The sequence below is a fragment of the Microcaecilia unicolor genome, chromosome 2 (genome assembly GCF_901765095.1).
Source record: "Microcaecilia unicolor chromosome 2, aMicUni1.1, whole genome shotgun sequence".
Classification (NCBI taxonomy): Eukaryota; Metazoa; Chordata; class Amphibia; order Gymnophiona; family Siphonopidae; genus Microcaecilia; species Microcaecilia unicolor.
In genome coordinates this window covers 578,917,065-578,989,153 of record NC_044032.1, presented here as the reverse complement: position 1 = coordinate 578,989,153, position 72,089 = coordinate 578,917,065, and the positions used below count along the sequence as shown (strand labels likewise).

Here is a 72,089-nt window from a genome sequence, read left to right as displayed (position 1 = left end):
TGCCCTTTCTGCCTCGCCTCACCCCATGCTTGGAACAAACTCCCTGAGCCCATACGCCAGGCCCCTCCCTACCCATCTTCAAATCATTGCTCAAAGCCCACCTCTTCAATGTCGCTTTCGGCACCTAATCACAACACCTCTACTCAGGAAATCTAGACTACCCCAACTTGACATTTCGTCTTTTAGATTGTAAGCTCTTCTGAGCAGGGACCGTCCTTAGTTATTAATTTGTACAGCGCTGCGTAACCCTAGTAGCACTCTAGAAATGTTAAGTAGTAGTAGTAGTATATAGCAATCTGGTTGTAGGATGGGCTGGAGAGAGCTTTGACAGAAACTCCAGTAATTTGGAGCGTGAGGACAGTGCCGGACAGACTTTTACTGTCAGTGTCCCGCAAATGACAAGATGGATTCGGATAGGCTGGAGTGGGCTTTGACAGCAACTCCACTATTTGGAACCAGGAGCATAGCCAGATGTCACAGTGGGAGGAGGTCAGAGCCCGAGGTTGGGGGCATATTTTGAGTGCCACCCTGCTGACCCCCCCACCATCTCGCCTCACCCCCTCACCGCCTCGCCCCCTCACAAACAAATACCTTTACTGGTGGGGGTCCCCAACCCCCACCAGCCAAAGCCTTCTTCAGCACGGTCTCCGGCACAGCTGCGTTCACTGCCTGCCCCCTGCTCTTCTTTCTTCTTGCTCCTCTTGTGCATGCTGACGCAACTGTGCTAAAGAAAGCTTCGGCTGGAGGGAGATGGGGACCCCCGCCAGCCAAACCAGGGGCCTGATGAAATTTGCCGGGGCCCAGGCCCCCGTGTCACCCCATAGCTACACCCCTGTTTAGAACATATGGACAGAGGCAGATGGACTTCTATGTTCTATGTCCTCAGAAACAGCAGCAAAAGACCATGATCAAGTGGCCTAGTAGTTAGCATGGTGGACTTTGGTCCTGGGGAACTGGGTTCGATTTCCACTGCAGGCACAGGCAGCTCCTTGTGACTCTGGGCAAGTCACTTAACCCTCCATTGCCCCAGGTACAAATAAGTACCTGTATATAAAATGTAAGCCGCATTGAACCTGCTATGAGTGGGAAAGCAAGGGGTACAACTGTAACAGAAAAAAAATCACATTTGTTAGTGATTTAATCTTGAATTGATAATGAATATGAATGTTGGGCAGACTGGATGGACCATTCAGATCTTTATCTGCCATCACTATGTTACTATGACCCCATGATGACAATGTTCTGAAAGGAATCTTGGCACATGGTTTCCAGTTTCAGGACCATCACTTAATGTCCCGACTAGGTGCAGCGGGAGGATGGGTTTCTTAAAATAGGGAGAAATCCAGAGGTAGTTGCAAAAGAAAGCTCATGATGCTAGAAAAAGAGGATTAACTACTGGGGAGGGGGGACCTCCTGAAATACCAATGAATTAACAAATAGGAGCAGAAAAATTACTGAGCTTCACAGATAATTCAAGAAATAGGGATCAACATTTAGTTTGTAACGGTGTTTTAAAAAGAATCTGAAAAAATCAATTTAATGTGCATTAACCTATGAATTAATACGTGTACTGTACTGCATAGCAAAAAGTTCTAACTTGGGTTGTAAAGAATTTGTTAACATGAATGAGTGAAATGAACAGATAGAAAATTGTGGGAAAATATCAAATTTTCTGAAAAACAAATCAATATTTTTCCCTGTCACATCCCTATGAAGAAAGATGTGAAGCATTCATATTAATATAAAATAATTTTAGGTCAGTATTCAGCCACTGTGGTTGGTAACTTTTTTAAACGCCAATTGTGGCAGTCAAAAAATATCGAATACTCATTGTCACTATCCAGATATCGGGATAAGGTGGTCAGCACTGAAATTATCGGGATAGCTGCAATATACAGGAGTCCTTTTACTAATGCACAGTAATGAATTTACCTTGTGATAACAAATTAGCATGCATTTAGTGCCATGCATCCCATGGCAATAGAATGAGATGCATGGCATTTAGCATGCGCGAATCATTAGCATGTATTAAATCTGTTAGAGCACCTTAGTATGAGGAGAGACTTGCTGACCTGTCATGTATACCCTGGAGGAAAGGAGAAACAGGGGTGATATGATACAGACGTTCAAATATTTGAAATATTAATCCGCAAACCTTTTCCGTAGATGGGAAGGCGGTAGAACTGGAGGACATTAAATGACATTGAAGGGGGGCAGACTCAAGAAAAATGTCAGGAAGTATTTTTTCACGGAGAGAGTGGTGGATACTTGGAATGCTGTCACGTGGGATGTGGTGGAGATGAAAACGGTAACAGAATTCAAAAATGCGTGGGATAAACATAAAGGAATCCTGTTCTGAAGGAATGGATCCTCAGAAGCTTAGTGGAGATTGGGTGGCAGAGTCAGTGGGGGGAGGTAGGGCTAGTGGTTGGGAGGCGGTGCTAGTGCTGGGCAGACTTCTACGGTCTGGGTCCTGAAAATGGCAGATGCAAATCAAGGTCAGGTATACACATAAAGTAGCACATATGAGTTTATCTTGTTGGGCAAACAGGGCAACCATACAGGTCTTTCTCTGCCATCATCTATTATGTTACTATGTAAAAGGACCCCACAGTTTACTATCCAGATAACTTATCTGATAACTTTGGACAGCCTGTCTTAAGTTACCCAGAGAGCAGACTGAATAAGTTTCAGGACTGCTTGGCTCTGCCCACACTCTGTCCTATCGTCATTGCGCAGAGGTGGTCTGTAAGAATATTCAAAGGTTTTATCTAGGTAATGCTACTGAATATCCTGGTTAGCTGCACTTACCCAAATAGCAGATACTGTTATCCAGATAAGCATGTTTAATATTGACCAGTCAGTTCTCAGTAAAAGAAGACAGTATTTGCTATTGAGTTCCATGAAAGTAATAAATATTCTTTTGCACCAGCTCATCAGTGTATCCCATGCACAGGTGATTAGTAATTGTGCAGTTCTGTACCATCAAAAGCTATCTAGTCAGCTTGAAGAAAATAGAAACAACAGAAATCCATGGAAAAGATAAGTAATATCTAAAAGAGGTTTTTTGGTGTGTGGGTCCTTCAGGGATTCCTTTCCTTTTTTCTCTTTTTCCTGTCTCTTTTAAGAAGGAAGTTCATAGCCATAGAACATGTACAGCTTACTCTGCCTTCCCTTTCTTTTGATCTGAAAGAACACTGGAGACACCAGATTTCTAAATGAGCAGATTTCTTTCAGTAGCCCCCAGTGATAAGCAGGATCAGGAGTCATTCCAGGCGCTAACACCAGAGCCCTGAAATCCCCACATACTGCATGCACTTCCTTTGATTTTTAAGTTTACTGCAGAGCGCTGTTCTTCAAAAATTCATAAGGTGGAGAAACTCTAGAGCAAGGTTGTAGCCAGAAAAGGAAGTAATCAAGTGAGCCTGAATGAATATGAACACATCACTAATAAAATAGACATTAAAGATATTTAGGTGAGGAGTTTCAAAGTAAAAAAAAAGCTATGAAAGTCATAATACAAATGTTATGCTGCAAAATGCCAACTATTTTCTAATAAAGTGAAAACAATGGCCAAAATGTATTTCCATAAGTGTTCAGGGAGCAGAAGAGAGGGTCAGAAAGTACACAAGCAAAGCACCAAAAGGCCTTCAGGACTGGAACAATCAAGAGATCTCAATAAAAAGACACGACATAGGCTGTATTTAAGCGGGCAAACACCTGTGTCAGGGGTCAATTGGAGTAAAACTGCTCAAATAAATCACAAATTAAAAAATCTTCAGATAAGAAAGCAAAGGTCCAGTCAAGCAGAGCTGAAAAACGCATCTTGGAGCACCACGTCTGTGTTCATTAGCGAATACCACTAAAAAGAAAGTCCTGAAGGCCTTTTTGTGCTTTATGTGTTGTCCATAAGCATTCAGTCAGACATCACATTCTCATCTTAATTCCTTCAATTCCTTAATTACGTAATTCCTTCAGTACCCTTTAATATTGTGTTCTGCTGCTTGTTAAAAGTAGATTCAAGTGTATGTGAGGGCTACCCAAACCTATCCTGTTGACCCCAGAACTAATCAATTTTTGGGGGATAACCACAGTGAATATGCACAAGGTAAATTTGGCTATTCTGAACAAGGGGCTCCAAATTATACTATGGTCACTTTTGTTTCTTTTTTTGTTGGAGTGCAGTTACACATGTACAAATGCCCCCTACTTCTATAAAAGTCACCAAAAATTGTGTCTGCAAATTTACCCAATTTGCATGTGCAATTTAATTAAATAACGAGCTAATTAATGCCAATAATTGGTTTTTTAACAAGCAATTATTGGAACTAATTTGATTTAATTAGAACCTGTATGCATAAATTTAGGTGCCTAAATTTTACGCACAAGTAAAAAAAAGGGGTGCGGAAATGGGAAGGTCATGGGTGGAATGGAGGCATTCCTAGCATTTATGCCCATTGTTATATAATGTGGAGGATATGCGGCCAATTTAGGCACATACATGTGCATCATGTTTCAGTTGGTGCAAATGGCTGTGCCTAAAGTTAGGCGCGATTACCAGACATAAGTGTTGTTCTATAAACCATGCCTAACTTTAAGTACAGCTTATAGAATAGCACTTTTTTTGGTGTACATATTTGCAAACGCTGTTTCTGTCAGTAGCTGATCTGGGATTAAACAGCACACATACAGCTGAAAATATTACTGTGTATGCACTGTCTATGCCCCTAATCTAGCTAAGAGTATATACATATTTGTACTTTATTTCTTATTGTTTGGAAGACAGCTTTCAGCCTATTTATCTGGATTAATTCATTTGAAAACTGCCCTCCCATTGTCTAACCTTCAGAAAACTAAAAGACAGGAAAATTGAATGTGTGTGGATGTGGTGCGGTCTGTGAACTAGAAAGAAGCATGGGCCAAAACAACAGGGGAAGGAGGAACAGAAAGCTGGCAGTAAAGTTGTAACAAGAAAGAAATAGACAAGAAAAAGATGTCCCTGGTGTAGAGCCAGGCGGTGAGAGGATCCAAACAGTAGAGGAGGGGGGAATTTAGTGACCTGGGATTACTGGAAAAGAGCTAAGACTTGGACATCAAGGAACCAAAGTGAAAGGCGGATGAAAGAGACACCAAAATGCCAGAATTTGGTAGCCCGAAGCAGGGATACAGAAACAGACTGGAAGTGTGCCTATCAGCCAGGACAGATTGCCCTAAGGACCAGAAATGGTGGGGTGATCGAAAAGCACCTTGAAAAGACTACAATGTGGCAAAAGCTGACAAGACACACAACTTAGTGACAGGCCCACCAGGGTCCGAGAGAAAGACAGAAGAGAAGAATCACCTGCATTTAAAAAAGGCAATTTTATTTAAACATGCTCAGCAAGGCTGTGTTTTGCCCACAATCCGCATCAGGGGCAAAGATCAGTAATACATTGAAGAAATTTGTAGATGTTCAATTTCCTCACTCTGCATCTCTCCATGAAAAAATGATATAGTTCTCCTTCTTTGTTGCACCCAAAAAAACTCCATGTGTTTTCTAGTCAGAGCTGAAAATCTACCCATTTCCTCAGTGTATTACTGATCTTTGCCCCTGATGCAGCCTGTGAGTGAAACATGGCTGTAGTGGGCACTTTGAAAGAAAAAATGCTTTTTAACTCAGGAGGTTCTGCTCTTCTTTTGCTTGCCGCTTGTATGGGACCTAGCCTCTTTACTTCCTTTTACAGAAAGCCAGAAACACCCTTACATAAGAAGTGCTTACTTAATGCAAAATCTTCACAAAGGGAGATAAATATATTTAACTCTAGAACAGGGATTCTCAATCCAGTCTGGTTTTTAAGATACCCACAATGATTATGAGATAAATTTGCATGCACGGCAAAACTATCTCATGCATATTCATTGAAGGTACCCTGAAAAGCTGGCTGACTGTGTGTGTCCCAAGGAGTGGATTAAGAACCCCTGCTCTAGAAGAATTAATAAACTAGAGAAATAAAGAGCTAAAGAACTGCATTTAAATCTTGAGAATAAAAAAAGAAATTTGATCCAGTTAAAAATGTTTGTCTATAGGTTTTGTACAGTAGAATAGGAAAAGCTTTCACATGCTTATGTAGCTGACACTGAGCTAAAAGCCTACACTATGACTCCTCCCTATGAATAAAATATAGGGACTGTGCACAGCTTTATTTCAGCATGTAAATTTGTTAGACAGTGTTGACAGTTGCTATGACAGGACAATGTGAAAACCTCTCTTTCCATTCCTACCAACAAAATCACCAGGGTTAAATGAAAGAGCTGTACTAGCCCTTTGTCGTTGAGGAACTGTAAATTGCAGGCTGTCTCCAGGATAGTGTTTAGACACATTCTGAGATTAATGGTTTTGTACAGACATTTTTGACTCCAAGCAATATTTGGGATGGATTCCATCAAGATATTTCTATTAACTCTTTTAATTGTTTTTATGTATGAATGGTCTCATATGTATTGGCTTTCCTTTCAATTTTTGCAGTTTGAATTGCTCTGTACTCCACTGTGAGCTTAAACAAACCTAAGCGGTATAGTAGATTTAATAAACTGTAAACAATATAACTATTCTAAACTCCACAGAAAGAACTAAAAAAGTCTTGAATTTTACCCGCACTGGGCTCAGTATTCAGCTGGTGATGATCAGTGTTTTGCTGACCACCACTGGTGGTAAACCCAGCAAATCAATGCCAGGCCATATCTGGGCACCAGGATTAAATTTCCAAGTATACCGAGCTGGCTAACACATAGACGGTTAAGTGCACTATTCAGCATATAACTAGCTTTGGGTTGCTGCATAAAGATAGGACTGATTTTTATGAAGTCCTATTTATGCAGTTAACCTGACCAATTAAGTTCTGAATATCAGCACTTAACCGGCCAAATGCTGACTCCACTCCTGGAACACCCCCCCCCCCCCCCCAAAAAAAAAAAAAAAAAACTGGTTTAGAGTTTAGCGCTAACCGGTTATTTTCAACAGTGTTAACTAGTTAAGTTTTGCTGAAAATGGCCAGTTAGATTTAACTTCAGGAGCCGTTTCTGGCCAGTTATGGCAAATGCATTTATTGATAAACATTCTCACAATATACAATACAAAATTGGCACAGTCAAATATATCATAGAATGTAATAAATTCAAAATCAACAAAGTTACAGTTTTTAGTTTCCCACCCACTCCCTGCCCGCAAAAAGAAAACCATAGTCATTCTCTGTGACATGGAATCCTACTGAATAAATTTCACTTCCACTATGAGACAGCTCACTTGAAAATGGAACTCATCTAAACATCCAAGTCATTCAACATAGCAGAACAAATACGCCTGGTAGGATATCCAAATAGCAGCTCCACATCTTAAAAGATATGTTTTTTACCAATTGGCCTCTCAGCTCTACTGATTAGCACTCCATTCTCAACAGTTCATGCATATAATTTTGCCATGGAGGGGCATTTTCGAATGGGGACGCCCATCTCTAAGGGCGCCCATCTCTGAAGATGTCCCCACGAAGGGGCGGGGCATCCCTTATTATCGAAACAAGATGGGCGTCCAACTTTCTTTTTGATAATACGGTCGGGGACACCCAAATCTCAACATTTAGGTCGACCTTAAAGATGGTCGACCTAAATGTTGAGATAGTCGACCTTAGAGATGGACGACCTCGGTTTTCGCCGATAATGGAAACCGAGGACGCCCATCTCAAAAATGACCAAATGCAAACCCTTTGCTTATGGGAGGAGCCAGCATTCGTAGTGCACTGGTCCCCCTCACATGCCAGGACACCAACTGGGCACCCTAGGGGGCACAGCAGTGGACTTCACAAATTGCTCCCAAGTGCATAGCTCCCTTAACTTGGGTGCTGAGCCCCCAACCCCCCCCCCCAAAACCCATTCCCCACAACTGTACACCACTACCATAGCCCTAAGGGGTGAAGGGGGGCACCTACATGTGAGTACAGTGGGTTTCAGGTGGGTTTTGGAGTGCTCACATTTACCACCACAAGTGTAACAGGTAGGGGGGGGGATGGGACTGGGTCCGCCTGCCTGAAATGCACTGCACCCACTAAAAACTGCTCCAGGGACCTGCATACTGCTGTGATGGAGCTGGGTATGACATTTGAGGCTGGCATAGAGGCTTGAAAAAAAATGTTTTTTAATTTTTTTTTTGAGGATGGGAGGCGGTTGGTGACTACTGGGGGAGTAAGGGGAGGTCATCCCCGATTCCTTCCGGTGGTCATCTGGTCAGTTCAGGCACCTTTTCAAGGCATGGTCGTGAAAAATATTGGACCAAGTAAAGTCGGCCAAGTGCTCATCAGGGACGCCCTTCTTTTTTCCATTATCGACCGAGGACGCCCATCTCTTAACCACGCCCCCGTCCCACCTTAGGTATACTGCCGACACGCCCCCGTGAACTTTGGTCGTCCCCGCGATGGAAAGCAGTTGAGGACGCCCAAAATCGGCTTTCAATTATGACAATTTGGGCGACCCTGAGAGAAGGAAGCCCATCTCCCGATTTGTGTCGGAAGATGGGCGTCCTTCTCTTTCTTTCTTTCTTTCTTTCTTTCTTTCTTTCTTTCTTTCTTTCTTTCTTTCTTTCTTTTAATTTAATATAATTTAATTTTCTAGTCAAGTAAACACTTTTACAGAAAGGTATTAATATTCTTCATACTTTGAATATAATTATGTTATAAAAAGGAAAAAAATAACAATATATACATTCAAGTCCTCATTTTAGATCCAAGACTAACATAAGTGGAATAATTTTTATATTACTCACAACTTTACTTTATAAACAATAATTGACCTGTATTTAATCTACATGTCTCATTTATCCTAAGAGCTCAATAAAACAATAATAATATTGTCTTACTTCATAGATCTTTTAGTTACAAGAAATTCTGTTAAGTGAGCTGGTTCAAGGAATATATATTTAACTGATTTGTACCGTATTACACATTTATATGGATATCTGAGAAAGAAGGTTGTCCCAATCTGAAGAACGCCCAGTTTAACAATAAAAATTCCTGACGCCGTTTCTGCGTCTCTTTTGCCTCATCCGGGAAAATGCTAATTTTATGTCCCAGAAATTCTTTGTCCTTATGTTTGAAAAACATTTTCATAATCCAAATTTTATCTATAGGTAAAGCCACAGTTGCAATTAACATTGATGGGGAAGCCATACTAAGTTCTGAGGACTCCAAAATTGCTGACAGGTCTAAAGGTTGCTCTACTTATTCCACATTCATCTGAGCTACTTGTGGCTTAGTTGGTAAATAGTAGACCTGTGAGAAAGGAGGGATAACTTCATCAGAAGCCCCAAATGTTTCTTTTATATATCTTTTAATCATTTCCCTAGGTGTTATTGAAAGAACCCTAGGGAAATTTAAAAATAGAGCGGGTGTATTCTATAATAATGCACATAGATTGTAGAAATGCTCACACCCTGCCCATGAACATGCTCCCCTTTTCAACTATGTGATTTAGAATTTAAGCACACCACATTACAGAATACACTTAGTGAATTGTGCACGTAAGTCTCAATGCCAATTAGTGCTGATAATTCATGTTCTCAATGGGGTCAAAAGGCAGGTAATAACTTCCCTATTCACCCCCTTCCACACCCCCCCCCCCCCCCCAAATTTCTCATATTGTGCATGTTATCAGTCAAAAGTCCATGGAGTGATCATAGCTTGGGCTCAAACTTTATAATTAGTCATACGCAAAATTCCAAGAAATGAAAAAGAGATGAGGTGCACAGAAATAATTTAGCTATGTTTCATCAAAACACCTGTGCATGGTGTGGACAGAATTTAGAATTCTGAGCAAAAAAGACACTTGGATCTATAATTGGTATAGCTTGACTATGTAGATTACATTTAGAAATTGATTTTATGCCACATTTATGAAATGCAGGCTATAATTAACTATGGTGAATTTTTAATGATGTATTATGGATTCCAGATGGCATATTAGTATTTATATGCACAGCCATAATCATATTTGTGTTGCGATTTATAATTGTATTTGCGTGTTTATATATATAATAGTTACATTGGATTGCTGTATACAAACTGATAATTAAGATCAGTTCACCTGGCTTCATACTGACACAGTGGGGATAATTTATAAAAGCCTTTTCAAGTGTATATACCAGACATTTAAATGGTTCAGAGACGGAAATGTGGTAAAACTAGAGGACATTAGTTAAGGTTGCAGGGAGAAAGGCTTAGGAAATCATCAAGAAAAACATTTTTTTACAGAAAAGCTGGTGGATGCTTAAATCGCTTTAAATATTGGCCCACTAATTGTTAGCACCCTTTATAGAATTGTCTTTTAAGTCTAATAGACGTCACCATTGCACAATGGCTATCCCTTCCTCCCTGTCCCAGGGGCTATGAAGGCTGGTCCTTAGCCAAGATCAATTTTGCTTGGTCTAGATCTCCTACTCCGGATGACACTTGTGCATTCCGTTCATTTGGATGCGTTCTTCCTTTAGAGCAATGGTTTCTAAGCCCAGTCCTTGAAAGCCCTAAAGAAGACTAAATTTTAAGGTAACTAAATAAACTGGGACCTCACATATTTATGTGTGTTTATATGTTAATGTGTGTTGTTAAAGCTATTTAGTGCTTGTTAAATAAAACAAGCCCCGTGGAGGATTCTTAGCTGCTGTCTGGACTCTGCTGCAGCAGAGAGGGATGATTATCAAGAGAAAAAGAAATGAGGAGTGGGCCATGTACATAGGAGATGGACCATGAGAAGATTGTCAATGAATCACAATGTAGAAGTTATTGGATAACCCTCGAAGTTATCCAGTAACTTCTACATTGTGATTCAGTGGCAGTCTTCCAGTGGTCCATCTTCTATGTCTGTGGCCAACTCGTTATTTCTTTTCTACAGAGAGAGGTGCCAGAAGTCTGGGGGCCCTCTGGTCAAGAGCTTCCTTGTATCAGGGACCCAGGTCAGGGGTGCTCTGGCTGGGATACCTTGGATTGGGGATCCTGTGCTGCTAATTATAACTTCCCACTGACTTCTGTCGGTCAGTCGAAACTTCCAATTGACTTCACTGCCAGAGGTTTTATTTTGCCTCCATAAACGATAGTAAAATTTCAGTGCTATCAGGGAAGTAAAAAAAAACTGCATTTCTCTGTAGCACAGTGTGTTGCATCAGAAACAATTTTGTCTGCAGCTCATTGCATACATTTTCATGTTAAGGGGCCCTATTTCCTCAAGGGCGGGACAGAGTGACGGAAGGGCCGACGAGGCGATTTTCTTCTCTTACAGCAGCGCAGATGCGGGGCGCCACACCACACAGCTGCCGGGTGGATGGAGCTGGTAGGGACTCGCTAGCAGAGCACCCCCACACCCGTTGACACCCGGGGCGGACCGCCCCCACCGCCCCGCCCTTGCTACGTCACTGCTGTTTAACACTGAATTTGCATGTATTATGATCCTTGCTACATCAGAAGCAATCAGAGTGCACATAAAAATCAGCGTTAAATCTGAAGTAAGCTGCTGCACTGAGATAAGAGCAGTTTATCACATAGGAGCTGTGGAAGGTAATTTTCAACAGCGTTTCTACAGTTAAAAATAGTGCATTACCATGGAAAAGAGCTTTTATCAAACTACCTGACTGACATGTACATACCGGCCGATATTCAGCTCGTGGGAAGCAGGCTGGTTATGTCCCACGACTGGCACTGAGCCCAGATATTCAATGCCAGGCCATTTCCAGTGACCGGAGGGTGGGGGGGGGGCAGGGGTTCGGCCGGCTTAAACTTAGCAGACCAAGTCAATATTCAGCGTTGTCCAGTTAAGTTTACAGTGGCCCAATTTGGCAGCTAGCCAGTGTTGCGCGATATAGCCGGTAAGCCACTATATGCTAAGTGGTAATACTCAGTGGAGATAACCAGCTATCACATGCTGAATATTAGTGCTTAGCAGGTTAAGTGCTAGCCGTTCATGGGCAATTAAATAACGCTGAATATCGGCCAGATACAGATTGTACAAACATAATTCAGAGTGGAGGAGAAGCTTAATGGTTACAGCAACAGACTGAGAACCAGGGGAGCCCAGTTCATATCCCACTGTAGCTCCTTGTGATCTTGAGCAAATCACCTAACCCTCTATTGCTTCAGGTAAAAACTTAAAAGGCAATTTGGTAAGATAGTAGTGCCTAAACCTAAGCACCAATAGTGCACCTGGTTTAAAGAATAGAAGCTCTTAATGCGAATAATTGGCAGTTGTATGTGTAAGTTCTAGGTTTCATTCTATAAACTGTCTGGCCGATATTCAGCCAGTGCCGGTCAACATTTTTATGTCTGCCGGCCTCCAAGGGGGGCCCGGCACCGGAGTCTGTCTCTCTCCTGCTCCTGTGTGTCAGGACCCGGGTGATTGGGTTAACGCGATAACCCAGGTCCAGGCACACAGGAGCAGGAGAGTGACAGACCGAGGAGGAGGAGCAGACACAGGAAGGTAAGGGAGGCGGGGAATGGGAGGTGGTGGCGACTTGAGCATGGGGGGGGGGGCAAAGGGCAGCAGCGGCAGCTGCTGACTCCTGAGTGGGGGGGGGGCGACAGCGGCTGCAGTGGCCCTGCCCTAGGCCCATCTCTGTCTATAATAAATAGGCGCGCCAATGCATTTATGCATTAATATTCTAGAACAGTTTAGGTGCACCCTGAATCCCTTATATAATTAGCACTAAGGGCTAGCTAGTGACAGAGAAACTTCCTGTATCTGAATGTATAGCTTTGAAGGCTTGAAGGTGGTCTATAAAATAAAAAAAATTAATTTAAATGAGATGTTCCTGGAGTAGGTTTAGAGAGAAGTTTGTATTTGCATGCATAGTTTTGAAGATAGGTACTATGTGCTGAAATTAGCACAGAAAGGGGTGAGTTCTATAAATGGCACCTAAAAAATTGGCACTGGAAAAAAAAAAACGTTTTAAGTGCTATTCTGTAAACCACGCCTGTTTATAGAATAGAGCATAAGCACAGCGGTTGCGCATAAATTTAGGCGCGTTCATTTGCACCAATGAAAACATGGTGCAAATGCCTGTGCCTAAATTTACATGCAGAAAGCCCCTTTTTCTATAATTGCATACATAACTGGAATCCACACCCATGCACCGCGCATGACCCTCCCATTTATGAGTTCCCTTTTCCAGGACATGTATAAAATTTAGGAGTGGATCACATGCCTACATTTATGCACATGCATATTAACTGATTTCAATTATCGCCAATAATTGCTTGTTAAAAAGCCAATTATTGGCACTAATTGGTTCATTATTCAATTAAATTGCACTCTCAGTTTGGGTATGCACCCAAATTTGTGCACATAATTTGTAGCACATTTTATAGAATTAGTGGGGAAATGTGTAGTAAGGAGCAGATGTACATGTAAGTACATAAATTTCCTGGGATAGTTTTCAAAACAGAAACACACAGGGGAAAATGTATCCATACCTTTTATACCTGCACACAGCTAGGAAATTATGAGAACATTTCTAAGTAGGCATGCCAATGCCATGTACTGTGCACCAATGTCACGGTTTCTGCCGTGTCCCCCACCCCGATGCCCAACACACACTCAGCTCTGCGGCGCTCCTCCGTGCTGTGGCCCACTCGCCTGCATCACTTCCTCTGCTGATCAACACCTGCATTCTGGCAGATGCAAGTCCCCAAGCACCTTATTTCTGGGTCGAGGAGTATTTCTGGAAGCTACCGGCACTCTTCCTTTGCCTTTGCAATGGGTCACTTGTTCTTGTTTGTCTTTAGTCCAGCCCGTCTTGCCTGTCTTCAGTCTAGCTTGCTCAGCCTGACTCCAGTCCAGCTTGCCTTTGCCTTGCCTGTCTTGACTCCAGCCCTGCCTTGTCTCCAGCCTCCCTTGCCTGCCTTGCCTACAACCTGCTTGCCTAGCCTTGTCACCAACTCCACTCATGCATTCAGTAACAGCTGTGCCTTGTCTTCAGTTCCTGCAGAGCCTAGTGCCTGGTTCTATCTGTCCTGTGCCTAGTCCGGGTGACTTGCCTGCTTGGGTTGGCCGGGAAGCATTAATCTGGCTGCAGTCCAAGGGCTTACCTTTCCTGAATTGTGACAACCAATTCTATAATGACATCTTGGCTACTGTAATTCTCTTTTTCAAATCCTTCATTTGAGAGACTTGAAACAAATTCAATTAATACAAAAAATGGCAGTCATGGTTATTATGGAAGAGGAACCATGTTACTCCCTTGCTTCAAAAAGAACATATCACTATCATACTGCCCAAAATCCCTCTGTAACACTAAATGTCTAATTTCTAGTATCTTTCCATTATTCAAGACGAATTGTAAGCCACATTGAGCCTGCAAAGAGGTGGGAAAATGTGGGATACAAATGCAATAAATAAATAAATAAACATTGACTGCTGATAGCCTGCAGGATGCCCTACAAGATTCTTGTACTAATACATCAGACTCAATCCTCTGGATTCCCTGTATTCTTCTCTCAACATCCGACCCGATATAGCTCAGGCAGAGTTTTGCAATTGGCAGATCACAATCTCTTAACTATTCCTTCATTTTGATTCCTTCTCCAAAGCCCAGCTCTTTCTTCCTCTCTCCTTATCCAGCACTTCTCTCCTTTCCCTAATGTGGATCTTAGAAATACACAGGCTCTAGATGCAATAATGCAGTATTGGGGAGGCGTTTTACCTTGAGTATTTTGTTCAGCTCTGGTCGCCATATCTCACAAAGCATATAGCGGAATTAGAAAAAGTTCAAAGAAGAGCATCCAAAATGATAAAGGGGATGGAACTCCTCTTGCATGAGTAAAGGCTAAAGAGGTTGATGAGGAGAGATATGTTTGAGGTCTACAAAATCCTGAGTGGTGTAGAACGAGTAGAAGTGAATTGATTTTTTACGCATTCCAAAGGTACAAAGACTAGGGGACACACAAGGAAGTTATATGGAAATACTTTTAAAACAACTGGAGGAAGTATTTTTTACTCAATTAATAGTATAGCTCTGGAACTCTGACGAGGCTATAGTAAAAGCGGTTAGTCTATGTGGGTTTAAAAAAGATTTGTAAAGGTTTCTGGAGGAAAAGTCCATAGTCAGCTATTGAGACAGACATGGGGAAGCCACTGCTTGCCCTGGGATTGGCAGCATGGAATCTTGCTACTATTTGGGTTTCTGCCAGGTACTTTTGACCTGGTTTGGCCACTATTGGAAACAGGACCATTGGTCTGACCCAGTATAGAAACAAAAATGGATGACAGTGATAGCAAGTAGTTTCATACCTTCCAGAGTAATGTCTTCAGATGGGTTAGTTCTATGTATTCCAGACCTTCACCTCATATAAAATAGGGGACCACAAAAAACATGCAGACAAAAACTGAAATGGAGACCCCCCCCCCCCCCCTTCCTCTCTGCCAAAGAAAGCCAGACTTTATGCAATTCTGGTAAAAGAAACAGAAATGCATTTTCTCCTTACTCTGCTAAAATATAAAAATTGATAAGATGTACATTTCTCAAAATGGACACATTCCAACCATTAAAAAGAATTAACAGACTGGGGGAGTAACCTAATGGTTAGTACAGCAGGCTTTGATCCTGGTGACCTGGCTTCAATTCCCACTGCAGCTCCTTGTGACCTTGGGTAAGTCACTTAACCCTTCATTGCCCCAGGTACAAAAATTTAGATTGTGAGCCATCTAGGGACAGAGAAAGTACTTGAATATAACATGTATAGTGCTGCCTACATCTAGTAGCACTATAGAAATAATTAATAGTAAATAAAAATATTTTTTCTACCTTTGTTGTCAGGGCACTTTTCTAATAGGGTTGGTCCCAATCCGTTCAACTTTTTGTATTGAACAGATTGGGACCAACTAAATTCTTTTCCAAGTTTGTCTTTCATTTCTTCTTTTGCCCTTCTCTATATCTAGTACTGATCTTTCCTTTTTATGTTTCTTTTCTCGCTTTTTTCTTCTGCATCTCTATATCCATCTATATTGATTTTTACCCCTCATTCTCCCTATAGTTTCCATTTCACCTCTCATCTACCTATCAACTTTACCCATCCCATTACCTCATCTATCTTTTTCCCGTTTCCTATTCCCCTCAGTCCCCCATTTCCATCTTTTTTACTCATCTACTCTCTACTGCCTCTCATCCCACCACCAGCCACAGCACCAACTCCATCCCTCTCCTGTTGCCTCCAAGTCCTCTCCCCTTTCCCTTTTGCTCCCCCTATGGTATATCAGCTCTCTCCTTCCCTTCCCTTCCCTTCCCCTTCCATTGTTGCCCCCCCCCCCCCCAATGGTCTGTTATATCTTCCCTTCCCCTTCCCCTCCATCATGGTCTGCAAGCTCTTTCTTTCCCTTCCCCTTCCCAACTCATGGTTTGTCAGCTCTCTCCTTCCATTCCCCTTCCTCTTCCCCTTCCCCCTCATATTCTGCAATCTATCTCCTTCCCTTCCCTTTCTCCTTCCATCATGATCTGCCATCTCTCTCTTTCCCTTTCCCTTCCCCTTCTCCCCACCCACTGTCTGGCATCAATCTCCTTCTCTTCACCTTCCCTCCTCATCTCTCCTAAACTTTCTCCCCCCCCCCCCCCCCAATGATCTGGCATCTATTTCCTTCCCTTCCCTCCCCCTTCTCCCTTCATGGTCTGGCATCTCTATACTTCCCTCCTTCCCTCTTCCTCCTTCCAGGTTTGGTATCTATATCCTCCCTCCCCTCAGGTGATGTGGTGGTTCCTTTTCTATCCCCCCCCCCCCCCACACACACACACACACAGGTGTGGCATTTCTTGCTTCCTCTACTCTTACATGGATCTTTACAGAATAGCACCTAGTAAGATGCAAACGCAAATCAAAAATGTTGCCAATAAACGCTAATAATTGATTGTTAGCACCCAGTTATTAGCACTAATTGGCTCAGCCAATTTAGTTGTATGCGCATCTCAGGATAGCTTGCAAATTTGCTTGTGGAAATTTATACACCATTTATAAAATTTAGCCTTAAGGCACTTATGCGCTACCTTATAGAACAGTGAATAGTGCAATTACGCTCATACGTTTCAACTGCTGAAGCTCTTACAAAACTGCCCTGCATATCTGTAAATGATGATAGCACACAGGTGAGATACATTTTTAACTTTACTTGAAGCTTTTTGTCTTTTTTCTTTATTAAGAACTTTATTTCATTTGTACATACATATGACAAGAAAAAGAAAAGAAATACAACAACAAATAAGAAAAAATCATTCCAGAAATGGAAAAAAAAAATCCATCTTACATCCTCAATATGGAGATTGCTGTTGCATAGCAAGAAACTAATAGCAAATATAAACATTGAGTGATAGGTCTAAAATCTAATACAATTTAACTCTAATATATTCAACAAAAGTAATAAACCCATGGATCTATACCTTGCAACCCAGGTTTATCCTGAAGAAAAGATTCCAATGGGCCCTTTTACTAAAGGGTTATCATGTGGCAACAGACATGCCGCGCCAATCTGGAACTACTGCCGGGCTACCGTAGGATCCCAGCGGTAGTTCCCACCCCGAGCGTGCGCAATTTCCAGTGCTACAAAAATATTTTCTACTTTTCTAGCACCAGTGCTTACCTGGCAGTCATTAGGCAGCGCCTGTGCACTGCTCGGTTACAGCCGGGTTAGCGCAGGAGCCCTTACTGCCACCTCAGTGGGTGGCAATAAGAATGACCACATAGTAAGTGGTTCACTTACCACATGGCCATTTCTTTTCCAGAAAAAAAGACAGCCTTTTACATGCTGTGGTAAAAGGGGACTTCAGCATGCATCACAAACACACGCTGAGGCTAGCACAGGCCCCCTTTTACCACAGCTTATTAAAAGGACACCTAAATGTATCTGTTATTCCTATGCGTGATCAAACATTGACTTGGAAATCTAAGGGAAAACGTAGCTCCGACATTTAGAAACAGCCGCAGTAACTGTCTTCTACGAAAATGTATTTGTTTGGCCACATCAGGAAATACAGATTTTTATTGACCACAGAAAGGAGCTTGTCTTTTAGCAAAATACAATTTCAAAATATCTTTCTTGACAGCTTCTATCCCTTTTGAAAACAGAGACAATATGTCATTTACTTAGCTCATACTTCAGTCCTACAGGAGCCGGTGTTTTCCACTGTGAGATTATACTTAATAAATCTTCATACATAACCTAAAAAAGTGAACAATTCCCACTCTTCCACATATTACGTTATATTTAAACAAGGTTGCACTAGAACGTGTCATTGTAAGATAAAGTGGATGCACAGTTGATATATGATTACTACATCTAACCTCATAACCTGCCTTGTTTTATCACTTAATTAGACTATGGTGAGAATGAGATGAATGATTTCATAGGATACTGAAGAGACAGACCAGAGTTAATATTTTCATAACCACACACATTTTCTGTGATCAGCTCTGTAATATATACTGATTTTTAGCCACTTACAGGACCTCCATTGGAGATTCATAACTAAAACAAGCAGGCCGGAAGTGAGCCCCTACTGTTTGAGTGTGGTAGACACAGAAAGCAATGATACATGGACTTCACACTGAGGGAAAAAATGGTGATTAGAGGAGAGTCTGAGGGCCAATTCTGTCCAGTATTTTTGCAAGGGACGTTGTGAAGGGGTTAATGAGAAAGGTTCTTTATAGATGATGAGACTAAAATTAGAAACAGAGTTTAAAAAGGGGTTAGACGGTTTCCTAAAGGACAAGTCCATAAACCACTACTAAATGGACTTGGGAAAAATCCACAATTCCAGGAATAACATGTATAGAATGTTTGTACGTTTGGGAAGCTTACCAGGTGCCCTTGACCTAGATTGGCCGTTCTCGTGGACAGGATGCTGGGCTTGATGGACCTTTGGTCTTTTCCCAGTGTGGCATTACTTATGTACTTATGTACTTATGCACCCCTCTGGAAGGAAACAGAATGAGAAATGGTCTAGAAAAGTGCTTCACAGTTAAGATCCAAAGCAAAAAAGTACAGACCCATGTTGTTAGGATGCAGAACTATGAGGAAGTGGAGGAGTGGCCTAGTGGTTAGGGTGGTGGACTTTGGTCCTGAGAAACTGAGTTCAATTCCCAGCACAGGCAGCTCCTTGTGACTCTGGGCAAGTCACCTAATCCTCCATTGCCTGCTGCATTGAGCCTGCCATGAGTGGGAAAGCACAGGGTACAAATGTAACTAAAAAAAAAAATAGGGCTGATATACTCATGGGCAGCATAGGTACCCTATATAAGAGAATAAGGGAGACTACTTTCCCAGCCTACAGTGCTGCAGTTTCCCTATGTTTACCTCAGGCTATGGCAGCCAACAGCATTCTTTCTTGCTCTGTGGTACTCCCTGTTCTCCATTCCCTGGTCCAGCATCCCTCCTTTTTACCTTGCCTAGCCTGGCAGCTGAAGCTAAACAAAGGCAGGAGCAGCTTTGACAAAAGGAAGAACAGAGTCTTTCATTCTGTGCCTGAACTAGATGCTTGCTGTGTCCTTACTCTGACACAATTTTGTGTCTCAGCAGGCAAGGACACAGAAGCAAGTTACAAGAGGACTGGGGAATGAAAATGGAAAGATTCTGGACTCTGGTAGGACGACAAGGACTATTTTATAGAGAAGAGAGAGGTGGAGAGATTTTGGACTGCACAGGGAAGGAGAAGAGAAACAGGAGATGTTGGGCCCGCAGGGAAGGGGGGCAGGATATTGGACAAGGAGAAGGCGTGCTGGATTTGGGAGGAGGACTCAGAAGAAGAAGAGAGAGAAATCAGGGAGATGCTGTACCATGGGAATGGATGAGAAGGAAGAAGAGATAGGGAGATGCTAGATTAGGAGAGGGGACACAGAGAGAAAAGGGAGATGTAGGGTGTGTTGGAACCATGAGGGAATGGCCAGAGCCAAGGGAGAGGGGAGTTATCAAGGAGATGAATGACAGGAGGATGAAATATGGCTGGGGATAAGAAACAGTAGAAATGACTTGAGAGGATAACTAACAGGGAAGGAGCTGTCTGTGTTTTGTGATGAGAGCTGGAGATGGGGCTGAGTACAGAGGGTTGAAATGTGGTATTGGGAATTTAAAAAAAAACAGAAAAGGAATAAATAAAGAGCTGATGAGAGTAACCTATTTAAAGTGAAATGGTGGCGTTTGACGCGCAGGTGCAATTTTGTTAGTATAACGACAACTGAAAGTAAGTGCACCAACTTTAAAGAGAGAAAGCTTAATCCACAATAGGTTTTGTAATTAAAAAATGTTAGCTTTTTGTAGACCTCTGCAAGCCACACAAAACAGCACATGTTCCTGAGGAAGCCACACAGGTGAAACGACGGCCCCATCGGACTTTAAGCTAAGTGCTGTTGTTGTTATCTGGCGCTGATGCATAGAGTCTAAGTCATAGAGTCTAAGGCAATACTTAAGAGATATGTATACAATATGTATTGGAACTTTTTGAAAGACAATTAAAAAGAAATAAAAAGTATTATTCTAACTACAAGGAGTTTTTCCCAATGATAGAAGCTTAACAACGGCACACAATTGTTGCCATTGTAAACCTAGGATTTTCTTAAATCTATTAGGTTTCTGAGGGTTTTCTCCTTGATAAAACAAAACACCTTGAGAGGTTTGATAAGCTCACAATCGACTAGTGTTCAAAAGAGTTCAATAAGATTAACCTTCTCAATGTAAGGAGAGAGGCAGCTTACATGAGGAACTGTCAGCACTTCCATGTGCAAGTGGCAATTTTGCAACTTCCACATTTAAGTGGTGCCACTTCCATATATAGCTGCCCCATTTCCCAAACCTATTAGTGCCACCCATAAGAGACCCCAATTTTTTAACTGGGCTTCGTTTTGGAGGCAGATCTAAACAATGGAGGATTAAGGAGAATGACTTCTTTCATCCATTATGTAAAGTCCTGCTGAAATCAAAAATTTTTTTAAATACTAGTTGAGTTGGTGTAAAATCTGATAGGGAAAATGTTTCCTTTACACGTGTATTTCCTTTGTAAAACAGGAAATATAAGTGCAGATTTTTGTCTCTCCCAAGCCCCTTGAAATCTCTGTACAGTGTGAATCACCACATGTAAAATGCAGCTTTTTGAAATCACCATTTACATGTGTATGCAATCTACATGTGCAAATGCCGCTGTTAACACATGGAGATGCATCTAAACAACCATATTAAAATAGCCAGTCATGTGTGTTAGAGTATAAAAGTAGCCTATCCACTACAGCTGGAAAAACAATTATCATAGAAACATAGAAGTTACACAAACAAATCTGTTGATTTACCAATGTTCCCTAGATAATAATAAAACATTCAAGGGGTCTTTTACTAAAGACTAGTAAAAAAAAGGCCCGTTTCGTAAACAAATGAAACGGGCGCTAGCAAGGCTATAGAGAGAGTGAGATATGTATGTGTGTATGTCTGTCTGTCTGTGTCTCTGTGTGAACGAGAGTGTGCACAGGTAGGGTGAAAATGAAGAGACAACAGTGAAATTTTACATAGGACAGCTGAACCATTTGAGGCGTGTTGGTGTGTCTGTGTGAGAGAGTGTGTATATGTGTGTGGGTGCGTGTGTGGGTGAGATAGAGACAGTGTAAGTGTGTGTGTGTGTGTGCGTCTGTGTGAAAGAGAGTGTGAAAGGGTAGGGTCAAAATGAAGAGACAGCATTATAATTGTACATAGCACAGCACAAACATTTGAGGCAGTTCTTGCCTTATCTCCCCTGCCGCCCCCTCCATACCCAACGATTCGTTCCTTGTCTTCCATCCCCTCTGTGTTCCGTGTGTGTGTGTGTGTGTGAGTGAGAGATAGATAGAGAGAGAGAGAGAGAGAGAGGTGCTAGCAGTCCCTGTAATAGTGGCAGGTCAGTTGCTCATTATAGCCAGTTAAGAGTGAGTGTGTGTATGTGCTGGTATTTTTCCTTCCCTCCTATGCCCTCCGTGTCCATTGTTTGTGTGGAGAGCAGAGATCTATGGTCCTTTTAGCATTGCTGTTGACGTCGCGTAACAACTGTGTACTGCTGGTTTTCATTGTTTCGCGATGCGTCTTATGTCACATTCTGTCGCTTAGTAACGGGTTCGCGATGCGATTGGTTGAGTGTCATTGGTCCGCCCTCAATGTCATGATGTTTGATGCAGGGGGCAGGGCCAACACTCATGGGCGAATTCCGGGTTTCACCACCATACATTTAGAACGCTGGGACTTGTGGAGGCTTCAGAACGTTGGAGGTGCGTTTTATATAGAGAGATTAGCTTGAGTTATCTGCAGCAGGGCCCATTGGAATAAAATGAGACCTGCTGCAAATAACTCAAGCTAACCTTTAGTAAAAGACCCCCTCATTGGAGTCTGCAATTCATTTACTTATTGCCCTAGCAACATATGGGGTAGCACCATATCAAGAGCTACGCGAGTGGTAAGGCTACAAAGGGCTCAAATACGAAATGGTAAACAAATTGATCCCAACTCACTGTCTCCTGTCATTGTAGTAGTGATGCAGGCAGGGTAAGGGTGTGGGGTCAGTAGGTGAATTACACAGGGTGCTATGGTCCTCAGTACTGGAGTTTGGTAGGGGTGAGGGAAGGACAGCCAGAACCATAGAAAAATGACAGATTCTGTAACATGGAGCAAATCACCCACAAGTGTACTGAAAGTTATACAAAACATGTAAAAATGCTGTCTCTGCACATACTGTAGATCTGCCATGTACTCCTATCCAAAAATAGATATCCACCCCTAACACAAAGCAGCAACAGCAACTCCTATTAAGAACATAAGACTATAAGCGGTGCCATACTGAGACAGACCAAAGGCCCATAAAGCCCAGCATTCTGTTTCCAACAGTGGCTAATCCAGGTTACAAGTACCTGGCAAGATCCCAAAACAGTACAACACATTTTATACTGCTTATCCTAGAAATAAGCTGTGGATTTTCCCAAGTCCATCCTAATAATGGCTTATGGACTTTTCTTTTAGGAAGATAGCCAAACCTTTTTTAAACCCCGCTAAGCTAACCGCTTTTGCCACATTCTCTGACAATGAATTCCAGAGTTTAATTACATGTTGAGTGAAGAAATATTTTCTCCAATTTGTTTTAAATTTACTACTTTGTAGCTTCATTTGCATGCCCCCTAGTCCTATTGGTAGTTATTAACTGCACAAGAGTACTACTGGTGAATTGCAAGTTGTAAAAATGAGATGAACAAATATAAATTTCCTCTCAGATCCCAGCTTTATCCTCTGAGACAAGGTAGATCCATAGCACATTTAACAAAAAAGGAAGTAAAAGAGAAAAAGAGAAACCAGAAAAAAATTGTGGAAAAGGAGTTCAATCAACTTGAAAAGATTAAACACTGATAATTAGAAAGCTGAAAAATATAGACAAATAGCACAAAAGTAAATGTTAATGATTAAAAAAACAAAAAAAAAAACACAATGTCTCAAGTAGTACAGTTACTTAGACATACCATATGTCCTGTTATATTTGTCCACATTTATAATGACTCCAAAAATAACTGAATCCTGAATCCGTGAAAGGAACTATTTTTTTTAATTTACTTCTTATCAATACATGCCGCTGTCAAAAACAATTGCCTTGCTAAAATCACATCATGCTTTTTTCTGCTACATCCTTTAAACAAAATGGTATGACTGTCCCACATAGAAACGGGGAAATGTTAAAAAAGAGATAAGCCAGGGTGCTATAATCTCAAATCATGTGTTTGATTCTGTCTGACCTTCCATGCAAATCCAGCAGCCTAGAGACCTAAGTGGTCTGCCAAAACCAGAGCTATTATTTCAACCCTAAAATAATTAAAGTCAAAAAATGTCTATAACTGTTTTTCTGTAGCATTTAAATATATATGACAGCAAAAGATCAGATAAAAGAAAATAAATCCATCTTGACACTTTCTAAACAAGAGTCTGAAGCACTTATGCCTTTAGGATGAATATAATAAATTCTTCTGTGGAGACTTAGTGAATTGATTTCCCTGTATCTGATCCTCTTCCATCATATATTCCCTCTGCAGATAGATAAATAGGTAGACCACATAATCGGGCTCAATAACAATCATGTAAAACTCTGTATTTGAACACCCATTAATAAAATTTGAAGAAGCATTACATTTATTGACTAGTTTTAAAAATTTTAAACATTATTTTGGAATGCAACAGAACACTGTTGGTCAGATGTGGTGGCTTTAACTAAAGGCCCATATTTATTAAAGTGTGGTAATACTTTGCAGTGAATGCAGGTGAATTACTGAAATGAACATGCTGTTTGTGCTAAAAACCATTAATTGTTGGGGTATTCCCAGATGCTTCCCATTCAAGTTACGACTGAAGCTACAGACCGAGAGTGCAACACCAGTGTGGTGGGATTAAGATAAGTGATTTGTAGCTTCATTAGAGCACTAACTGGCAACTTGTGAATTGTAAAGCACACAATAGAGACATATTTTGAGAGATCGATTGATTCTGTGATCTCATTACTTTGGATATAGGCATTGGTCTATCTTTGATTTTTTTCATTCAACTAAGTGTGGAGTTTTTTGGGGCCATATGATGCTGCGTCGGTCCCATGCCTCATAGTCCGATGATCTTGGGCTGGCTGGGTGGCGTTACTGAATTCACTTTTTTCTCCACTTTAGTTGTTGATTGTTTCTTACTCAATTCGGAGCGATACTGGTTCCTATATCCATTGTTATACACAGTGAGCGTGAAGCTGTGGTTTTGGAGTTTCAAATTAATTATTGTCAAGCTTGAGTGTATCAATTCCCATTCAAGTAATACAAAGAAAGATGTTTTAATGCACATTAACTGTATTGCAGATAACGTGATCCTCTTAGTTACACCTATTCAGTGGTGTCAACTGTGCCACGTTATCTGCCACATTAACAGTTAACATAAGCTATATAATTTTGTGTTAACTGTAAAGGCAGTTCCTGCTCATTCTCTGCCTTCTCTCCACCCTGTTTCACGTTAGCTCTTAATGAGGCAGATAATGCGCATCAACTGCTAAGGCAACATGGGGTCCTTTTACCAAGCTGTGGGAAAAAGGGCCCTGCGGTAGTGGCAGGGGCTGTTTTTCCCACACACTAGGGCCCTTTTATCCACAGCGGGTAAAAGGCCCCTAAAAAGTGGCCATGTGGCGGGGAGCACTTACCACCATCCATTTAGGTGGTGGTAAGGGCTCCCATGGTAACCTGGTGGTAACCAGGCAACGTGCGGCACTGCCCGATTACCACCGGGTTCGCACCATGGTAAAAATTATTCATTATGCTGGAAATGTCATGCGCTCGAGGTGGAACTACTGCCAGAGGCCGCATTGGGCCAGCAGTAGTTCTGGGTTGCCGCGCAGCAACCCTTTAATAAAAGGTCCCCATATGAACTGTTAGCCTGGCATCCATGTTAAATGTTAGCACGTGTTAGGTACCACATTAACAGCTAATGCTGTTTAGTAAATAGGCCCCAAAAAGTGGTAATATTTTACAATTACCATATGTTGATTGTATTAATGCATAATAACTGTAGATCCTCTATGCTCACTGTTTTGGGATTTTCCAGCAGTTTCCCATTCAGTTAATGTACAGAAAATGTCCCTACCACACCTTAATTCTATTGCAGATAATGCAGAATGCTGAGAGCCAAGGAACAAGTTTTTGCCACATTGTCCTGGATTAAATAGACCCAGGGGAGTAGCTGGGGTTGAGACTGGAACTGGGAACTGATGAGGCTGTTGCTGGGGCTGGGAGAAGGAGGCTTATGCTGGGGGTTGGAGAAGGGGGCTGATGCTGGGGCTGAGAAAAGGGGGATGATGCTGGGACTAAGAAAATGGGACTGGTGCTGGGACTGAGGAAAGGGCTGGGAGAAGAGGGCCAACTATGGGACTGGGAGAAGGTGGCTGGCGCTGGTGCTGGGAGAAGTGTGCAGATGCTGGGTATAGAAGAAGGCTTTGAGAGTCTGTTCAGAAAGGTGGGGAAGAGAGACAACTTGATGGACCTGGGGAGGGGGTGGGTTAGGAGGCAGTTGAAAGGAACTGCAAGACAAAAGAGAGGGACGGGTCTTTGAGAGGTGAGAGAGGGTGGAAAACTGGAACTGCTGAGGTAAAAAGAGAAATGGAAGCATGGATGGGGATAATACATAAGAAAGGGGCTGGATGAAGAGAGGGGATGAGTGGCAAGGATAGAGATGGAGCTGTTGAGGGGATGAGAGGAATAGGAAGCTAGATGAAGCTGGGGAGGGGATAAGTGCAATGAGTGAAAATGGGGGACTAAAAACCAGATGAAAGACAACAGGAACCTGGGGAAAGAATGAGACAGGTGGAAATGGGAGGACTAGGGGAATAAGAATAGGAAATGGAAAGGTGGTAAGTAGGTGAAAGGTAAAACGATAGGGACTGAAAACTAGAAAAGGGAGAAGGAATTAAATCTAGCTATGAGGCAGATGAGAGAAATGGAGAAAAAAGGTAAAACAGAAGGATCAACATCAGAGACAGATGAAATAGTGAAGAAAGAGAAAATAGAAATAGCATCCTGAAAGAAAAAAAAAGAAGAAGAAGAAAACTAATCAGAGGAGGTAGTACTAGAAAGAGACCAGGCACAACTTAATTGGAAAAAATAACATGATCAGACAACAAAGGTACAAAAAATTTATTTTCAGTTTTTAGATAATGAAATATGTCAGCTTTGAAGATGTGTATGTCTTGTTTCTTGTTCAGTACAGGCAGAAATGCATTTCTGTTTTTTCTATCTTCAGTGTTTCATGGCTCACAGAGTCTGGTTTGTCAGGTTTTCCCTTTCATTTTTTTTTGTGTGTGCATATTTGCTTCTAATTTGTGCTCTGTTTCTATTTTATGATCTGTGTTTTCCACATATAACAAAGATGAAGGAATCTGTTAAAACATAGGTTCTGTGTAAGAATCTGCAGCAGTCCATCTTGTTGTCTTTTCCCAGCAGGATATTCTAAAATATTTGCAGTGCTGACATTTCATGGGTAGAGTTGCTACAGTTTTGAGTTTTTAGATTTAGTGCTGGTATGGTAAGCTTCCACTACAGTAAACAGGGTTTTGTGTCATCTCACAAACTGTCTGGCAGCAGAGGGAGCTGACAATACTGTTATTGATCTGACACCAGAATTTGAACAGATTAGTTGAGTTGCAAAGTGAAATGGCCTACTTCTGCACCATACCCATTGTTGGGAAGTTTAATTGGTTGGTCAGAGAATGTTCAGTGTGAATGAATAATTATAAGGACAATTCTATAACAGGGTACCCATATTTGTGTACCGCTTGAGCATGTAAGTGTACAGAATACTGGCACTTTCATAGGTAAGGTGCGTAAGTGGCAGCAAAACACCTAAGCACTATTCTGTATGTGCACATGTAAGTAGCATTGCATATAAATGCAAGGGGGCATTCATATGGATGGAGCATGAGAGGGGCATGGAATGAGATGCCACTTATACATGCAATTACTGAACCAGTATGTTAGGCACATCCTTACTGCATTTGATGGTGTAACTGTGGGTGCCTACGTGGAAGACATACCAATACTGAGTTATGGAATCTGGTTGCCCAGATGCCGTTATAGAATAGGCCCTCATTATGTGACATCTTGGTGCCTGACCTCACGGTGGGAGGGGGCCAGAGCCCATGGTTGGGGGCACATTTTGAGTTCTGCCCCCCCCCCCCATGCCTCGCGGAAGTTACATCAGGTGAAGGCGGGACATGGAAAGAAGGAGTGGTCTGCCGCTGCTTGCTGTGCCTTTGAAGGTGAGGCGCTTAAATTCAATGCCAGGGAGCAACGGAGGGCTGGCGGGCCGGACTGCGACAGCAGCGCCAGCCCCCCCCCCCCCCCCCCCGGGAGGCCCGGGCCCGGGGAATTTTGTCCCCCCCTGTCCTCCCCTCTTGGCGGCCCTGGTCAGAATGCTCATGACCTCTCAACCACACTTGGCTAGTCTCATTGTTCCGTACTGCCCTACATGTGAACTCTGGTCTGCTTTTGACTCCCGTCTCATTGGACCATCTGCTCACTGTGCTACACGTGCTCCTGCTTAAATATTTTGTTTGGCTCCATTTCTATGGAATTCTTTACCCCTGCTTTAAACGTTGAATTCTCTCTCCCACGCTTTCACTGTCTCCTTAAAGCCTATCTCTTTTTCCAGGCGTTTCCTTGAACTCCTAATTGCAGCATCATTTCTGGGTGACAGGTATTGGTGGGCAGTCGATTGTCTCTGTTCCCCTGCCCGTTTTTAGTCTTTTCTCTTCTTCTTCCTTTCTGCCTTATCTGCTTTATTGCCTCTGTCCTATTGAAATTGGCATTCTTTTCCTTATTCTTTAATACTATACACCACTTTGATTTGTAGTGAAAGGCAGTATATCACGTTCCCAATAAACAGAAACAGAAACCTGCCCATGCCCCTCTCATGTGACCACCTCCTTTGCAGTTACACACTAGAACATTTAAGTGCCAAGTTACAGAATACTGCCTATGCCTAACTAACTGCATAGTCCTCCCATTCCCACTTCTGTCTCATTCCTTCCCCAGCTTCCTATTCATGTTGCCTTTCACCTGGTTTTTTATGTCTCTCATTTCCATTCATTGCATGTATCCCCTACCCAGCCTTATCTATCTTCCTCTTCCTCTCATCCCCTCACCAGCTCCATCTCCTTCCTTGCCACTCTTCCCTGCTCTACTTCTAGCCCCATTTTGTTGCCTGTCAATTTAGCACCTAAAGTTAGGCCCCTAATTAACACCTAAATTTTGGTGCACTACATACAATTAGAGGAATATTGCATATTTCATTTAAACCGCAATCTACCCTCAGATTCTACATATGGCACTAGAAATTACATGTGCAAATTTGGGCACATGCCCATATCGTCTGTGCAGTTTAAGTGAGCAATGAGCTAATTAGCACCAATAATTGGGAGCTAATTAGCTCATTACTATATGCCTATATTGGCATTCATTAGCAACCATTTGGATTTGCACGTGCATCTTGCTCCGTGTATTCTATAAGGCTGTGCGTGCAAATCTTTTAGCTCATAACTGAAAAGGGGGGCATGGCCATGGGAGCAGCATGGGCAGGTCAGGGGCGTTCACTAAAGATGCATGCAGTATTAGAGAATTTTGGGGGATCTGCACCTAATTTACCAGTGAGGATTTACACCAGTTTCAGTTGGTGTAAATCCTCACACCCAAAAGTTGAGCGCAGATCCTGGCACTGCATGCTATTCTGTACACAGTGCCCAACTCGGAATCCCGTTTATAGAACAGTACTCGGTGCCCTTTTTTTTGGTGCTCAAATTTGGGTGCCATTTACTGAATCTAGCCCTTAGCCTGTAATGAATTAAATCCTTAAGCCTGTATTTTGTTAAGGTACAAAAAAAAACGCACACAGATAAGAAACCAGACAACTAATGGAGAAAGAGGAATACAAAGGACTACTACTACTACTACTACTACTATTTAGCATTTCTATAGCGCTACAAGGCATACGCAGCGCTGCACAAACATAGAAGAAAGACAGTCCCTGCTCAAAGAGCTTACAATCTAATAGACAAAAAATAAATAAAGTAAGCAAATCAAATCAATTAATGTGAACGGGAAGGAAGAGAGGAGGGTAGGTGGAGGCAAGTGGTTACAAGTGGTTACGAGTCAAAAGCAATGTTAAAGAGGTGGGCTTTCAGTCTAGATTTAAAGGTGGCCACGGATGGGGCAAGACGTAGGGGCTCAGGAAGTTTATTCCAGGCGTAGGGTGCAGCGAGACAGAAGGCGCGAAGTCTGGAGTTGGCAGTAGTGGAGAAGGGAACAGAGACTTGTTTCGTACCCTTGTCCATTGGCTCGTCTTATCCCACCTGGATTATTGTAGCGGTATTTATGTGGGTTGCCAGGTCTCCTTATTGAAAACTTTCCAAACGGCTCAGAACACAGCGGCGAGGCTCATCTTAAACGAACGGCGTTTTGCACACGCAGACCCCTTGCGCTTTAAACTTCATTGGCTGCCTGTACAGGAGCGCATTGCTTTTAAGATCTGCTCCCTAACACATAAAATCATCTATGGGGCTGCCCCGGAATACATGGTTCCCTTGATTGACCTTCCGCCCAGAAATGCCAACCCTGCTGCAAGGTCCTATCTCCACCTCCATTTTCCTAATTGTAAGGGAGTCAAGTATAAGAAAATCTTCGCCTCGTCTTTCTGTTATTGGAGTCCCAAATACTGGAATACGTTACCTCGTCACCTTAAAATTCAAGAGGACCATGCCCTTTTTAAGAAGTTATTAAAGACATTCCTCTTTGCTAAGACTTACCCCTCATCTTACCATGTTGATTAAAGTATCCCTTGTACCCAACCCTATTTAGTTCACTTTGTTAGTTTCTTCCCTCCTATTTACCTCTTTATGCTTGCCTAAGCTGTTAAGATTGTACTCTTATGTAATTCTCTGTAAGCCACATTGCGCCTGCATGTGTGGGAAAATGTGGGATATAAGTAACAAATAAATAAATAAAAATAAAATAAGAAGGATTTATCCATGGAGCGAAGTGCATGGGAAGGGGTGTAGGGAAGGACGAGTGTGGAGAGATACTGGGGAGCAGCAGAGTGAATACATTTATAGGTTAGCAGAAGAAGTTTGAACAGGATGCGAAAACGGATAGGGAGCCAATGAAGGGTCTTGAGGAGAGGGGTAGTATGAGTAAAGCGACCCTGGCGGAAGATGAGACGGGCAGCAGAGTTTTGAACCGACTGGAGAGGGGAGAGGTGACTAAGTGGGAGGCCAGCAAGAAGCAGATTGCAGTAGTCTAAACGAGAGGTGACAAGGGTGTGGATGAGGGTTTTGGTAGAGTGCTCGGAAAGAAAGGGGCAGATTTTACGGATGTTGTAAAGAAAGAAACGACAGGTCTTGGCGGTCTGCTGGATATGAGCAGAGAAGGAGAGAGAAGAGTCAAAGATGACCCCAAGGTTTCGAGCTGAGGAGACAGGGAGAATGAGAGAGCCATCAACAGAAATAGAAAACGGGGGGAGTGGGGAGGTGGGTTTGGGGGGGAAAATGAGAAGCTCGGTTTTGGTCATATTTAATTTCAGGTGGCGTTGAGACATCCAGGCAGCAATGTCAGACAAGCACGCTGAAACTTTGGTTTGGATGCAAGGTGAGATATCAGGGGTAGAAAGGTAGAAAGGAAAAGAAGTTTCGAGAAAACTACTGAAAATATCTGAGCAAAATCCATTTGAATAAAAATAATTTTAAAAACCTGTTGAGAAATAACAAGCATAATAAGGAAATCAAAAATGCTGCTAATTAATATAGAAGGCATTGACAATAATTATTAGTTTTTTCTGAACTTTAAAATGTTGAAATGTACAGTGTGAGTACATTGCTGTCACAGGAATATTTTTCTCATATTAGACAGTTTCCTGTTATTATGTGTCTAGCCTTGCATTCTTGTTCTGTATATTTCTTATTAAAATTAACAGGACAGTGCTTCAGATAAAAGCAGTGGGCAAATTATTAACAATTATAGAGTAATAAAACTTCCTATTTAAAAATCGTAATGGGAAGAGCAGACTTGTTTTCAAGTCTGCTTTCCGACTGGGCTGGCATAGCTCAGATACACCACGGAAAGAAGAAATTCAAGTCTGGTTGGAGGGAGAGAGGGCTGCTGCGGTGGTTTCCCGGTTGGCCATAAAGCAATCTTGTGGAGTAGTTTTGGAGAAGATGGTCCTCCAGTTATAAGTTTGGTCAGAGATAGAATAAAGTCACCTGCCATGCTGTTAGGCATTTTAGACTGAATAAGTGGCCTATATATATACACACACACACACACACACACACACACACAGTGTATTAGCTTTTGAATGTATTCCAAACAGTGATGGAATTCCAGAATGCATGGGATGAAAATAAAGGATCCCTCATAGAAAATGATGGAATAAATTCAAAACAAAACTTAAGTGACTTCATATCCGGAGTGAGCTTTGACAACAGCTCCAGAGGATGGAAAGTAAGACTGATGCCGAGCAGACTTCTACAGGCTGAATCTTGTAAATGGCAAGGTTGGATCAAGATCAAGGCTAGAGTAGGCTTCATTGGCTAGTCAAGTAATTGGGAAGTATGACTGGTAACTGGCAAATTTCTACAGTCTGTGCCCCAAAATTGGCAGTGAGAAATACTGATTAATTATGTGTATATAATATTACATTCAATGCATATGGTATAATTGTAGGTGCTGTGTATCTCTATGGGGTGGAGGGATTATAAGTGAATAAATGATACTAGTGAGTGGTGGGGGAGGGGATAACATTCTTAGAGTTGAAAGCAGCAGTATTGTGGTATTATGTTTCAAGATTATATCATATAACTGCGCAGATGAGGTTCGCAAGGGAAGTTGCCGACTGCCTTGTTTATGATGTCAGTGCTTAATCATGAAAGAAGTGGAACTTTCACAGAGTGGTAGATACAACTCTGGCCACCTTGTTTGGCAGAATGGATGGACCATACAGGTCTTCATCTACCGACATTTATTATGTAGAATTAAGTTGCTCTACTTTCACTCTTATTGCTAATGAGTGTCATTCATTTTATGTGACATCATACATGTGCACTGTCAGTGGTTACTTAAATAGAAAATTTTCTTTAAAACTTCATAAAGGTGCTAATGGATAGGAAGAAGAAAGGGCATCTACATTTTCCATTTTTATTTGGAAACTCTTCATAGAAAAAGTATATGTAGCCCACCAGGGTAGTTCACACACCTCCAGCTCAGCTCCCCCTTCCCTCCTGGGGTCCTGGGCAGGCACACACAAACAAAATTTCCGAATGGCTCTTTCTCTGCCAGCACACATGCAGCTCCAACTGGCAGGTTCTCTCACAAGCTGGGTATGGGCTGGGGCGGTAGACCGAAGGTACTCTTTCTCTGGGCACTTTCACTCCAAAGAAATAGTCAGAAGTCTGAGTTGCAAAAACTCCGACTTGCTTTACTAAACAGTAACTTGAAAAACAGTTCATAAACAGTCAACTTGGTCTGTACAATTTTCTCTCCTTCAGATGGTCAGCACAGAGCAAACATAGTTAATCATCTCAGGGCACTTAAGTTTACATAAGAACATAAGAATAGCCATACAGGGTCAGTCCAATGGTCCATCTAACCCAGTATCCTGCTTCCAACAGTGGCCAATCTAGGTCACAAGTACCTGGCAGAAACCAATTAGTAGCAAAATTCCATGCTACCAATCCTGGGGCAAGCAGTGGCTTCTCCCCTGTCCATCTCATTAACAGACTATGGACTTTTCCCTCCAGGACCTTGTCCAAACCTTTTTTAAACCCTGATATACTAACTGCTATTACCACATGCTCCTGCAGCGAGTTCCAGAGCTATTGAGTGAAAAAATATTTCCTCCTATTTGTTTTAAAAGTGTTTCCATGTAATTTCATCGATTGTCCCCTGGTCTTTGTACTTTTTGAAAGAGTGAAAAATCGATTCACTTCTATCCGTTCTACACCACTAAGGATTTTATAGACCTCAATTATATCTCCCCTCAGCCATCTCATTTCCAAGCTGAAGAACCCTAACCTCTTTAACCTTTCCTCATACAGGAGGAGTTCCATCCCCTTTAACATTTTGGTCGCTCTTGTTTGAATCTTTTTTAATCCCGCTATATGTTTTTGAGCTACAGCGACTACAATTGAATGCAATACTCAAGATGAGGTGGCACCATGGAGCAATACAGAAGCATTATAATATTCTTGGTCTTATCTCAAATATTCTCCTCTTGATTAAACTCAGTCCACATTTATCTCCTCACACAACTACTGCAGTTTCTCTAATGTCTACTCAGTTCCTTTATACACTCCTATGCTCATGACTCAGTGAGATGGAGTGGGGTAACAATCCACATCATATCCCCTTTGGTCCTTGACCCTTTGTTTCTATTTTCCTGATTTCTTCACTCATGTGGAGTGGTATTTTCATGTGATATCTAAGTCTGACTATGGATATTTTGCACAAAATGTCCAAAATCCAAATAGGAAAGAAGGTCATTTTTGAAAAAAGAAAAACGTTTATCTTTTCTTTCAAAAATACTGTTTTGAACAATGTTTTGTGCTTTGGATGTTTTGTTTTTGGTCCATTTTCTAAAAATAAATCTGAATAAATGTGAAACAGAGAGATTTATGCCATTTGATTATAGGAGGAGCCAGCATTTTTAGTAGACTGTCCCCCGGACAGCCCAGGAGAGCAATGGGGCACCCTAGAAGGCACTTCTGTGCACTTCATGAAAATGCTCCCAGGTCCACATTTCACCTTTACCCCCTTATCTTGTCCCCTGAGCCCTCCAAAACCCACTGGCCCCCACTGTACACCACTACAATAGCCCTCATGGGTGAAGGGAGCACCTATATTTGGGTTCAGTAGGGTTTTGCAGGAGTCAGTGCTAGGACTGCTGCTTTTTCACATACTTACAAATGATCTAGAGATGGGAGTAACTAATGAAGTAATTAAATTTGCTGATGACACAAAGTATAGCTATGTGATGCAAGGTTCCACATCAGGAGTCACCAACCAGAAAAAAAGATCTAGGTGTCATCGTTGATGATATGTTGAAACCCTCTGCTTAGTATGCGGTGGCGGCTACAAAAGTAAATAGATTGTTAGGTATTATTAGGAAAGGAATGGAAAACAAAAATGAGGATGTTATAATGCCTTGTATCTTTCCATGGTGAAAATACTGTGTGCAACTCTGGTCGCCTCATCTCAAAAAAGATATAGTGGAATTAGAAAAGGAACAGAGAAGGATGACAAAAATGATAAAGGGGATGGGACGACTTCCCTATGAGGAAAGGCTAAAGCAGTTAGGGCTCTTCAGTTTGGAGAAGCGACGGCTGAGGGGAGATATGATAGAGGTCTATAAAATAATGAGTGGAGTGGAACGGGTAGATGTGAATCAATTTGTTTACTCTTTCCAAAAATACTAGGACCAGGGGGCATGCAACAAAGTTACAAGTTATAAATTTAAAACAAATTGGAAAAAATATTTCTTCACTCAATGTGTAATTAAACTCTGGAATTAATTGCCAGAGAATGTGGTAAAAGCAGTTAGCTTTGCAGGGTTTAAAAAAGGTTTGGATAACTTCCTAAAAGAAAAGTCCATAAGTCATTATTAAGATGGACTTTGGGGAAAATCCACAGCTTATTTCTAGGATAAGCAGTATAAAATGTATTGCAGTGTTTTGGGATCTTGCCAGGTTCTTGTGACCTGGATTGGCCACTGTTAGAAAAAGGATGCTGGGCTTGATGGATCTTTGGTCTGTCCCAGTATATCAATGCTTACATTCATATGTTTTATGTTTATGTAAATCATGCTGGTACACAACACACACTACAGCACAATAAAAAGATGTCATTAGGGAAGATGATTTTGTAATGGGCACCTAACTTATACACCAGAAATGCAACTATATAATGCTCATATTTACAATCAAAAGCATGCAGAGTTTCCTTTTAAATTACTCCACAGCAAGCACGTATGCACTTTCATAACCTGTGACATGCACAAATTTCCTGACTTATTTTACATGTTTAAGTACATATGCTATAAAATATGCACATGTGCAAACTGTTTCATAGACTTGCCCCAGGGAACGCTTCCTCCTAGGTTGGATAAACAGGGATGTACAGGGTGTCTATACCCCAGGCAAATTTAGAAAAGGCAATTTCTGCACTACAACATTGTTTTATGTGCCAAAATACTTTCTAAAATTGCCCTCCAAGAGCCCAGAAGCAGGAGAACGTCAGACATCACACTGTAATTTCATAGCCCACAATGTCATTCTAAGTAAAAACAACTCAATAGGGAAACTTATTTGAATTTCAGGATTTCATTTTGAATAACCAAGCCAAGCCTTCCATCTGATTGCTTTTCAAAGCAAATGGAGATTTCTTCATTCCACCCCCTGCCAACAAGTATAATGTTTTTTACAGTTTGCCAAATTGGGAAGGTGCAGTTCTTTTTTTTTCTTAATTTTTTGTAACCATTGTCCAGGTCTTGTCTTTAAGCTCAGCTGTATTATAAGGGCACAATGGTTTTCTGACACCTCAATAAGTTTCCCACTTATGACAAGCTAAACAATTTGTTTTCACTCAGAGTGCCTGAATGCTGATAAGAGTTACATCTTCTCATAAGTATCAGAACAACCAAATGTGAACACAGAGTCATTTCCCTTATGATACCAATTGCACACAGCGCCTACTGAATCCTGAGGGAAGCAGAAGTGTGAAATTGCCTATCAGAATGTACTTGTTCAACTCTTTTACCTATTATGGCTACTTACTGCAATCTTTATTATGAGGTTTTGTGCTGAGTTTGTGTTGTATAGTCTGTTACTTTCAGAGGAAGTAAAAGACTGTCCTTGGTCTGTTTTAGAGACCTAAAAATCTTTTTTTATTATGGACAGACCACAACAGTCAGTTTAAGCCTGAATTTACTGAGAACGTTAAGACCTGGAAGGATTTGTCTAAGCACCATAACATCCCAAACAAATTGTAAACGAAAGCATAAGGACATTGAGATAACAGGAGTTGAAAGTTCATATACTCTGAATTATATCATAACACCTATTTATTTATTTATTTATTTATTTGTAACGCTTATACCCCGCACTTTCCCACTCATTAGCAGGTTCAATGCGGCTTACATAGTACAACATGTTAACAAAGTAATATAGAATGGATGTAGCTGTAATATAGTAAATAAAAGGTGGTCGTTTAGATATGGATAGGTAAGATGGGCAAGGAAGGAGGATGGTAGAGGTAGGGGAATTAGAGGAGGGTGTGTATTGGGATTAGAGTATTGTTTAGTGTGGGAAATGTAATGGAGGGTTAGGAAGAGGGATGTATTAGAGTATGTAGGGAGGGGTAGGAAGAGGGATGGACTAGAAAGGATTAAGTAGGAGAGCATATTCCACCTACAGCTTAAAAGGTTCGTATACTAAACTGCGTTAGGCACTAATACACGCCTACCCCCCTGTTTACTAAGCCACACGAGCAGCTGCCGGCTAATACATCCCATTCACTTTGAATGGGCTATGTCAACACTGCCACAAGGCAGCCAGTGGCGTGGCTTAGTAAACAGGGGGGCTAATGCAGCTTAAAAGTGCTTACCGCAGGACGTGCTCAAGCATCCTGCAGTAAGTTTGACATTTGCATGCACAAACTACACATACTAAGTATTTTAAATTTTTTTCTATGGAGGGGCAGAGAGTAGGCGTTTTTGTGAATAATTAGCACAATATATTACCGCATGATAAAAGATTAGCGTATGATTAGTGCATGAGCTCTTACCACCTACAAACTGGGTGGCAGCAAGTGCTCACATGCAAATTTTTGTTAATGGCTGCGTGCTAATGGCAACATTAGCACATGGCCATTAATTGAGAAAATAGAAGATCAGTCATTTTCTGGCTGCAGGAAAATTGTCTTAGCACATGGGAAAAAGCCGAATAAGGGCACGCTAAGGCCAACTTTTCCTGCAACTTGTTAAAAGGACCCTAAATTATCTAAACCTGTTCATTTCAGTGATGTTGTACAGTAGCATCAAGAACAATATGGCCATTCTACTGTTAAAAAAAGAAAACAGGTGATAGATTTGTCCTGGATCAGACAGAGAAAACTCCAGATCTACACCCTCAGTCAAGGCATTAGCATTCTGCATATTTGCATTGTACATGACACAGAGATTTATCTGGGTACTTATCTTTCATGCATCTTTGTGCTCAGGTTTTTGAAGGTACAACATAATAAAACCATCTGAATAAATCAGCCCAGCTGAGGTGTATTGAGCTATGCCAGTCAATTCTTTGCTTTGATATTTTTGTTTGATCTTTTGCATTTCCTATAAAGTCTTTCACCTTAGGAAATGGCAAGAGAAAATAAAAAAATCAACTATGTGCAGGGCCAGCCCTACAACTAGGCAGGTTAGTTGAAGGATAGACATAGGGCGGCAGCAGCAGTGGTGACAGGGGGAAGTAAGAGCAGGGAGCTGCTGGATACTTTGGAGGAGGACTGTAGGGAAGGAGGAAGATGCTGGACCCCTGAGGAAGATGTAGAGAAGGATATAGATACCAGAAACCTGAGGGAAGAAAAGAGAAAATGTTGGACATGGGGTGGGGTAGGAAAGGGGAGATGCTGGAGAACTGAGGTGGTAGGGAAGGGAAAGAAAATGCTGGATATCTTGCAGGGAATGGGAAGGCGAGGAGAGCTGCTGGACACCTGGGAGAATAGATAGGAGAGGAGGAGATGCTAAACACCTGCGCAGATAGGGAGGACAATGGGAGATGCTGAACATGGACAGGAAGTAGGGAAGGGAAGGCATGGGATGGGAAAATACTGGACTACATAAGGGGTAGGCCCTTGAGCCACCCAGGAAGAGGGGATGCACAATTGAAAGTTCACCTAGGGTATTGTATATCCTTGGGTCGGCCCTGAATACATGGGTCATGTTCCCTGAAGAGCAGTCTTTGAATATGAAAGGTTTTGTGAGTGGAGCAGGGGAGCAGGGGCGTAGCCATGGGGGAGTCTCGGGGGTCCAGGCCCCCTTTAATCTTGACTCAGCCCCCCCCCCCAGTGTCCAGGCTTATCTTGTCAGGTATCCCCCACACCACAACCTGTATGGTCCAGTTTCTGTCTCCCGTTCCTCCTGCCCCTGGTCTGGTGTCTCATTCACTCCTCGTGACCCAATGGTGCTGCTAATCTGCATTGTTCACTGCCAGTAGAGACACTGCAGTGATTGAAAGGAGCAGCCTCTGGGCCTCGGTTCTTCCCAAGTAGGTTTTGTGACAGGAGATGGCATGAGCCTAACTAGCCCATTCTGTGGGCTGAAGCCAATGGGCGGAACTTGCTGCCATATTGTGTGACCCCCAAACATTCACAGACACTATTTAAAACAATAGCAAACTTATGAGGTTTTTGACTGCCTATGTGTGGGATTTTTTTTTTAATTTGACAACTTTTTTATTTATTTGTAACCTGATGGGATTTTTCTTTTTTTTTTACTTCTGGTGGGGTTCCCACAACTTGGTCCTGAGGCTTAAGCAGAGCTGGGGCCTTTCATAAAGCTGCCTCCTAAATCAAGCCTACTACTACTACTACTATTTAACATTTCTAAATCAAGCCTCTCGTGGATCCATAAACAAGTCTGCCGCTCCAGAGCACCCACACCCAGGGACTGCGGCTCATGCTCCAGGACCCCCCAGAGATTTTTAAAAAAACCCTCGTTATGTATGGGAACCTTCAAATAAAAAAAACACACATAAGCAGTCATAAACATCACAAGTTTGCTACTGTTTTCAATAGCATCTGTATGGGGGTCACACAATATGGCAGGAAGCTCTGCCCACTGTCTTCAACCCACAGAATGAGCTAGATATGATCATGTCATAAAACCTCCTTGGGAAGAACCAAGGCCCTGAGGCTCGCTGTGGTGTCCCTACTGGCAGTGAACAATGCAAGTTAGCAGCAGCAGGGAGCAGGAGGGAGGGAGAGAAGTTTGAACCATTGGGGCAGGGAAAAAAGGAAAGAGGAGAAATGCTGGACCTGCCAGCGAGAGGGAGGGGCACAGAGGTGTTTGACTTGGGGAGGGAGAACTAAGGGCTGCTCTGTTCCACGGGGTTAGGGAGGGAGGGAGGGATAGATAGACAGGAAGAGGTGCTGAACCGGAATAGGGAGAGAGGGATAGATGTTGGATCAGCTTAGAGGGGTGGAAAGAAGAGAGAAAGACTAGGGAAGGGGAAGAAAGGGGGGGAAATGCTAGATGGAAGAGAGAGGGAGAGACACTGGAGAACCAGGAAGAGACATACTGAACTGTGAGTGGGGGGAGGGAGAGAAGAGAGAGGGATACTAGCCCCAGGGTAGGGGGTGAGGGAGGAAAATGGAAGCGAGAGGGTAGGGACAGGGAGATAGATAAGAGGTGATGGGTATGGCGGGAGAAAGGATAGGGACACAGAGGGGCAATGCTGGACATGGGGGCAGATAAGAACACAGAAGGGCTATAGGGCTATGCTGGACACAGGAGGAGATAGGGGCACAGAAAGTCTATGCTGGACACAGGGAGTGATAGGGACACAGAAGGACTATGCTAGATATAGGGGGATATTGACACAGAAGGGCTATGCTGGACACAGGGGGGTTAGGACATAGAGAGAGGGAGAAGGGCACAGAGGGGCAATGCTGTACATGGGGAGAAGGAGAGAGACACAGAGAGGGAAATGCAGCACAGGGCAAGACAGCGACACACAGGAGAGCTGCTGAATATAAGGGATAGATCAGGACACTCAGAGGGCAGATGCTGAAGCTAGAGAGGAAAGATAGGAACAGGGACACAGAGGGGAGATGTTGGACAGAACAGATAAGGATGCAGAAGGAGGATGGTGGACATGGAGAGAGAAGTAATGTCAAAAGGACAGGAGACATTGCAAAGACAAGAAAAAAACAGAGAAATGCAGAAAAGAGACACTGGGACCAAAGTGAGTAGAAAAATAAAATACTTAAGACAACAAAGATAGGTATTTTATTCTGAATTTATTAATTAGAATATATCAGCTTTTGGAAATGCACATCTCTGATATTTTCAATTTCAGTTTCAGTTTCACTTGTATTGCTGTATGCCATGTCTGACTTCTTGAGGTTTCCAGTTCAGTTTTTGTCTTTATATCTCTTAGTGAACTCTGGTCCCTTGTGCCATATTTTTCATGTGTAACCAAGGTGTGGTATTCTGCTAGCATGTAGAGTCTGTATAGAGATCTGGCTGGAGTCCTGTTTTTCCTTTTTTTTTTTTTTCTCTCACTAGGTAGTGTATTGGTGATTTAAGGCCTGGAGTGATATTTAAAGTGCTGCCTTTTCACAAGTAAGGTTGTTGCTTTTGAGTCCTGGGAGTTAATGCTATTATGGTAAGGTTCTGAGTGTGTTTTTGCACAAACTTGTGTACAGTGATTGCAGTAGAGGGACTGTGTGTTGGCGTTACTGAGGTGGCATAGTAAGTAGATTAGCTCTATAGGTACTGAGGTATTTTTCTAGGTTTTCTATTACAGGTACTTCACAATAAGCTTGGAACTGGAGAGGGTTTATGTTTTTACTGAGATGACACCAAAATCTGAATTTGTTTTTTAATATGGTGAGTTCCTGGGAAAATGTCGTTTTTCTGCTTTATATAAGAACATAATCATAGCCATACTGCACCAGACCAATGGCCCATCTAGCCCAGTATGCTGCTTCCAGCAATGGCCAATCCAGGTCACGAGTGCCTGGCAGAATCCCAACAAGTAACCAGATTCCATGCTGCCAACCCCAGGGATAAGTAGTGACTTTCCCATATCCACCTTAATAGCAGTTTATGGACTTTTCCTTCAGAAATTTGCCTAAACCTTTTTTAAACCCAGCTACACTAACTACTGTTACCACATTCTCTAGCAATGTGTTCCAGAGCTTAACTATTCATTGAGGAAATAACATTTCCTCCTGTTGATTTAAAAAGTATTACCATGTAACTTCATTGAGTGTCCCCTAGTCTTTGTACCTTTTGAGAGAATAAACAATCAATTCACGTTTACCTATTCTACTCCACTCAGGATTTTGGAGAACTATATCATATCTCCCCTCAGCTGTCAATGTCTCCAAAATTTCCATAAGTATATGTAGGTTTTATATTGATGCGGGACAGACTGTTTACTTAGAAATCCATCATCAAGTGCACTGTATGGAATTATGTAGGAGTATGTCAAGAACTACTCACACCTATATGCCTAGTGCCCCCCTCCCCAAGATAACTCTGCCTCCCCCCCCCAAAAAAAAAAAACAAATGTCAGGTCTGGCTACGCCACTGCAGTACAGGGCATAAAAACTACTTATATTCTGAAATATGTGCTATTTTCATGGTGATTACCTCTGACTGGCTACTGAGGATTTTGAAACAATATAGTTAATCCACCAATGTCAACTTGACTCCAGTGAATCTTTAGTTGTTCTTTTAGTTTTGTTATTACCTCTTTTCAATTTTATGGCAATGTATTGTATCATAGAATTTTACATGGTTTTCGAATAAAAAGGAATGCACTTATATTATTAGTGATAACATTTCTTTTTCTAAATGTTCTGTTAAGTGTTTATGCTATATTTGTGCCAGATAGCAAAAGAGAGGGTCAAGAAGCACAATGAACAGAGACAACACTAAAAAAAAAAAAAGGCCTTCAGGACTGGAACAATCAAGAGATCTTTAATCAAAGGACCTGACACGGACCATGTCTCAGCATACAAATGCCTGTGTCAGGGGTCAATTGGAGTAATGTTGCTCAAATGAATCACAAATATAATTTATCTTTAGATAAGAAAGCAAAGGTCCAGTCAGGCACAGCTTAGAAATATGTTTTGGAGCAACGCGTCTGTGTTCGTTAGCAAATTCCACCCAAAATAAAACAGAGCATGCTATATATTCAAGCAATACCGTAATGTATTCTTCTTGACCATGAATGTACACACATGATATATATATATATATATATATATATATATATATATATATATATATATATATATATACCATGATATATTCCATATATGTGATGTTCCATGTATGCTACCATGTATGTATGTACCTTAACGCAATACCATTTGTAATTCTGTTAACCGGAAATGGCAACCGCCATTACGGCAAATGTAAGCCACATTGAGCCTGCAAATTGGTGGGAAAATGTGGGATACAAATGCTACAAATAAATAAATATTCATGTCAGGCAGCATGGCCATATCCATGGCTGTCATGATTAACATGGCACTGGGTTCAGCCTCTGTCATTCTCTGGGGTTTGCAGGGGGGACAATGAAGAAGATTCATCCTCAAATAGGTCAAAGCATATGGCAGGTAGTGCATATGGTTTGTTGGGCAAGAGTTACAAAGGCACTCAGGACTGGGGGTTGCATTCTGCACATCCTTTTAATTTATTGACTTTTACTCAAGCTGATTCAAGTTATCTTTTTTGTCACAGCTTGCAGCAAGTAGGAGTATGGGTTACCTGAGTCATTTATGCAGTTGGTCAGGGTATTGCCTAGTATTTGATGAACAGCACTTGGGAGGCTCTGATTTGCCATTGGTGAAATTTTTGAAGCTGTTGCACTACGTGAAAGGAATGTGAATGTCGTCACACCAACCAGATGCCCCAGCTAGGATGTCATTGGAAATCAGTTCATGCAGTAATTCTCCGGGTGTTTTCTGAATCCTGAGTGAGCTGAAGGTGTTGTATAAGTAGGCTGTGGAAGACGAAGATTCAAATATTTTTATTTATCTATCCTGATTTATTATGTGCTTTTTTGAAAAACAATTCAGATGATGTACAGCAAATTAAGGACTCTGTTTACTAATGTCTGTTAATTAATGTACATTAGTACATATTAATGCTTATTAATTGAGTTAATGCTATAATATGCTCAACACTAGCATGAACTTATATTGCAGTTTTAATCAGGAAATGCAATATGAACATCTACCAATTTTTTTCAAGACCTCAGTGGTAACTCATTTCACATAGGATCACAGTCCTATGATTTACCCACTTCCCCATCGGTCTTACACAAATGTATTTACTTAAAGAACTATTTTAATCACTTTCAACAATTTATAATAAAATATCTTTACTTAACTTGCACAGAGAGACCTGCAACCAACATGAGTCATATTTTGCCAATCAGGCTGCATCAGGGTTAATCCTCTGTCTCTGAAACAAAAGATATTCTGTTAAAAATGCATAATGTATCTTCAAAAGTAGTGGTAAATCAAAAAAGCTTTTAACCTGCATACCTGTACCTTCCTCCATAAAAACCAAAATGGCGCTTGCTCTAAAGGAGCCGTCATATTAATTAATTAGATACTCATGGCAAAATCACCTGACCCAGCCTCTAATCGCAAAAAAGCTTCCCCATTCATATTAAAACAGCTCAATCTATTTCTAAATTCAAACCCTTGAGAAAAAAGGTGTTTAAATCAAAAATCCACTTTTGTTCTTTATAATTGAGCAATCTCTCAGAATTGTTGAAAATGATTAAAATAGTTCTTTAAGTAGATAAATTTGTGTAAGACAGATGAGGAAGTGGGTAAATTATAGGAATGTGATCCTATGTGAAACGAGTTACCACTGATGTCTTGAGAAATTGGTAGATATTCATATTGCATTTTTTTATTAAAACTGCGATATAAGTTCTCGCTAGCATTATAGCATTGACTGTGGGGCTCCCACTTTAAAGATTTTGGAACCTTGAATTTGATTTATTAATTTGAGTTAAGCACTTGCCCCTGGATTCTAAATATGGCACCCAAAATTGGAGGCAGATGTGCACCCAACTAAATTGGCTAATGAGCAAAGTAGTGCCAATAATTGGGTGTTAATTGACACTGATTGGCACCAATTTGAATTTGTGCACACATCTTGCTGCACGCTATCCAATAACAATGTGCGCCCAAATCCCATAGTGCACAACCCATAAGGAGGAATGGCCATGGGAGGTGCATGGGTAGATCAGGAGCATTCCTAAAATTTGCACAGTGTTCTAGAATATTGGTGATGTGCACCCAAATTGGACACCTGGAATTACATCTGGTTTCAGCAGGCATAAGTCCTGGCGATCAATGCCATTCTATAAAAGGCACTAATCTTTGAGGGGGGTCTTTTATAAAGGCGCAGTAGCGTGGGATCTAACTTTGACATTGGGAAGAGTCTGGTGAACTTGTTTGATAAGATTTGTAGATTTCATTGCTGTAATAGGAGCAATTATGGGGAAGAGGAAACTAAATTTGGTGGCCTCCTCTCCCAAGGTTATAGGCCCTGTGCAAGCTTCATTGACAAGGGCACTCAGCTGTATGAGAGTTAAACATCTCTTCGCCAGAGTTAGGTCCATCTTTGAGCCCTGTAGCTAGGACCTCACCAATACAACCCACGACACCTCTCAAGAATCTACATTTAGTTTCTTCTTTGAGAAAATAGACATCTTACAGGTAATATTTCTTTGAAAAAATGAAGCAGAGGGAGGCTGAAATGTGGTGGCTAAAGTAGACAGTATTGATCTGTCTGCATTTTTTGAAACCTTGCATGATATTGTTGAACAGATAGTTAACCTCTGAGTTTCATTTGTTTCCAACCAAGATAAAAGTTTGATTTTTTAAATATTAGGGATTTGTTTGTTTTCTGGCCAAAGGATATCATTCTTTCCTGACATGGCTCATGCCACAGAGCTGAGAAGGTGTGCATTTCGGAAGATGAAAACTCAGATCCTGGCCTTAGGGGCCTTAAGATTTCCATGTATATACTGGATCTCCTTAGATGGAAGTAAGTTTTTGTTTTGGACCCTTCTCAGTTGAGAATTTTCTTCACACTAAAGGGGTACAGATATTTCTTCTTGATGATGATATTGCTTGATAGTGTCATTGGTTGCAGATAGCTTATTTATTTATTTATTTATTTATTTATTTGTTACATTTGTATCCCACATTTTCCCACCTATTTGCAGGCTCAATGTGGCTTACATGGAGGGGCATAATCGAACGGAAACGTCTATCTCCATGGGCATTTATCTCTGAGAACGAGTCCGTGAAGGGGCGGACCGAATCGTATTTTCGAAAAATATGGACGTTTATCTTTTTTTGAGCTGGACGTTTTTGTTTTTCAGTGATAATGGAAACCGAAAGCGCCCAGCTCAAAAACGAATAACTCCAAGACATTTATTCGTGGGAGGGGCCAGGATTCGTAGTGCACTAGTCCCCCTCACATGCCAGGACACCAACCGGCCACCCTAGGGGGCACTTTTACAAAAAAAAAAAAAGGTAAAACAGCTCCTAGGTGCATAGCACCCTTCCCTTGGGTGTTGAGCCCCTCAAATCCCCCTCAAAACCCACTGCCCATAAGTCTACACCATTACTATAGCCCTAAGGGGTGAAGGGGGGCACCTACATGTGGGTACAGTGGGTTTGGGGGTGGTTTGGAGGGCTCCCATTTACCAGCACAAGTGAAACAGGTGGGGGGGATGGGCCTGGGTCCACCTGCCTGAAGTCCACTGCACCCCCTAATAACTGCTCCAGTGACCTGCATACTGCTGCCAGGGAGGTGGGTATGACATTTGAGGGTGAAAATAAAAAGTTGTGAAACGGCATATTTTGTGGTGGGAGGGGGTTTGTGACCACTGGGGGAGTCAGGGGAGGTCATCCCCGATTCCCTCCAGTGGTCATCTGGTCATTTAGGGAACTTTTTGGGGCCTTATTCGTGGAAAAACAGGGTCCAGGAAAAGTGCCCTAAATTCTCGCTAAAAACACATATTTTTTTTCCATTATCGGCGAAAGGCGCCCATCTCTGATTGGCCGATAACCACGCCCCAGTTCCGCCTTCACCACGCCTTCGACATGCCCCCATCAACTTTGTCCGCATCCGCGACGGAGTGCAGTTGAAAACGTCCAAATTCAGCTTTCAATTATACCGCTTTATTCGTTTTTGTGAGATAAACGTCTGTCTCCCGATTTGGGTCACAATATAGGCGTTTTTCTATTTTGATTATAAGCAGGATAGTACAGTACAGGCGATTGCCAATACCGGTATGAACAAATACAAAGTGGGGTTATGGTAAAGTAATGATCAAGTGTGATAAACACATTGGGGGTCATAAGGAGGAAAAGTTAGGTTATATCCAGTATGAACTTTTATATTGTTATATTGCGGGGTAAAGGCATTTAGGTTGGATCATTAGGGTATGCCTTTTTGAACAGGTTAGTCTTTAGGAGTTTCCAGAAGTTTAGGTGGTCGTATGTTGTTTTCACAGCGATTGGTAGCACGTTCCATAGTTGCGTGCTTATGTAAGAGAAGCTGGATGCATAGGTTGATTTGTATTTGAGTCCTTTGCAGCTTAGGTGGTGGAGATTTAGGTATGTTCGTGTTGATCTTGTTGTGTTTCTGGTTGGTAGGTCTATGAGGTCTGTCATGTATCCCGGGGCATTGCCATAGATGATTTACGAACCAGGGTGCAGATTTTGAACACAATACATTCTTTGATTGGGAGCCAGTGTAATTTTTCTCGTAGAAGTTTGGCACTTTCAAATCTTGTATTTCTGAATATAAGCCTGGCTGCTGTGTTTTGAGCAGTTTGAAGTTTCTTTATGATTTGTTCTTTACATCCTGCATAGATTCCATTACAGTAATCTAGATGGCTTAGTACCATGGATTGTACCAATTTGCGAAATATTTCGCTCGGGAAAAAAAGGTTTCACTAGTTGGAGCTTCCACATTGAGTGAAACATTTTCTTTGTTGTAGCTTTCACTTGACTCTCTAGTGTGAGATTTCGGTTGATTGTAACTCCGAGACTTTTCAGGTTGTCTGAGATAGGGAGGGTGTAATTTGGGGTGGTTATGTTGGTGGGTTTGAGGGATATACAAAGTGATGTCGTCAGCATATATGAAAGGGTTAAGGCCTTGATTGGATAGAGACTTGGCTAGTGGGGTCATCATTAGGTGAATAGGAGCCGTGATAGTGGCGATCCTTGAGGTACTCCACAGTCTGCTTTCCATGGTGATGATATGGTCGATTTCGATTTCACTTGGTATGTTCTAGTCGTTAGGAAGCCCTTGATCCAGTTAAGTACACTTCCACCAATCCCGAAGTAGTCTAGGATGTTTAGTAGTATTATGGTTCACCATGTCGAACGCACTAGACATGTCGAATTGCAAGAGAAGTACGCTTTTGCCTGTTGCAATTTCTTGTTTATATTTGGCTAAGAGGGTAATTAGTACTGTTTCGGTGCTGTGGTTAGAGCGGAATCCTGATTGTGATTCGTGTAGTATTGTGAATTTATGTAGTCAGTGAGTTGTTTGGTTACCACACTTTCCATCAGTTTGACTACCAGTGGGACTGAAGCTACTGGGCGGTAGTTGGTGATATCATCTGTTTTTTTATTGGTATCTTTTGGTATTGGGGTGAGTAGGATGTTGCCATTTTCCTTAGGGAAGAGACCATGTTGAAGCATATCGTTTAAGTGGGATGTGAGGTCTGCTATGAAGCGGTGGGGAGCGGATTTTAATAGGTAACTGGGGCAGGTATCCAGTTTACAGTGAGACTTAGAGAACCTTTTAAGTGCTTGGTTGACTGTTTTAGCAGTGAGGGGAGCGAAGCTTGTCCAGAGTCTGTCTTCTGGGTGTTCACCGGGGGTTGGCTCCAGACATTCGATGAAGTTTTCGATGCCAGTGATGTTTTGAGGTAGCGTGTTGCGTAGGTTTACAATTTTTTCATTGAAGTATTTGGCAAGTTTGTCTGCAGGTGGGATGTCTGTGTTGGTTGCGGAGTAATTATGGGGTAATAATTAGTTAAGGGATCTAAACTGTGTAAGTATTCACTTTCTATTTTTCTTCTTGAGCTGCCTTCTGGATATATTTTATCTTGTTAAGTTATGGGTGCTTGAAGTTGATGGTCAAAACAATTTACCTAGGCAGCAGAGGCTCCTGGCCCAGAAACAGATACTAAGCAGCACTTAACTGGACAGTGCTGCCAATTATCTGCTCTGACATCCAGGGCATAGTCCAGTTAGTGTTGAGAAGGTACATGAGTGGAGTCAGGGGAGAGATGGGAGAAATGCGGGCACTGGCACAATCACTGGTGCATACATAGGTAACTGGGCATTTTGAACCACATAGATAGCGACTCTAACTGTGCCTGATTAGATATGAAGGTACGGCAGTGAAAATCATCCATACCTGAATAGCTTCTGGTTGCCATGAAAGACCCGGATATTTAGTGCCAGTGCCCAGATAGGAACCAGCACTGAATATCCAGGGCTAATTTAGCTGGCACCAGTCAGTGTTTAAGGCAACCCTTACAGCCACCAGCTGAATATTTCCCCCTTTGGTTTTATTGTTTTGGGTTTTTTTTTCTTGAATTAGGTTCTTTTGATTTTTGGTAACTTTTCTTTTGTGCATTACGTTTGCATTTTACTCTAATGTACATCTTGAAATTATTAATTTTTTAAAAAGGCATATAAGCAGGATGCCATCGATCCAGAGAGGAATACCTAAAATGGTTGGTGGTCTTCATCCTGAAGCACATGGAAACAGACTTAAGGGCCCTGTTTGCTAAGCCGCGCTAGAGGCACATTAGTGCTTTTAGTGCACGCTAACCATTAGCGTGCGCTAATTGTATAGGCACCTACAATATTCCTACACATTTAGCGCACGCTAATTTTGTGCATGCACTAAAAACACTAGTGCACCTTACTAAACAGAGGTCTAAATTTGTATTTTTTATTTGTTACATTTGTACCCCACATTTTCCCACTTATTTGCAGGCTCAATGTGGCTTACATAGTACCATAAAGGCGTTCGCCAGTCGGTTGATAACAAATACAAGTTATATTGTGGTCGAAGTAAGGTAGGTGTGTATGAGGCACCGTGATGATGGAAGGGATGAAGATTGTACATTGTCCAGTATGATCATTGGCTATGTTGTGTTGCTGGGTGTGGGGATTTATGTTGGATCGGTGAGGTAAGCCTTTTTGAAGAGGGTGGTTTTTAGTGATTTCCTGAAGTTTAGATGGTCATGGATTGTTTCACAATGCAAAAAAGGTGAGACAGAAATATGATTAAGACATTTAAATACCCCCATGGTATAAATGTACAGGTGACGGGCATCTTTCAAGTGAAAGGAAGCTCTCAAACAAGGGGGCATAGGATGAAATTGAAATAGGATTGACCCCTGAGTAATCTAAGGAATGAAGGAAAGGGTGATAAATGTCTAAAACAGCCTCAGTGGAGGTGGAGAAGATGAGGATGGTATCAGAATTCAAAAAAGCATGAGAAAAATACAAGGGATCTCTGAGGGAGAAGAAAGAATTGTAGAGCTTAGTAGTTGGTGTGGATGGCAGACTGAATTGGCCGTGTGGTCTTTATCTGGCTTCATTTACTCTGTTTCTATGTTTCCTTCAGTCTCTGCAGCTGAAAAATAATATAATCACAATGTGAAATGTGTTTTAAGCTGAAAAAATTACAACCACGGTAACTTTTAAATATACATTTATTTCAAATGCCAAAAAACATCAGCAAGTTGAATTATGCAATTAACACTACATATTCAGCATCTTAGCTTGTAATTCCAGCCACTAAATGAGAACATCAGCAGTATGTGACATGCTCTTAAGACAGCTCACCAGTTCCCTGGTGATATAATAAAAAACAAAACAACACAATATTTATTTATTTATTTATTTATTTATTACAATTACCTACCCTTTTGAAAGCATGTCACCCAACGTGGTCTACAATATATCGTTTATCATTTATAAAATTTGCTATACTCCTTTTGTTGCAAACAAATTAAAGCAGGAATGCAGGTGGAGGACTCCTGCACAGCTTAGAGGGAACATTGGAATAGGGGGATTGAATTAATGCATTCTTCGTTCCATTATTTCAGGGTGGATTTTTTTTTCTTTACAAAAATTGTAATCCTCCTGTGCTGGATGTAGATCTAACATAATTGTAACCTCAGTGAGATTAGGTGTCAGATTATTAACTCCCTATATTGTACAAGTTCTCGGTCTCAGGTAAAGAAGAGGCTGTCTTCAGCTCATAACTCAGACTTTACACTTTATCTCAGCAAAAAAGATTCAGAAACCCAACATGAACTAAGAAAATAAGTCAAACCACAACAAATTTCATATAATTTGTTTGAATTATTTTTTTTCATGAACAAGGCTTCATACAGTGAGTTTTGAGAGACTAACTTCAGTAGTGTTTTAACAAAATAAACTTTATTGACAAAAATGTAAATTTTACAAAACAATCAATACATATATTGTAATTAACACAAAAGGCAGTTCAATTACATAGCAGTCATTAAATGTAGCATCAGAAAAAATGCAATTAAAGAAGAGATCAATTACATGATTTGTTATAACTGTCAGATTACATATGGCATTTATGTACTTAAAATTGACCAAAAGGATTAAGTAAGTCTTAAAGATCAATATCAATTATATTGCTGCTGAACGAAATAAAAGCGAATTGTAACTGAGAGAAGAGACAGTTCAATTGCAGAGCTATTTTAACTGGCAGTTGACATAAGGCATTTACATTCAGATGGTGAAATAAAAAGTTTTAAACTGTTAGCATTCAGTATCATAGTAACATATTTATATGACACATTGTAATAGTGTATTGTAGATTTGTATAATACTGTGAACTACTCGCTTCCACAAACCTGTTGATTAAGGATGTGTATTTGTTTTGAAACAAAGTGAAAAATCTAATAAGGCATTTCATTATAACAATGAGATTGAGAGGTGGGAGAGAGGTAGCAGAAAGGCTATCCTAACTTTCTCCAATTCACTATCCAGTTAGCAGTCAGTGCTGATTCATGGATATTCAGTACCATTTGACACCTGGATACCAGTATCGAATATCCAGTATTTCTTTTTACCCTTGCCAGCTGGCAGCTGACCATCAAGGGTTTAATATGGTCCCATGATTTCTTTTCAGAGGAAGAATCCTGCTAGAGCCGGAAATGTAGATTTGGGTAAGAAGCAAGAAGAGCAACAGTAGAACTGGGGAGAGTCTGCAGGACTTGGATGCGATTCCCATCAGTGTGGAATTAGACAATAGCACTCTCCCATTGCTGATAAAGGATTTGAGCTTGTTGCTCGATTCACCTTAGAAGCACATTTTTTGAAGTGAGCTTGGATATGATGTATAAATTGCAACTTGTTAGACATCTTCAAAAATATCTGGATTTGATTTTCTTTAGGATGGTGGTTCAGGAATTCATTGTTGCGCAACTGACTTATCCATGGTCTTTGCTGAAAAGTGCAATTATTGACACTAATTAGATTGAATTGGCATTTATGTGCAACCTGAAAAGGGGGGCACGGAAATGGGAGGGACATGGGTAGTTTGGGATTGATCGTGGGTGTGATTTTTGGTTACATGTGCAATTATAGAATAAGGGAGCTCTGCACCTAAATTTGAGCAAGTTTTTGTTGGTGCAAGTTTTTGTTGGTGCAAATAGACGTGCATAAATTTAAGCGTGTTCCCCGGGGCTTAAGCACTATTCTATAAACTGTGCCTAACTTAACGTGCAGCTTATACAATAGCACTTAAGCATTTCTTTGGCTCCATTTATAGAATTCACCCTTATCCCCAGGATTCTATATAATGTGACTTAAGTTGCGTGTGCAAATCCCGTCATATTCTGGATTTGCTGTGCTACTTAATTAGTTAAGCCAATCAGCACTGATAATTGCCAATTAACAAATGATTATTGAAACTAATTGGCATTAATTAGAATTTACAAGCAGAACTGTTATAAGTTTATTCTATAACCTGATGCACATAAATTCTATGTCACATAGTTGAAAGGATTCATGACCATAGGCGTGGAATGGGTGGATCATGGGTGTTTCTAAAATCTACGTGTATCAATATAGAATATACACAGTTTGTATGTAATTTAGGTGTCAGCATTTAAACCACGTTTTACTTGGCATAACTGCCCATGACTAAATTTAGTCATGCAGATGGGCACTCAGCATATTCTACAAACTGTGTAGAAATTTAGGCTTGTTCTATAAAGTACACTTAAATTTAGGCATACTTTATAGAATACGCCTAGGCATATTTCATTTTGGCATCAATATTTTAGGCATCATATATAGAATCTAGTCCTATATGTGCAATGTGAGATACATAAAGAAATTGCTTGAAGCAAAATTCAGTAATGTCCAATTGATCAATTCTGAAGTTAGGAGTTAAAGCATATCTAATCATCAACAGAGATTATGCCAATCTGCAAGAGTAAATAGTAATCTTTAAACAGGGAAGCATTCAAAACGTCAAGGTAGTACAGCATAAGCACTTATACCAAATGTTGTATTAGGTAGCATCCCTAGGCATTGGAAATTTATCTTCAATAAATGCCGCAAACAATTCAAGTCTTTGATTTGGTTATGGAGCGTTAATCTCATGCAAGCTGGATAAAAAATGTCAAACTTCATATTAGCTGCTTTAAGTCTAGGCCTGAAAGGAAGAAGTTGTTTCCTCAGATGCGCAGTGTTCTTATTGAGATCTGATGTAAATTTCAATTATCTGGGTATATCTGAGAAGTTTAACAACAGGTCTGAAGTATTTACCATTTTAATGACGTTGAGAAGGAATTCGATGAGCACGTTCTGTAGGGGTCTTTTCCTTCTCTCTCACCTTTGCTGGTCAGAGGCCTGGTAAGCATGAACCATCTTTTCCTGATCTAATATGGATTCTGCAGCCTTGGGCATGAATACATCAGAAACCAGCTTTCTACAGAGGAAAAATACTTCTTGGCTGCTGCTGACTTCATCCAAGAACACATTGTTTACTTCAGCCTAGCTGCCACCTTATCTCCTGGGTAGGTGCATAGGAGCATGCCTCACAGAGACAGAGTCTCCGGGAGCATCTGTGAACCATGGAGGGGACTTTGCTACCATCAGGCTTGTGACTGATAAGAGATTCTTTGCTGGAATCACAAAGCCTCTCATTGTCATGACTGTGAATTCTGCTGGACAGATGTACACAGTTTGTGATTGGTCCATATGTGTCACCTGGACCGAAAGGGATGCCAATTTGGACAAGAGAGAAAGAAAGAAGATCAGAACATAAGAATATTTGATGGTGAATGGATCTTTCTCAGAGGAGATAGAGAGACTAATTTGCCCCAAACACTTTGTGAACTGAATTCTGTGCTGAGCACTGCATGAAACAGTTCAGAAGTGGCTCTATGCTTTCTATGGACTATGTAACTGGCTGCTCATAGAGGAAGACCCCTGGACTATATTCCTGATCTATCAGAGCTTGCAGGCAATCTGCTAGAGCCTAGAAGAGGAGTCGATTCATCACCCCCTTGGACTCTGAACCTCGAGGGTGAGCTTGCAGGAATTTTTCTTCTTATATTTCAGGGTTAGTTAGCTTTCATCTTTGCCTGCAAATGATTGGTTACAATAGGACCTGTGGTTATTAGCCTAATACTGCTGCTATTGGTAATCATCAGTATATTTTGGTAGTGTACACAGTATTATTTTTGTTGCATTTGCTTAGCTATATTGCTAATTATTTTTATGTATTTCCACTTTAGCATTGTTCCTTTCATTGTTAGACAGCCTTACATGAACCTAAGGGCCAATTAGGTATGTTCATCCTCTTTTGCCAAACAAGTCCAGAGTAATTATTGCATAAGTGATTTTCTGCTAACCTAAGTACCTTTACAGTTCTGTTTCAAAATCTTTGTTAAATTGCAATTCTAGCACAGATGGTATAAGCAATTCCAGATATCAACACATATCTTAGCCCTCTATACCCTCCGGGAGGCCTGAACTTCTGTGGGCTCAATTACTTCCTTCCTCTAAATCTTTTTCCAATAGTGCAATGTGCTTCACCTGATGTTATAGGTCCTTAATATTTTCCTCCCATGTCATCACTCTATTCTCAATTGTCTAAACTCATTGTTTTTTACTAGATTTTAATTGATCCAAAATTGTTTGTGTAGAAGTTTCTTCCGGTTTACCTGAAAGCTATTTTTGCAATGAATTGGGCTCAGGCTTATGGCATTTGCAACTTTTTCCTAAATGACATGTTTGTTATAGATCAATACTTCTCTGAAAATGTAATAAAAAATTCAGATTGGAAATGATGATTGACTTGATTCCTAAAGATTCCATTGGAGTTCTACATCTAGGCTGCCATCTTAGGAGAGTTCACCAGCGCCCTCCTCTATATTGGCTATTTTAAAATTCTTTGGCTGGATTTTAGGATGATCAGGGACAAAGAACCCAATATCTACTATAGAAAAAATGTGTGCCAATTCCCTTTTATGCAGAGCTTTTTTTGAGGGGGTACTTGGGGGTACTGAGTACCGGCACCTTTTCCATTGTCTGCTAAAATTGACCGATGGTTCCCAAGTTCTAATGAAAGAGCTCAGGCTCTACACACAAATTCTGCCTTGTTTTAGATACTGTGACTGGTTGCAGGGGCCTGGCTATTGTGGGGTGAGTCCCTCAGTGATCACCCCACCCCTGAAGGGTGGCCTGGCATTTGAGTACCGGCACCTTTTTTGCTAGAAAAAATTCACTGCTTTTATGTCATAGCCAATTTCTTTTTTTTATTTTGCTCACACCTTTTTCAGTAGTAGCTCAAGGTGAGTTACATTCAGGTACACTGGATATTTCTCTATTGCAGGAGGGCTCACAATCTAAGTTTGTACCTGAGGCAATGGAGGGTTAAGTGACTTGGCCAAGATCACAAGGAGCAACAGTGGGATTTGAACCAGCCACCTCTGGATTATGAGACTAGTGCTATAACCACTAGGCCACTCCTTCATCTTTTAAGGAAGTAGGTGAAGTATGTTTCCATTTCTGGCAATGTTCCATCTAAGCTGCATGGGAGTCCTCTGCCCACATGCCTGCTGGTGAGTGGTGGCACTTCAATGTCACGTTTTCAATTAGAAGGATAGGCAGGTCTCCTGGAAGTCTTGCAGAACCTGCCTGTCCCTCACAATTGAAAATGTAACATTGGGGCACCACCTTACACTGACAGCAACATTGCTGCCATGCAGCTTAGACAGAATGTTGGTTCTCAGATGTTTTCAGTGGTGCATTTAATGCTATGGAACACTTTTCCTGTAGATATTAAGTCTGAGGAAAATTATTTCAAGTTTAGGAAGATGAAGTCATTTCCAGATGTTTAAACTGAACTTTATAGGATAGAAAGGTGAGTGGTAGGTTACATAATTTTTCTTATATTGAGGACTCTGTTAATTTTTTTAGGGACCCTTTTACTAAGCCGCTTAAGCATCTACGCGAACCCAACGTGCACCAAAATGAACATACCGCCTGACTACTACGTGGCTTTTGTGATAATTTCATTTTTGGTACATATCCGCAAAATAATTTTTATTTTCTGGTGCGTATAGCGGATGTACGACAAGTGGCATCTGACGCGCATAGGTCATTACCGCACAGATTCCTTACCACTAGGTCTATGGCTGGTGGTAAGGTCAGACACCCAAAATGGATGTGTGGCAATTTTGACTTTGCCACACATCCATTTCCGGGGGGGGGGGGGGGGGGAAAGAAGGCATTTTTGGTACTGCACTGAAAAATATTTCTGCATGCGCCCAAAACCCGCGCCTACACTACCGCAAGCCACTTTTTACAGCAGCTTAGTAAAAGAACACCTTAGTAAAAAAGCAAGATGTAGGATTTTTTTTGTTGTTGGGTAGGGAATTGTTAAAAACAATACAGTTAAAACAAGTTGAGCTATTATTTTTTATTGTGTTATGTATATTATGAATGGTGATGCAGCTATTTTGAGGTAAACTGCTTAGGCTGTCATTGGATGGTGAGGCAGTATGTAAGAATCTGAAATAAATACATTGCCCCCTAAATTCTGTATATGGTGCACAACATTGGGCATGAGCCGAGATGTGTATGCAAATTACTTGGTTAAGGAGCTCTTAACCATCAATAATTGAGTGCCAACAACCAATTATTGAAGTTAATTAACACTCATCAAAATTTGCATACACATCTCGGCAGCATGCCCAAATTTGTGCACCATATACAGAATCTAGGTGGCAATGTATTTATTTCAAATTCTTACATACTGCCTCACCATCCAATGACAACCTAAGCAGTTTACCTCAAAATTGCTGAATCATCATTCATAATGCGCGCTATTCTATAAGACAGGGCATCTAACTCCCATAACAAATACCCCAAAAGGGGGCGTGGCCATGGAGGTGCAATGCTGTGTCAGGGGCATTCTGAACAGTTACACATATAGGGCTAGATTCTGTATACCGCCTGAAAAATCCACGCAGAAAATAATTATGCCTAGGGATATTCTCTAAAGTATGCCTAAATTTTAAAGAATAGACTTAATTTCCACATAGTATATAGAATATACCGAGTGACTCACCACATGCCCAAATTTGGTCACATCCATTTAGGCTACGTTTTACTTGGTGTAGATCCTGATGCCTAAATTAGGTGCAGATTGGATATCCTATATAATAATTCTCACCTCCAACGTTCTGTGCTTGGGACTGTGGCTCCCTGGAGGTGGTCTGCTAGGCAGACATGCACTGATGTCATGACAACTGATTCCAAGGCAAGGGGAGGAGTAGGGAAACACGCGCGAACCTGTTGACCCCCCCGGCCCGCCGAAAAACGCCCCCCGCCGCCGTTGTGGACTACCTGTGCTGACGGGGGACTCAAACCCCCGACAGCCGAAGTGCTGTTGTGCCCTTCGCGTTGCTTCCTCTATCATCTTCTCTGGAAGTTTCTCTGCGTGCGTCTGATGGAAAAGAAAATAAGATGATACCTTTTTTATTAGACATAACTTAATACATTTCTTGATTAGCTTTCGAAGGTTGCCCTTCTTCGTCAGATCAGAAATAAGCAAGTGTTGGTAGATGACAGTATATATAAGTGAAACATCAAAGCATTTTAGTGACAGTCTAACAGGATGGGGGTGGATAGGTGAGAGACCAGGAGATATGCATGAGAACATCCAAGCATTTCAGTGACAGTCTAACAGGATGGGGGTGGACAGGTGAGAGGAGGGTGACAAACAGAGCAATACAACTTTATGGTTTATAATGGGCTAGAAAACCCAGATCTTTGTTAAGTCCTGTCTGGTGGGTGTCAAAATATTTAATCATTCTGACTTCAAAGGTCTTATGTTCCTGTATTGTTTAAAAGTTACATTCTGGATTCTTACTATGAAATCACTGGTACAGTGTTCTGGTTTTGTAAAGTACTACCCCACAGGAGTGGAATCCTGGCTGGCACTGGCATTTTTCATGTGATGTCTATGCAAATTAAATCTTGTCTTTAGCATCTGGCTTGTTTTTCCAATATAGCATCCTTCGTCACATTTTTTACATTGAATGATGAGCATGTAAAGGATTCCTTTATGTTGAATATTTTTCCTTTGTGATTTCATATTGTGCTATGTTGATATCTGTGGTTTGATTTAGGGCCCATGTGTTGAAAGGTTCTGGAAAGAGGCTAGGATCATTGCTACAATTACTGGACTAAAATAAGTTGAGAGGAGATATAAAAGGGGGGGGGGGGGGTTAGAGAAAATCTATGGGTAGTTGTAAACAGTGTTGTATAGTAACTAAGTAAATGTAACTAGTTAAATACACGTTTTGTTACTTTTACTTGCAAAGAAGTACAGGATAACATTTTTTACTTTTACTGAAATAATAATTTTGCCAATTTTTACTACTTTTACTCAGTTATATCTGATGCTTGCAGTAAAAAGTAATAAAAATGATTATTCCTCAGTAAACCAAATGAAACAGCACAACTGGGAACAGGATTTGGCTATTGCAAACCATGTCCCGCAAACAGTGGATCATCTCATCTTAAATTTTGCTCTTCAGTGAGTATAACCTATAAGAACAGTGGAGTTGCCTGTGTTTGTTGAACTAGTTACTAGTCTCCAGCCAAACAGAACAGTGATGAGTTGGGTCACTTTAAAGTGGAGATGAAGCTGAACCTGGTAGCAATTCTTGGTGAACAGATATGTCTCTACCACATCATTCCATGAGATGTTTTACATTGGGTTAACTTTCCACTGGATTGATGAGTCTTTAGGGAGGAAGTCTACTTGTCTAGCCTTAAGACTAAGGGGTTCCCACACATTTGACGTTGTTGCATAAATTCTCAAAAATATTCAGATTCTGAGATCAGATAAAAAATTGTTAGAACAAAAACAATGATTCCAACTTTGTGAAAACCTTCTTTGTAATTGGATGGCATGACAATGATAATGAAGATAAAGATGAAGATAAAAGTAATGAATTAGCACTTCTTCTAATGCTGATAATGGCAATAATGATGATAAAGTATTTTTTGCTATATGGAAGTCAAGTCTTTCAGAGATTCCCTTGATCATAACCTGCAGACCCAGTCAGAAGACACCTGATCTGAAGGAATTTTTTATCAGACTGAACAATCCACTTTCTGCTAAGGCAGTTGTTGAACCTTTTTAGCTGTGCTGGTTTTAATAATGACTCACAAGCACATTCACATGAGTGACAGTCATTTTCAAAAATTTAGTTTTACTAAAAGCAAAGTGGATTGACTTGTAGAGCAATAAGGTTATTGGGATAAAAGCATTAACAATAGTAGCATTCATTGTAGTTACGGTACTTTTACTTTTTACTCAAAAAGTATTATATTAGGCAATAATGTTTTTACTTTTACTTAAGTAAACTTTTTAATCTGTTCTTCACTGTACTTTTCACTTTTACTTAAGTAAAATATACAGCTATTTTTACTGTTACTTAAGTACTTTGACCTAGTACTTTGAACAACACTGGTTGTAAATGAAAGCTGATTACATTAGATTCCAGCCCTGATTTCAACTGAGCTGGAAGATCAAAGAAGCAGAAAGAAACTACCGAGTTACAAAAATAAAATAAAATACAACACCCTCTTGGATAATGAGGGATAACTTATAGGCGGACATGGTCTCTGGCTGACAACTATGATACATCCTTGGCAGTGTTGACAAGAATAACTGGCAGCCTCAATAGACCATTTGGTCTTTTTCTGTCGTCATCTGCCATGTAATTAGATTATATCACTCATTCTCATCCAAATGTTGTTTTACTAGCACAACAGGCTCCTACATTCACAGACAGATCTGAAAGAAGATCAGTCCAAAGAAACCCATTAAAAAATGAACAATTAGACCCTGATAATGAGTGCAGATGGATAATATTTTCCAAAAGAATCTTGTAATTCTTAATAAGCAGCAGCAACTCTGAATATTTCTTTCCATGTTCAAACAGGAAGAAAGGCAAAACACTGTTTGCTTTAAAGCCTTTATCATACCTTTTGGGGGAGACACACTAAACAGCTTTATACAATGGGGTTACCTGCTATTTTGTGATCCCACCAACTGATTTCCATTGTGCAGTGAGTTTATGTAACAGACAAAATTTAAGGTAGGTCATGTAGGCATTTTCCCTGGATTCCATATAAGGCCCCCAAATTTGCACAACAATAAATTGCCTAATGAGCTGTTAACCACTAATAACTGGGTGCTAACAATTATTGATGTTAATTGGCTGCGTGCTATTCTATAAGGCATGGCACCTAACACAAATAGCATGTAACTCAAAATGGGACGTTTCAGAGGTGTTCCAAAAAGTTGTGTGCATAGTTACAGAACACTACCTCAGTGTGCCTTACTTGGGCACTGGCATTTACACCAAGTTTCAACAGGGGTAAATCTGGTGCCTAAAGTTAGGCACAGGAATCGGTACTATGTGCTATCCCAGGGGTAGGCAACTCCGGTCCTCGAGAGCCGCAGGCAGGTCATTTTTTCAGGATATCCACAATGAATATGCAGGAGATAGATTTGCATACCATGGAGGCAGTGCTTGCAAATCTATCTCCTGCATATTCATTGTGGATATCCTGAAAACCTGACCTGCCTGCGGCTCTCGAGGACCGGAGTTGCCTACCCCTGTGCTATCCTATAAAGAGTGAGTGCCCATTAAAGAATAGCACTTAGAGGTGGATTCTATATATGGCACCAGAAAAGTTGGCAATGAACAAAGCGCTAGTCTATAAACTGTGATTAAAGTTAGGCATGGTTTATAGAATAGCGCTTAAGCCTGGGAATTATGACTAACTTTAGGTAAGCCATTTGCACCAACTGAAATGTGATGCAAATCTATGTGCCTAAAGAGCCCTTTTACTAAGCCGTGTAGGCGCCTATGCGTGCCCAACATGCGCCAATTAGGAGTTAGTGCCCGGCTACTGCGTGGCCCTTGTGGTAATTTCATTTTTGACACAAGTCCGCTATGCGTGTCTGAAAAATAATTTGTATTTTCTGACGCGCAACAAGTGGCTTTCTATGCACAAAAGTCATTACCACCTGGTTAATGCGTGAGACCTTACCGCTAAGTCAATGGCTGGCAGTAAGATCTCAGACCCAAAATGGGTACACGCTATTTTGTTTTTTCACATGTCCATTTCTGGAAAAAAAATTTTAAAAAGGCATTTTTTACAGGTGCACTGAAAAATGGATCTGCGCACACGCAAAACCCATGCTTCCACTACCACAGGTCATTTTTTAGTGCACCTTAGTAAAAAGACTCCTAAATTAGTCATGTATCCCCTTTCATTCTATAACAATGCACATAAATATTAGGAATGCCCCCATTCCACCCATGACCCTCCCATTTCCACGCCTCTTTTCTGAACTTGTGTGTAAAATTTAGGCACAGATCCCACACCCAAATTTACACATATATTTTTCAGTGAAATTTAATTAGTGCCAATAATTGGTTGATAACAAGCCAATCATTGGCACTAATTAGCTTATTCAATTAAATTGCACACACAAATTGGGCGCACTTAAATATGTGTGTGCAATTTTTAGCGACTTGCATAGAACTAGAGGATTAGCACCTATTTTTCCAGTGCCTATTTTTGAGCTCCATTTACTGAATCTGGTCCTTCACTACTTATTTAAATTTATATAACAGTGGCAACCAAATATGCTTGGAACAGGCCGAAATATATTTTTCAGGGCCAGACAATAATGCTTCTGACATGAATGCAGCACTTTTTTTTAAGCACAAAGACTTTGTTCTTAAAAAAAAGTGCTGCATTCATGTCAGAAGCATTATTGTCTGGCCCTGAAAAATATATTTTGGCCTGTTCCAAGCATATTTGTTTGCCACTGTTATATAAATTTAAATAAGTAGTGAAGGACCAGATTCAGTAAATGGAGCTCAAAAATAGGCACTGGAAAAATAGGTGCTAATCCTCTAGTTCTATGCAAGTCGCTAAAAATTGCACACACATATTTAAGTGCGCCCAATTTGTGTGTGCAATTTAATTGAATAAGCTAATTAGTGCCAATGATTGGCTTGTTATCAACCAATTATTGGCACTAATTAAATTTCACTGAAAAATATATGTGTAAATTTGGGTGTGGGATCTGTGCCTAAATTTTACACACAAGTTCAGAAAAGAGGCGTGGAAATGGGAGGGTCATGGGTGGAATGGGGGCATTCCTAATATTTATGTGCATTGTTATAGAATGAAAGGGGATACATGACTAATTTAGGAGTCTTTTTACTAAGTTGCACTAAAAAATGACCTGTGGTAGTGGAGGCGTGGGTTTTACGTGTGCGCAGATCCATTTTTCAGTGCACCTGTAAAAAATGCCTTTTTAAAAAAAAAATTTCCAGACTTAAGTGTCTGACTCATGAAAGGGATTTTCACCAGGCACAAAAAGTAGTAGATACCCCTAAACGAATTGAGTCAACATTAGTTGAAAAAAATAGGATAACACTATAGATATGCTTTTAAAAAAACAACAAAAATCTTACAATTTCCTTCCTCTGTCCTATTTTAACTCTGCTGGAATTAACTAAGGGGCTCTCTTACTAAAGTGAGAAGCCCTAAACATGCTTAGCATGTGGGGAAATGCTTACTGCAAAATGCACTAAGGAGCAGATTCTATATACGGCGCCTAGATTTCCATGCAGAATACGTGCGTAACTTAATTGATATAACAAGCCAATCAGCGTTTTTAACAGCACTTGACAAGCAATACTGAGCACTAATTGGCAATTATCACAATTTATTCACGGAAATCGCTAAGCGTATTCTATAAAGAACTGTGCCTAAATTGTAAAGTGCACAGTTCAAACTAAACACGCGTAGTTTAAAAGGGGAGTGTTTCATGGGTGTTCCAAAAGTTCCATGTGTAATTACAGAATACGGGTCAGTGCACCTAAATCTATGTGTGCGAATTTACACCAGGTTTTTATTGTCATAAATATGCTTAGTTCTGCGTGGATATTTTAGGCGCCGTGTATAGAATCTGGCCCTAAGCGCATGTTAATGAACTTTTACAAATATTTTTGCAAGGGTCCATGCCATGGGTAGGGAATGGGTATGTCAGTATTAACTAGCTACCATGTCCTGATTAGTGTGCACTAACTGGTTAACACAGAGCAAACGCAGGAGCACTTAACTCCTTCTAAATGGCATACATTTTTTTTGCAGATCTCATGCACTAATGACAAAATTAGCGCAGGACCTGCAAAATGAAAAAAAAAAAAGCAATAAACATGGGCTTATTGTACGTGGAAAGTCCCACATTAAATTATGCTAAGCCCATTTTCTAATGCATTTTAGTAAAAGGGCCCTTAAAACAACTAGATTCTGTGGTTTGCATACCCTATACTTGGAATAATCCCCAAATTACAGAAAAATAATTGTGTTTTTAGCAAACTCTTAGAAACAGCACCGCAGAGTCATACTCTCTTCAGCCATCATCAGTCCACCATCAAAAGAAAAATATGTGACTACAAAAAACAAATAAAACTGACCTTTTTCATCTCTAGAAAACAATTTGAAGTGTGAATATGCAATAAAATAGCTGTATAACATTTTGATGTGTTTCAAGTGAAATTTTAGCTCCTTCTTTTGACCACAGCATTTACTTAGAAGAAAATAGAAGTGTGTTACAAAGAAGAATGACCTCCTGCAGGTTTATGTCTAGCAGCTTGTAACTGCAACAATAAAAAATAGAAAGAAAGACAACTCAGTCCCTGTCTGTTTGCCTTTAAAAGACGGATTTGTGAGTGAAATGAAAGTTCTTGTCCAATCTTATTTCATGGTAGATTTGAGTTCTTTACTGTTCCCACAGCAAGGGCAGTAGTTGATTGTTCATTGTTGACATCACTGAACACCAGAAGGTAGTAATTGTTTTAATAATCTTTGAAACAAAATCTGCTTTGTCTCAAGATTCATTTAGAAGGACATTGTTCATGGGATTCATGTCAAGCAAATACCTTGTAAAATATGCAGCATCTGTGCCTCCATGAAGAGCTTAGTGCTCCGGAAAGTGATAGAAAGTATTTCATTGAAAAGTCTATAAAACGTAAAGGTCAAGATTAGGTTTCTTTAGCCTGAATTTCTAACCTGTTCCGTCAAAAGTGATTTTTGGTTTTAGTCATAACAATTTCACCCTGCTCTTTTGGGCCTACAGCTGAGTTAGAACTGGCTTCTAGTGGGATTTTAGTGCCATGAGCTTTCACTCACAACACCATAGGTTTTCCTCTATTCTTCCTCTCCAATTTAGCGCAACCACAGTACTGATAATCGTCTAGGTTCTACACACCACAATCGCCTAAATATGTACATTCAAATCTGCCTTCTAGTTGTCTTCTTTGTGCAATGATTAGGATTGCCTCTCTCAGTGGGGCTGCTAATGTTTCTTCTGGGTTGCATCAAAAATGGTCGTTTCATGCATATACACCAGGGGTTCTCAACCCAGGCCTCGGGACACACCAAGCCAGTCTAGTTTTCAGAATACCCACAATGAATACGCATGAGATAAATGTGCATACAGTGGTGACAGTGCATACAAACTTATATTATGCGTATTCATTGTGGATATCCTGAAAACCAGACTGGCTTGATGTGTCCCGAGATCTGGATTGAGAATCCCTGTTATAGACCAACCAAAACAGCTTTTTACGATAGTAAACTTATACAGCTCAGTATTCAAAAGGACTTCTGCAGTCACAGCATAAGCCTGTGGTTCCCAAACCCGGTCCTGGAGGCATCCCAGCCAGTCAGGTTTTCTGGATACCTACAATGAATATTCATGAGATAGATTTGCATGTACTGCCTCCACGACACGCAAATCTATCTCATGAATATTCATTATGGGTATCCTGAAAACCTGAGTGGCTGGGGTGCCCTCAGGGCCAGGTTTGGGAACCACTGGTGTAAGCACTTTCATCTTCAAATCTCTACCCATGTGAAGGACAATTCTATAATCTAGGTGCATTCATTTATACATACGTGATGTGTAAATGACTAGAATACTAGCACTTACACAGGTATGTGCACACATACCCACATAAATGCTAGCAGGATGCCTAGGCATTATTTTAGAAATTCCTCCTTTACATACATAGCACATATTTGGAAAGGGGATGTACACAGGGTTACATGCCAGCTCTATGATTGGTGTAAATGTGGGGGCCTAAATTTTAGGCACACCGATACTGTGTTATACTTGTGTTCTATATTGGAATCTGGGTGGCCAGGTTCCGTCATAGAATAAGCACTTACCGTGCAGCATTGGGGTACTAAATGGAGGTGCCCAGTTATAGAATTGCCTCCCAAAATCATATCTTTTTGACCTTATAAATCACTATCCCCCCAGACTCTATATATGGAGCCTGGATTTGCACATCAAACTTTAGGTGCACTCCTGATATGCACATGCAAATTAGCTAATGAGACAATTAATATCAATACATGGGTGCTAACAGTCAGTTATTGAAGTTAATTAGCGCCCAGTAAAATCTGTGCACTGCACTTATATCCATTGCTGGTGAAAATGATCCCATGTGGCAGCTTTCTGGGATAAGTTGTTGCGTCATTTACAGACTCTGGTGGGGCAGTCTTTTGACAAAAGTGTAGCATTGTGTTTCTTAGACCTAGACAATGAGTTAGAATTGAACCAGGAGGAAACTTATCTGTTTCTTTGAAAGGACTGTTTAATAGCAAAGAGATGTATTCTACTGCAGTTTATTCAGGTAGAGCCGCCGACATTAATGCTATGGAGAAACCAAACATATCAGTTACTGCAGATGGAGTGCCTGTCGGTTAGCCAAAAGGAGAGAAGATTAAACAATTCATACAAATTTGGACACCATTTCTGAACTCATTGACTCCCTGTGTTGCCACCACATTCTACTAATACACTGAGACTCTAATTTAGTGTATTCTCCTTGGGCCATTTTCCCGCCACACTAAAAGTAGCCTCAAATAGCACAGGCCACTTTTTGGCACTGCTTAGTTAGGACCCCATAGTTACAGAATAATGGGTTAGCACACCTAACTTGGGTGCCAGCATTTATACCAGGTTTCCGCAGGCATAAGGCTGGCGCCCAATGTTAGGCACAGGAATCGGTGCTAAGCATGATTCTAAAAAGAGCGCATGCTTGTTTAGTACCATGACACTGCCATGAGAGTTCACGGCAGCCATTTTCTCAAGCCAACCACAAGGGGCAAGAGTGAGAGTGTTTTGCTCCTGCCACCAATGCCCCACTGGACCACCAGTGAGCAAAGGTAGGTCAGGGAGGCCTACCTAGACCACGGGGAGGTTGGGAGGGGGGCAACATACCAGGTTGGGGGTCTTCTACATGGTGTGGGCTAGGGGGAGAGGGAGGGAAGGAGGGGACCAGAGGGGGATCATGTGCCTTCAAAGAAAAAAAACATTATACAGGTGCTGAAAATAGTGCCAGCACCCACATATCTAAGTGGGCCGAATTATGATAGCTCAAAAGCTGTCCTAAATTTGCCCAGTTAGCTATGTGGGTTCTGGCACTGAATATTTCTGGCATCTGCGTAACTGCACTACCTTCTGTACTGCCATTTTTTAATGGGCAGTTAGAGCTCATATTCAGCATCATTGCCCGGTTTAGTGCCGCTGAATATCAGAGGTTAAGTGGCCAAAGGTGATTTAAGTGGGCAGGAGCCTCTCCTGCCTGTATAAATTGCTTTGAATATTGGGCCCATTATATTTTGGGCAATAACTTGAGAAATAAATATATTTGAACAGAAAATCTGTTTTCAAAAAGTCTAAGAGCAATGATTTCCACCCCCTACCTTTACAATGTTAAATAGGATGTTTAATACACTATAAAAAGCAGCTGTATTCTTTTTATTAGAAAAACTTATGTCTTGGAAAAAATATTGGTGGGGGGCACTCATTTGAAGAGCACGTTTCAGAGCTTTGAGGCTGAACATTTTCCTCCTGGTTCAATTCAGAGAAAAAGATTCCTTTCTGTAAGTTACCTGATCATAATATAAATCATGAGGTGCTAGTGCAGTACTGTCATTTGGTCATATTATACAATTACCTTTGCCTCGTATGAATCACACATGCTAAAGAAAATACACTGCATGCAATACATTGCTTATATTAAAGCAATAGGAAATAGCATGTCAGGTTTTTCATTAGTAAATTCTAATAATGGCTTATATAAAAATGAAACGATCTATTAATATTTTCTCCTTACACTCACATTTATATGAAAATATTGCACTGCCTTTAAGTATCCTTTGTGGTGCCGGTACAGGAATTCATCACACTAAAATTATTTGGCATGCCTAAACTAGCTTGAACAATATAAAATTTTAAAGCTAGTACGCTAGCTATTTTTTAATTTTACTAAAATAATGAAAAACATATATTCTTATGACTTTCAGCACAAAATATGTAAATAATAATTCTTTAGCGGGCATGAATTTTGTACTCATATGGTCTTGCTTTTTTGTTTTGGTATCAGAAGCTACTCTTCCTGCACCATATTTTATATAATAGAAATAAAAGAAAGTACTTATAACAAATATGCTAAATATTTAATTTCCTTTTTTTTTTTTTTGCAATGGAATAATTTTCCCCTTAAAGCAGGCTAGAAAAGCTACAGCATTAAGAGAACTTTTGCAAGCTGCTTTGCTTAGCTGGTCCTGATTTCAGCTGGCATCGTCCCTCCCTCTCTTAGCCGAGAGGAATGGAAAACATTGGGAGGGCACCAGGCGAGTGGTGGAGGAGCTGTCCTCCTTTGCTTTTCTCCACTGGCCAGAGATACTTGGATTTCTTTTGGTCACAACTAAGAAAACAGGTCATGGCCAGTAATCTGGGCTGGTTGGCAAAAATAGTTTCCAAGTTTATTTCAGCTTTGATATACTGCCCATTTTTCCGTAGGTTCTCTGTACAGTTCGGATAACCTCGGCATTCACACGCAATCACCCTCTTAGTGAACCCAATAAATAAGGCACCTCACCAAATACTGGCATGAAAATGGCCACAGATTTATTACTAAGCAATAAACAGTCTGCAAAATATAAACAACTAATTCCCCATAAACCTTATTAACACAATAGTTCCCAATTATCCCCACCCCACCCCAGGCTGGTTGGTGTTGACCTAGCCAACAGAATCCCCAACAATAACACTAACCTCAAGACACCTCAAGCAAGGGTTGTGGTGATGCCAAGCCTCCACCTCTACTCAAGGCGGTATTACACTCGAACAATCTCCCAAAGAGAATATCACTTAATTATATTTATTTTCAATCCAACACACCAATCTCATGAAATATCACCCTCTTTCTTTCCAAGCTGTGACTGCCCACCCCACCCCCACCCCTCCCACCACCACCACTACCACCACCTACCACGACTCCCAAACATAAAACCACAAAGAACTCAAGAGGCAGGAAGGGTGGGAATCAAATTTCCCACATGCTCTTGAGTCTCACCACATATACACACCAGCTCCTAACCAATCCCTCAAAACCAAAACCCCTACTTCACCTGACAAAACAAACCAGCCTCATGCCTCACCTCCGCACCTCACTTCCCACCAATCCCAATCACCCATTCCCCAAGCCCTTACCAAACCCTCTCAGCAGCCTTCTCCTACTACCACCTCATTACTCAGCACCTGATACCCACCTACTGCCTCACCCCCTCCTCCTCCCCCACCCCTCACCTACACACATAAGGCTGACAGCGGCTCAGACTGGTTATGGGCCCACAGCTAAAAGCAGTGGACCCTCCATATACTAAGTTTTAAAGTAGGAAAAAGGAAAAGAACTGCAATATCAGATAGGTAAAAAGAGGTAATGCACATGCAGATTAAAGGCAACAGACCCCATACACACACACACACCCCAAACCCTAAGGACAGCAGAACATGCAATTAGGGGGCGAATATGGACTAAATATTACTAATTGGTTCCAAAGGCATAATTAAACAGGAATGTCTTTAGGCCAGTCTTGCATCTCTCCAAAGAATGTTCCTTCCAAAGGGTCAAGGGTAGGGTGTTCCAAAGTGATAGAGCACTGACACTAAAAGTTCTGGTTCTGATAGTATCAAGACCAATAACTTGAAAGGAAGGGATGAGAAGAAGGTTCTGCTGTGAGGATCACAGTGTTCTATGGGGGGACATATTTATTATCAATCAATATTTAGCCCATCCTCCTAAAAGTGCCCAGAATGGGTTACAATACTTACATATTTCATTTAACAAAACACAATAAAAACAATAAGAGCACAAAAAGATATACTTAGATTTAAATGTGACAATACATTTAGATGGAAATTTAAGTAAAAACAGAGTTCCCAATTGAAGAACCCCAGGTTGCTGCAATAGAAACTCTCTCCGGCATCTATGTATCTTCTTTGTAATACCAGGAAATATGCAACTCTTAAATTCAAAAATTGCTTCCCTATGCTGGAAGGCTTTGCTCCATATTTAGGTGTTTGTTTACTAAGTGAAAGAAAAGAACAAGGGCCTTGAGGGGTGATCATGTCCATCCATCTGTCTGTGACCTTGTTTCTTCAGTCACATCAGAGGACAGAATGTCTCAATTTGATCTGATGTGATTTACTGTGTTGGCCTGCATTGTATTCTGCTCCTCTGAGCACAGGAAAGCAGGAGTGAATCACAGTATAAAACATGTTACATATTTGGAGTGTAGGGAATGAGTACAGTCACATTTGATAGTTGTAAATATGTGTCAGTCCATGTTGGCAGTGGCGTAGGAAGGGCGGGGCGGTGGGGGCGGTCCACCCCGGGTGTCAGCGGGTGGGGGGGTGCTTCGGACAGCCCTCGTCTCCTGCCTTCACCCTTCATTTTTTTTTTAATCCATTGCAGCAACGCAGGCAGCACTTTGCGTCTGCCCTGCGTGTGCTGTGAAGAGAGAAAATCACCTTGCTGGCTTCGGGCCTTCCCTCGTTGTGTCCCGCCCTCTTCTGAGGTAATTTCTTATTTCCTCGAGGGCGGGACACAACGAGGGAAGGCCCAACCCGACGCCAGCAAGGTGATTTTCTCTCTTCACAGCACACGCAGGGCAGACGCAAAGTGCTGCCTGCGTCGCTGCAATGGATTAAAAAAAATGAAGGGTGATGGCAGGAGACGAAGGCTCTGTCGGCTCTCCACGAGGGGGGACGGGACCGGGTCGGGGGGGTCAGATGGGAGAAAGGGAGCTCAGAGGGGAGAAGGGGTGGGGGTGTTCAGAGGGGAGAAGGGGATTGGGGAGGGTGGGGGAGCCCAGATAGGTGCTCAGAGGGGAGAAGGGGATTGGGGAGGGTGGGGGAGCCCAGAGGGGTGCTCAGATGGGTGCTCAGAGGGGAGAAGGGGATTGGGGAGGGTGGGGGAGCCCAGATGGGTGCTCGGAGTGGAGAAGGGGATTGGGAAGGGGTGGGGGAGCTCAGAGGGGTGCTCAGAGGGAAGAAGGGGATTGGGGAGGGGTGGTGGTGCTCAGAGGGGAGTGCTTAGATGGGAGAAGGGGTCTGAAGCTGTAACTAGGGTCTGACCAGGGGCAGGAGGAAAAATGGGTCCATGCCTGGGGCAGGTGGGAGAATGGGTCTGGGACTGAAAAGGGGGGATGCAAGGCATGTGGTGGATGAAGGGGGCTGGAACTGGGGGCTGAAAAGGGGACAGGGAGAAGTGGCTGGGGGGCTGAAGCTCGGGACTAATGGAAGAAAAGGGCTGGGGACTGGTGGGATAGTGGGGCTGAAAAGGGGGGCAGGTAGGAGATGTGGGCTGGGGCTGGAACTGGGCGGCTGAACAGAGGGGGCAGAGAGAGAGGGGACAGACCCTGGATGGAAGGGGGGGAGTGTGAGGGAGGGCAGACCCTGGATGGATTGAAGACCCTGGATGGATGGGAGAGGGAGGGCAGATATGGATGGAAGGGAGAGAGAGGGCAGATGTTGATGGAAGGGGGAGAGAGAGAGATGGCAGACTGGGGCAGATGGTGGATGGAAGGGGCAGAAATAGAGGGCAGATGTGGATGGAAGGGAGAGAGAGGGCAGACAGTGGATGGAAGGCCCAGAGAGAGAGGGCAGACAGAGGATGGAAGGGACATTAGAGAGGGCAGACACTGGATGGCAGAGAGAGAGAGAGAGCGAAGACAGATGCTGGATGGAAGGAAGACTGTGAACAGATGAGGAAAGCAGAAACCAGAGACAACAAACTGTAAATAAAATACATATTTTTATTTTTTTGCTTTAACATGTAAATAAGGTAATTTTTTTATTGGACTAATTTTAATACATTTTGACTTAACTTTCAGAGAACAAAACCCCCTTCCTCAGGTCAGGATAGGATACTGTAACAGCACTATACTGTATTGACCTGAGGAAGGAGATTTTAGCCTCTGGAAGCTAAATGTATTAGTCCAATAAAATGGTATTTTATTTTCTGTATTGGTTTTATTTCTATTTGTTAATTTGTAAAGTGGTGATTGGTATTTGTTAGTTTTTTTCAAATTTACATCTGCTGTCTTTATATTTTGCACAGTACTAGGGGACATTTTCTGTTTCTGTGGTGTTGCATTGTATGCAGAGTCTGGCATCGGGGGTTCAGTTTAATTTTAGTCTAAATAGAAAGTTTATTATTACTTTTTTATAGTGGATTAAGGTGTATCTGTGTTTGTGAAAAAGACATGGCTTTCGGTTGGCGTTGACTGTGCAGGATCAACGATCTGTACTAATCTGTCTGTTTTCATTTTACAATAGGTGAATTAATGTTCTAGTGTTCACTGTAGTGTTTAAGATGCTTTCCTTTTCCTTGTGTGACTCGTACAAATTACTGCTTATGGTATGGTATAATTGCTCTATATATAGGTCCTGAGTGTTTTGTATTCTCGGTATGCCTAGTACTGGATTTGGGGGGGGGGGGTGTTAAAAAACGACCGGCCCTGGGTGTCAGCTACCCTAGCTACACCACTGCATGTTGGGCATACTAATTAATTTAAACATGCACTGTTCCACTGTTGTGTGTGTGTGTTAAAAATCTGCCAGTGGATAGCAAAATAATTGTTTGCATATTGCAGGTAATTTTATAAAGAGGCGCCTAGTGAAAGCATATATTCAGGTTTCTATTTTAGGACAAT

General features: G+C 41.3%; 1 long non-coding RNA gene across 1 annotated transcript; it reads left to right on the top strand.

Annotated features, from left to right (window-relative positions):
• Positions 1-29,200: 29,200 nt before the first annotated feature.
• Positions 29,201-44,727, top strand: LOC115462731. The gene is made up of 3 exons (XR_003940936.1): positions 29,201-29,276; positions 44,042-44,048; positions 44,717-44,727. It is a non-coding gene; the product is annotated as an uncharacterized LOC115462731 (long non-coding RNA).
• Positions 44,728-72,089: the final 27,362 nt, after the last annotated feature.